At 32.6% G+C, this 72,089-nt stretch overlaps 4 protein-coding genes across 5 annotated transcripts; 3 read left to right on the top strand and 1 right to left on the bottom strand.

The window, feature by feature from the left end:
- Positions 1 to 30,013: 30,013 nt before the first annotated feature.
- Positions 30,014 to 34,825, top strand: LOC134718422 (uncharacterized). Its single transcript, XM_063580924.1, has 6 exons — positions 30,014 to 30,107; positions 30,906 to 30,991; positions 31,267 to 31,440; positions 32,449 to 32,546; positions 34,054 to 34,193; positions 34,709 to 34,825. Exons 1-6 carry the CDS (start codon positions 30,048 to 30,050, stop codon positions 34,823 to 34,825), a joined length of 675 nt encoding a protein of 224 aa, XP_063436994.1. The 5' UTR covers positions 30,014 to 30,047.
- A 12,264-nt stretch (positions 34,826 to 47,089) lies between these two features.
- LOC134719241 (uncharacterized) lies at positions 47,090 to 54,289 on the top strand. Of its 2 annotated transcripts, XM_063582246.1 has the most exons (8): positions 47,090 to 47,639; positions 48,527 to 48,781; positions 49,566 to 49,703; positions 50,899 to 51,289; positions 51,735 to 51,905; positions 52,430 to 52,514; positions 53,195 to 53,324; positions 54,169 to 54,289. In XM_063582246.1, exons 1-7 carry the CDS (start codon positions 47,198 to 47,200, stop codon positions 53,264 to 53,266), a joined length of 1,554 nt encoding a protein of 517 aa, XP_063438316.1. In that variant the 5' UTR covers positions 47,090 to 47,197; the 3' UTR covers positions 53,267 to 53,324; positions 54,169 to 54,289. The 2 variants fall into 2 exon arrangements, with proteins under 2 accessions (XP_063438316.1, XP_063438317.1); XM_063582247.1 differs by lacking the exon at positions 48,527 to 48,781.
- LOC134718421 (protein PML-like) lies at positions 53,501 to 55,977 on the top strand. The gene is made up of 3 exons (XM_063580923.1): positions 53,501 to 53,509; positions 54,169 to 54,337; positions 55,229 to 55,977. Exons 1-3 carry the CDS (start codon positions 53,501 to 53,503, stop codon positions 55,975 to 55,977), a joined length of 927 nt encoding a protein of 308 aa, XP_063436993.1.
- A 2,571-nt stretch (positions 55,978 to 58,548) lies between these two features.
- LOC134717527 (G2/M phase-specific E3 ubiquitin-protein ligase-like) lies at positions 58,549 to 63,263 on the bottom strand. The gene is made up of 3 exons (XM_063580016.1): positions 63,055 to 63,263; positions 60,629 to 60,846; positions 58,549 to 59,203 (listed from the first exon to the last, which is right to left on the bottom strand). Exons 1-3 carry the CDS (start codon positions 63,240 to 63,242, stop codon positions 58,956 to 58,958), a joined length of 654 nt encoding a protein of 217 aa, XP_063436086.1. The 5' UTR covers positions 63,243 to 63,263; the 3' UTR covers positions 58,549 to 58,955.
- Positions 63,264 to 72,089: the final 8,826 nt, after the last annotated feature.

The following is a 72,089-nucleotide window of genomic DNA, read 5'->3' as shown; positions in this document are numbered from 1 at the left end:
ACGGTTTGTCAACTAGTGTGTTGAAAATTCGGCTAAGCAAGCAAAATATGTCTTGTACAGAGCCAAGATTTATCCATATTCATATTCTTATTACATTTACACACTCTCGTTCTTGTATTTGCCACTTTCCACTAAACACAAATGCATTATCATCAATTCTTTTTTTACCTACATTTGTATATCTATTTTGAGCACGTTTATAAACTTGACACCCTGTTATTGATGTTTTTTTTGGAGTTCCTCGAAAATTATAACACATTCCTTCTTTTTTTTGGAAGTGACACATACGAAACAGGATCTGCTTATGGTTTCGTGTTGCGCTTAATAAACTGTTGTTTGGCTTTTGATATTTTTTCTCCCACCTATCAATTCATCCATAATGATACATTTGAATTTTAAAGATGATTATTCAATTAGAAAAAAAAATATATTTTTTGGTGCGTTTTTTGGAGGGGTGAGGTCACATTCGGTTTTACAGTTCAACTCTTGAGCATATCAATTATCAGATCTGTTGGGTTTTATTTTTTAGATTATTTTCCTGTCTTGGAACAGATACACGGAACTAATATGATTGCCATGGGTGTCATTCAGTTTAACGAGAGAAATGATATTAAAAATGAAGTATTGTGAGACGATCGTGAAAGCTCTGGTACAGGATCGTGAGAGATATTTTATCGTAAATAAACTAATTTAATCAATTTACAATAAAATAAAACTAATTTAATCAATTTACAATAAAATAAAACTGTCTGTCAGTATGTGAGAAAATCCAGTTTTAAAAGTACATAGTTTTTACAAAACAACAAAAGGCAGATTGTTTTCCACATTTCAATGACCTAAAAAATAAAAACAAACATGATATGTTCACAAACTCTTATAAAATAATTATATAATTAGTTATCTTTTAATCCATGCGTCGTTCGGTCAAGCGTTGTCTTATTTTTTTAAAATACGGTGATTAGTTATACTTTTTATTACATTGGCTTATGGCTTTTTTTTTCTATTAAATTAATGAAGAAAATGAAATGTTTTTCCTACGCATTCACAATTTGTTTTGATCAGACGTTATCGACGTCTTGACAACGCCTATTTGTTTGTCATCAAGAGAGTGAAATAACCACGTTTATTTCACATGTGAAATTATCGGATTTTATCTTACTAGGAAATCAATGTAATTTATTGCAACCAATGTAATAAACAACTTTTATCAGAATAGGAGCATTCTATTTGAACGCGTCAAATGGTTCTCATAGTTATTTTGTATAAACATTATCTGAAAGTTGGTAAAAAAAAAGAAAAGCAACACAAAATTGATTTTTCGGATCGTACCGCTTTTTGAAGATCATCAAAAAGGATTTTGAAAGGTTTAATTTAAATAAAAAATAATAGCTCAAATGTTCATTCTTATCAAAAAAGTTACAGGATTCAACCAGTTGCAGATATATCAAATGGTAATAGCAATATTTATTTCTGATAGTACTTAGTATTACTACATTACCTTTCACGGTCAAAATAATGCGTTGCCTGATCTTTTACGTTCAAGTTTGATGAAAATTCAACAAAATCCAAGGTTTTCATAAACAAATTAAAACGCTTTTAAGAAAGACATAAGACATTTTATTGCACTAAAGCCACATGGGGTAATTATTGTTAGTAATGTTAGTACAACATTTTTAACAAACAATAAAAGTGTGAACATATTTACATTAGAACAATATGGTTAACAAAGGTCCAAAAATAGTATACATAATTAATAGATATTTGATAGGAAGTACAAATTATAGTAACATGATTAAGCACATGTATTAAAAGTTATTAATAACACTTTTGCCAAATTTTGCTATTCCAGTAAGTGTAAATAAATCTGAAGTATTTATTCATCAATTCTAAAAAATTTAAACCTCTTGGGTTTTTACATATATCTAACATTGTTGAAAAAGGTACATTTGAATTAGTAATGAAACCAAGTTAGCATTACAATGTCTTTCAGATCTATCAATACTAAAAAAAATGTCTGTTTATTATTTATTATTTATTACTTATGCAACGGTATTACAGAAATACATTCTTAGAAATTATGGTACAAATATTTCTCGAAACAAAAATCAGACTTGTATATTTTGTAATTAAGACAAAGTGCAGAATTCATAACATTATTACTCCAGTTCAACATAAATTTATTACTTAAACATTCGTGACATTCTTACTAATATTATCAGATTTAGCAATTATCCACATCAAATTAAATTCACATTCATTTATTTGGAATTTTAATTTCTAGCAACAATTTAGAATGGTAGATACGCCTTAAACTAAGCTGATACAATATAGAATACAGTTTATATAATTTTTTTCTCTCTTTTACCACAGATAATACGTTGCCAAAAACATTTTAATAAGAAAATGTAATGTTATTCTATACAATTCTCCATAATCATACAATGAGCAGTACTTTTTTTTAACCTTCAAAATTATTTTACAAAATTGCATATGCAAGTTTTTGCAATATTCAAAACGCCATACATATTATGCATCATATAACAAAATAGATACAACCCAAAAAGGTAATTACTAAGGCAACGGAATTACAAAAATACATTCTTAGATCATTATCAAATAGCTCTAATTGTATATCAATTGGTAAATTCAACTTCATTGCCTTTCTTTAGACAATAAACATGGCTTTTCTTGCTTGCTGTACTAGATGTGCTTTGTCGTCATTGAAATTATCCTTACATGAAAATATAATACCAAGGTATTATAAATTTGTAACAATATTGAAGCTTTCACAAGAGTCACAATTTCCTAGTTGTAAGTATAAATCAATCAAGCATTTCAATTTAAAAATATGATCCGTACCTTTTCTGAACCCTGCTTGCTCTTCACACGATAAATCAGAATTTTCAAAATATGTATGAAGCCAATGCAAGATATGATTTATCAAAACAACTTGAAATTAATTATCAACATCATTTGGATTACCTTAAATCTTAAATATTGGAGATACATTCTGACTATATGGTATAATATCACTATGAAATACAATATTAAATATTCTTACTAAAACAGGCTTTACTTTACTGTCCGATATTTCAAAAATTCATACAATATAAGATCACCACCACATGCTTTATTTCTTTCCAATAATTTGACAGCATATGATAATTAGTCTTCAGTAACATCTCGATTAAATTCAATATTATTACCAGTTATATTATATTATTAGGTAGTAATACAATATCGTAATCATCCTGCTCATCAAGACCGTTAAGATTTTTGAAATGATCATATAATACATCCATAGCAATTTTGTTTACAGCTTTGTTACCTCTTGCATTACATTTGTTCAAAAGAGACTAGTATGCCTTTGAATCAGATTTATTAAATGTTTTCAATATGTCTATAACAGACTGCTGATATTCAAACTGCTTGTTAAGCGTACATTTTACTCTCTACTACTAGCAATGAGATTTTCTTTTGTTTCAGCCCTTTGTAGGTTGCATTTCTGTAAATATTGTCAATGCAATTTACCGTATCACAGCTAAAATTGTACCACTTTTATTAAAAAAATCTAATCCTAGAATTTGAAAGGTGCCCACACTTTTTTTCAAAGGTCAAAATATGTGCGGCATATTTTTAACGTTTATATGCCCTGAACTTCTTCACTAATTTCCCTACCTCGAATAAAAGGTCATATTTCAATGTTTACAATTTGCACGTGTTTATTTACTGGTCACATTCCCAAGTTCTGTCACTGCGATATGGAACACAGAGAGTATAAGTGGGAACCAGTATGTAAACAAAAATAATTATCTATTAATATTCAATAACTCCCCAAATGAGGAGTGTTTTCAGAAACAGCTGTATTTACAAAGTCCAATGGAGATTTTTACATTTACGATATGCTTTACGTTTTAAATAACAATCTTGATTAAAATAAGGTCAAACAAGTCAATATATTTAAGATAACAAGATCTTTCTAATCACATGTTATATTGTAATTGTTCTTGTTGGCCATTTAATGAATGGCTATCATTTATTTTGATTTTATTGAACCATAAAACTAATTTTTGACTCTTCACATTGAATAATCCGCGAAGCGGATTATGTAAAATGTGAAGAGTAAAAAATTAGTTTTATGGTTCAATAAAATCAAAATGAATTATTGCCATTCATTATAAATAAATTTCTATAAAAAATAAGGTCAAAGACCTTTTTATATTATTTATATTAACAATAAAAACGTACACACATGTTGGCGTATGAATACTCAACGTCAGAGTGGGCGTGTCGCCATCAAAATTGACAACATTGAAAATAAAACTAATAATTTTAACCAATCAGAAGACAGTAAAAACACCAAATTTATTTATTGGTATATATAATTTTCTTTGTACATATTATAAAAAACTTTGTGTCAAGTATAAAAAATGTGTATATTCACAAAGAAGTCGGAAATTAAATATCTGTTGCTGGAATTTAAATGGTTTAAGAGTAACTTGTGTTGTTATATGGGAGTGAAATATGGGATAAATAGACTTAATAAAAAATGAACATGATCTTTTTCAACTATGCAATGACATGAAACAAGAAAGTATTTATGTCAAATTCTGTCCTTGCATAGTTGAAAAAGATCATGTTCATTTTTTATTTAGTCTATTTATTATCCCATATTCTTTGGGTTTACGTAAAAAATCTACAAATATATACATGTATTGGGTGAAATGGGAAGATATCCCTTATTTCTTGAAGATATTTTAAAAATGTTGAAATATCATAAATTTGGCTGATGATATCCTTCTCTCTGAAGCCCTAGATCACTAAATATATATCCTAGTTATCACCTACATTTGTATCTCACGGTTGAAGTCATCACAGATTTTAAATGAATTCAAACACCGATAGCGGTATCTAAATATCTCTTGAGAGTCTAAAGTACATCGATCTTTGTTCCGTCCTGACCGCCACATTAAACTCAAATGATTACCATGCATATTTTAAATGGATGTCCACAAAACTATAATGTTTGTACAATATAGGTTTAATCTGTACATTTCAGAAGAAATGTTGGTTTTCGACCTTATCTTTCAAATTTTGAATGTTTGCTAGGCGGTATGTTTTTTCTGACACTTCTTGTGGGTATAATATTCCGTAGTTGTTTACAATCATTTCACTGTAAACATAAAATAATAATTTTGCAGCACAATTGGCTTGTTTATCATACCACGTTAGGCGCCTACTTTTCAAACTACCCCTGAACGGTAAAAGTGAAAATCGTCGATATCGAACTATAGACATCCATATACCTATCAGGGGTTCGACGACTTACAGAAAAGAGCGACGATTTACAGAAAAGAACCGAAAAGGACCGAAAAGAACCAAAAAGAACCGAAAAGGACCGAAAAGAACCGAAAAGGAGATCGAAATGTTTTGTAATCGAAGAAAATTAGCAAATTGCAAAATTATATAAAGTCTATTCTAAATAAAAAGATATTCTTCACAAAAGTTTATTATTAGGAAACCTTATACTGCGACAGGACTACATATTTTAACTAACTGTACATGTGAAAAATTATATATGTAGGGTCCGATGCCTATCTTATGGAATAGAAAACATAGAACAGACAAGAAAATAAAAGATATCAATTCATTACTGTCAAACAATCGTTCTAAGTGAATTATATTTATAAGCTGAGTGTCATTATTTTGTTCAATCTTGGTCGCTAATTCATTTTCAACATTACAATACATATATTAATAAGAATATTTCGTTCTTTTTTGTGTTTATGTGTATGTGTATTACATATTCAATGAAAACACATTAATTGTTACTTTGACGCGTTAAACATGTCAAGGATTTGAATTTGTCAAGGAAAAGTCCCGTTATCTTCATGCACAAGTTTCTCTGTAGATACATCCAGGATACATGAAGCACCACAGGCCAACATTTATCACCATCTGACATCATTTCACTGATCTACATGTACATATCTGTTTTAAGTGGTTTATTGGATAAAATTAATAGAAATAAACATGCCATTAACTTTTTCACACCCTTTAATCTATACGCTATTATATGGCGGCTATATAAAGAGTAAACAATTATCAATTATACCGGGCGAAAGCGGGTGCGCTTTTCATTTATTTATATTCCTTAAAAGATGAAAGAAAATCACTGTGTTTTGCACAAAATTTATAATATATAGATAATGATGTATTTTTTATTGATTAATATCTCTTTATTCCCATGTAGCCAATCGTTTTATACCGTAAATTGAATTAAGAAATTTAAACGAATCAGGAACATAAACTGTTCCCAGAACGAACCAAGAACATCGTAAATATATAAAAAAAAAAGATGTGGTATGATTGCCAATGAGACAACTATCAACAACAGACCAAAATGACACAAACATTAACAACTATAGGTCACCGTACGGGCTTCAACAATGAGCAAAGACCATACCGTATAGTCAGCTATAAAAGGCCCCGGTAAGACAATATAAAACAATTCAAACGAGAAAATTAACGGCCTTATTTTTAAAAAAAAAATGAACGAAAAACAAATATGTAACACATTATAAACAAACGACAACCACGGAATTACAAGCTCCTGACTTGGGACAGGCACATACGTAAGTAATGTGGCGGGGTTAAACATGTAAGCAGGATCCCAACCCTCCCCTAACCTGGGATAGTGTACGTTATAACAGGACAACATAAGAACGAACTATAAAACTATAAAGTTTGCCAAGGTTTACATGTAACAAGAAATGAAATTTTCTTCAAATGTTTTTTACAATTCTATTTTCGAAAACAACGGAAATGACACTTTGATTATTTTTTTTCAAAATTTTAAATACCTCAATCCGATACAGGGAAATCTAACTTTTTTGTAAGTCTACATATCCATATCAATGTACACTCTAAATTTGAATTATACATTCCTTTATTACGAGGGGGTTTACATTGGTGTTTTTACTTTTAAACTATATATATATATATATTTATAAGTACGTCTGAGTCAGTGACAACCCTACAACAGATGTATCCATCGGATCGCCATCAATGATGGTGATACATGGCTGTGTACATAATGTATATACAACTCGTCTAAACATCAACCCAACAATGTTAGATCTGTAAATTTGCTTTCGCAAATTTTTGGTTCTTCCCTCGCCGGGATTCGAACCCACGCTACTGTGATATCGTGACACCAAATCGCCTGTACTGCAGCCGTCCCGCTAGACCACACGACCACATGGGCTCTCAAAAAAAGAGTTTTCGCTGGCCATGTGTTACCTTTCCACATTCCACTGCTGGTGGACGTTTCGTCCCCGAGGGTATCACCAGCCCAGTAGTCAGCACCTCGGTGTTGACATGAATATCAATTACATTGTATATGGTCATTTTTATAAATTTTCTGTTTACAAAACTTTGAATTATTCGAAAAACTAAGGATTTTCTTACCCCAGGAGTAGATTACCTTAGCCGTATTTGGCACAACTTTTTGGAATTTTTGGTCCTCAATGCTCTTCAAATTTGTATTTGTTTGGCTTTTTAACTATTTTGATCTGAGCGTCACTGATGAGTCTTATGTAGACGAAACGCGCGTCTGGCGTATAAAATTATAATCCTGGTACTTTTGATAGCTATTTAGACGAGTTATATATATATTTATATATACATTTTTTCAACATTATTTGTATGCTCTTTTCGGTTCTTTTCGGTCCTTTTCGGTTCTTTTTGGTCCTTTTCGGTTCTTTTCTGTAAATCGTCGCTCTTTTCTGTAAATCGTTGGACCGCCTATCAGTTATATCATATTAAAATTTAAAAATCATTGTTGAATGATAAAATGAGTTACTGCACGAAAATAAAGAACCATTTCACTGAACCGATTCTGTACATATGAATCAGATAAAAAGTAAAAAGTACACCGAAGCCGATCAAGGTCCGTTTCATTAGCATGACAAATCAAATGGAACCATCTTGTGAATCTTCTGTACGTATCGAACAGGCAATGAAATAACAGCATCATGAATGGAATGTTCCACCAACGTATACTATGTATCCCAAAGGTTTGCTTTTGAGCTCAACCAATCAAATTTTGCAATTAGCACGTTAGGTGAATTAAAATACTGCTAGAACCTTTTTGACGTGTAATAAAATCTTCGAAGTTTTTGTAGAAGGGGAGCTTAAATTAATATGAACCACTTTGATGTGAGGGCGCGGATATTTAAATATAAATGTATATATAAAAAAAAAAACAAAAAAAAAACAACCTATACAATAGTTAGATCTTGAAAGGTAGGTGGATGGAATAAAGATATTGTTTTCTATACTATTAAACGAGAAGCCCTCATTTTGTGTGTCGCTTCTCTTCCTCCCACGACGAATTAATCATCATGTCTCTGTGTCCTATAGGTACAATGCATAGTCGTTTTTGTCATCCGTTCTTATGACTATTCAGTTTGGGTTAATTTGGGAGAAAAACGAAAATTAATGCGTCCGAATATTGCTTCCGTCATCAATCCGACATTCATCAATCGGAACTACTCGGCCTTTCTGGTTGCACGAAGAAATAGTGTACTGCATAGTGAGAATGGCCGAGTAGTTACGATTGCGACTTTCATATGCAGCTGACTAAAGTTGTCGTCAATTTATTCCCTGAGAAACAATGTAATTTAAAAAAAAACAAAACATACGCACAAAATAGTGCACCGTTATTTTATCTTCGCAGACACTGTATACTGATTACATTACGTAACACAAATCACAGATAATTTATTAATAATGTTTAAATTTTAAGAAAAGGGGTGATATTCATTTTTCATAGATTGATTAATTATTTTCTTAGTGATTCTAGTATATAGAAGGGGAAACATTGTTTATGTCAAACAAGTATGCATTCACTAGTGATTACTAGTTTGTCATTCTGTCCGTCAGTACAATTTTCCAAACATTTTATCCTCATGTTTGAATATATTTATGAGATATTTGATATAAACTATGAACACTCATAATATTACTAGGAGGGGGTCATATTTTGTGTTTCCAGTGGAAACATATTTTTTTTTGTTTCCAGAGGAAACATTTTGTTATGTTTCCAGGGTTTGTCTAGAAAAAAATTAACTAATTGTCAATGTTTTCCCCCTCCTAATTTATCTCAGAAATTTTTAGTGTTTCTAAGGAACACATTTCATTCTTTTTTATGTGTTTGGCACGGGGAACACTTTTTTTTGTGTTTCCAGACTTGTCTAGTAATTATTGTTTAACTACTTGTTAATCTATAATGATGTCGTCTAGTATCGGTTTTTCTGCTTCTGAAAGATTTCATTTTCATGTTTTAAGGACAGATTTAATTCTAATCAGTTTCCGTTGTTTCTCAGGGAAATAAATTGACGCGAACTTTAGTCAGCTGCCTTTCATATCACACATGACTTCCGGTTTTAACATTGTGAACCAATCGTATGATAAAGTAAGTAAGTAAGTAAAACTTTATTTGGATTCGGCATATTGACAAACAATACAAACATAAGCTCTAATGAGCTTTTCACCGAATATAGGTGATAGATAACAAAAATGAAGAGAAAAAAAAGCCAATCAGAGCGTTGTCCATATCGTAAGAACCACTACTTTTATACTTCGGTTTTAACTTTTATACATAGTTTTCATAAGTTCTCGGGTGTGGAAAGAACAATTATTTTTGCGTTTATCTACTTGTATACTATGAGTAATACTACTATTATATAAAGAGACTGTCTTTATAATATAGCACTGAGTTTCCGCTATCAACCCGACTTTTCGGTCAGATATAACTACCGCCGGGGAAATATAACAGAAAACAGAATAATAACGGACTTTGAAAAAAAAAGAAGAGGGCTTTGAAATATTGTCCTGTCTCCATGTACCTATATGACTTTTGGTATCATTTCTTAAATTCTCTTTTTTACAAAAATTCAGCTGAAATAAATAGATAACATACTTTCAACCAAGCTTGAAATGTCTGCAATTTTGCTTTAAATGTAGGTCAAAAGGACTTCCGTTTTTAAACTTGCACATTAGTTTCATAAGATTTCTCGAGGACAGGACAATACTTATTGCGTTGATAGAAACTCTCTAAATAATATAGCTGTGATCGTCTAGGAGAAGAAATTTATAGTTAACTTAGCCTACAATTATACTTTTTGTTATAGTATACGTATGTTCATAGTATACAGAAACGCAAAAATAATGGAATTTAACAGAAAAAAATAACTTTGGACTTTTGAAACAAGGGAGAGGACTTTAAATGTTTCCAACTATCTAAGAATTTTGATACCTTTTTTGAAATTCTCCAGATATATGAAATCTTTGACTAAAATTCTCCAGACACAAAATCTCACAAGCTCTAATACCCGCGATTTCGCGGGTGTGTTCTAGTACTTTTGAATTGTAGAGTCCAAAATAAAATCTGTTGACGCCGTGAAATAAAACGATTGGCAATATTCGGTTTGCCTTGTAAAATACACACAAAAATGTCATGGGAAATGTATGTTACATTGGAATATTGGCTTACGTATTTCATCTACTTTTCTAAAATACAAATACTAGTATATGAAACAACAGTAGAAACTCTCAGATCTGTACTTTATTTCTTCTTATAATTTTTAAGTACCAAGCCACTTCTACTCTGTGCAGTGGCGGATACAAAATGTTTATAAGAGGGGCCGTTACTGTCATGCTTCAGTGAATCCATATATAATCAACAAAATGTGTCCCTCAAAATGGGATGGGGAGGGGCCCCTGGGCCTCCCCCTTAATCTACCTCTGCTCTGTTTTGTTAAATCAATGGTTTTTATAGAACTATACTATACAAATCCTTGGAAAGGGAAGTTACCATTTGATTTTTATGGAAAAAAAGGCTAGGATAAAAGATTTTGTCCTACATCTTTTTTAGATCTTAACTCTGTCCTGCCTTTTTTTCTTTTTCACACGAATCGGATCTGCATTTTTTATCAGTTTATCACGACTTCTTTGCCATAAATTTTCATACTGTCTTTAAGGTTTGGTATTTTTTTGTTCGCAAAAAGTGTCTTTTACTGACTTTTTTCAAAGCTCATCATATCCCCCCTATAAGAATACTAGTAGTTTAAAAGAAATAAACTATCCACAGAAAAAGGGAAGAAGGAAAGGACGTCCGACTTTTATTTTAAAGCACAGATTTATGAATAAGATGATAGTGTTTCAAACTTTTTTATTTAATAATTGGTCAAATAAATTAAATTCATTACGATTGAAAAGTTCAACAATTTAGCCAAAGGTTATTTCTATAATCAAACACGCCTATCCTGTTTTGATGCTCATTATACATACTAGGTATTTCACTTGATCAATATCTTTTGCTGTCTTTTTAGCTCACCGGGCCCGAAGGGCCAAGTGAGCTTTTCTCATCACTTGGCGTCCGTCGTCCGTCGACCGTCGTCTGTCGTCCGTCGTCTGTCGTTAATTTTTACAAAAATCTTCTCCTCTGAAACAACTGGGACAAATTAAACCAAACTTGGCCACAATCATTATTGATGTATCTAGTTTAAAATTTGTGTTTTGTTACCCGGCCAATCAAGCAACATGGCCGCCATGGCTAAAAATAGAACATAGGGGTAAAATGCAGTTTTTGGCTTATAACGCAAAAACCAAAGCATTTAGAGCAAATCTGACATGGAGTAAAATTGTTCATCTGGTCAAGATCTATCTGCCATGAAATTTTTAGATGAATCAGACAACCCATTGTTGGGTTGCTGCCCCTAAATTGGTAATTTTAAGGAAATTTTGCTGTTTTTGGTTATTATCTTGAATATTATTATAGATGGAGGTAAACTGTAAACAGCAATAATGTTCAGCAAAGTAAGATTTACAAATAAGTCAACAGGATCAAAATGGTCAGTTGACCCCTTTAGGAGTTATTGCCCTTTATAGTCAATGTTTAACCTTTTTTCGTAAATCTCCATGATCTTTTACAAAAATCTTCTTCTCTGAAACTACTGGGCCAAATTAATCCAAACTTAGCCACAATCATTATTGATGTATCTAGTTTAAAACTTGTGTTTTATTACCCGGCCAATTAACCAAGATGGCCGCCGTGGCTAAAAATAGAACATAGGGGTAAAATGCAGTTTGTGGCTTATTACTCAAAAACCAAAGCATTTAGAGCAAATCTGACATGGGATAAAATTGTTTATCTGATAAAGATCTATCTGCCATGAAATTTTAAGATGAATCAGACAACCCATTGTTGGGTTGCTGCCCCTAAATTGTGATTTTAAGGAAATTTTGCTGTTTTTATACCCCCGCTTTCTTTTTTAAAGCGGGGGTATACTGTTTTACCTCTGTCTGTCCGTCAGTCCGTCCGTCAGTCCTTCAGTCTGTCCGTCAGTCAGTCCGTCCCATGAAACTTTCGTCACATTTTTCTCAGGAACTACAATACGAGGATTTCTGAAATTTGGTTTCATGGTTTATCTAAGTCAGCTATACCGTGTGATGCGTTTTCAGATTGATCACTTGACTACTTCCTGTTTACCGAACACTTGTATGATTTTACACATGATAGCCAAGTTGAAAATTTGCGTCACATTTTTCTCAGGAACTACAATACAAGGATTTCTGAAATTTGGTTTCAGGGTTTATCTAAGTCAGCTATACGGTGTGATGCGTTTTCAGATTGATCACTTGACAACTTCCTGTTTACCGAACACTTGTACGATTTTACACATGATAGCCAAGTTGAAAATTTTCGTCACATTTTTCTCAGGAACTACAATACAAGGATTTCTGAAATTTTGTTTTAGGATTTATATAAGTCAGTTATACCGTGTGATGCGTTTTCAGATTGATCACTTGACAACTTCCTGTTTACCGAACACTTGCATATTTTTACACTATTAATATTATCCACTTGCTGCGGGGGTATCATCAGTGAGCAGTAGCTCGCAGTTTACTTGTTGGTTATCATCTTTATTATTATTGTAGATGGAGATAAACTGTAAACAGCAATAATGTTCAGCAAAGTAAGATTCACAAATAAGTCAACAGGATCAAAATGGTCAGTTGATCCCTTTATGAGTAATTGCCCTTTATAGTCAATTTTTAACCTTTTTTCGTAAATCTCCATGATCTTTTTCAAAAATCTTCTTCTCGGAAACTACTGGGCCAAATTAATCCAAACTTGGCCACAATCATCATTGATGTATCTAGTTTAAAAGTTGTGTTTTGTTACCCGGCCAACAAACCAAGATGGCCGCCATGGCTAAAAATAGAACAAAGGGGTAAAATGCAGTTTTTGGCTTATAACTCAAAAACCAAATCATTTAGAGCGAATCTGACATGGGGTAAAATTGTTTATCTGGTCCAGATTTATCTTTTAAGATGAATCGGACATTTTGTTGTTAGGTTGCTGCCCCTAAATTGGTAATTTTAAGGAAATTTTGCTGTTTTGGGTTATCATCTTGAATATTATTATAGATAGAGATAAACTGTAAACAGCAATAATGTACAGCAATTTAAGACTTAAAAGTAAGTCAAAATGACCAAAATGGTCAATTGACCTGACCCCCTAAGAAGTTATTGTCCTTTATAATCATGATAATCAATTTTTAACAATTTTCATAAAATTTGTAAATTTTTACTAAAATTTTCCACTGAAACTACACGGACAAGTTCATTATAGATAGAGATAATTGTAAGAAGCAAGAATGTTCAGTGAAGTAAGATGAACAAACACATCACAATCACCTAAACACAATTTTGTCATGAACTGTCTGCTTCCTTTGTTCACATATACCAGGGTGAGCGACACAGGCTCTTTAGAGCCTCTAGTTAAGATGAAATTTGAATGTCAATATATAAAAATCTAACTTTAAAATATAAAAATAATGGAATTAAAAGCGAGATGATATTCTTTCAGCTTCTGTATTAAACATTAAGGTTCATCATAACAAATGGAAAAATATGGCTGAATTTTTAACTCAAACATTTCTCTGTGTGCAGACTTACCTGTGCAGTTTGGAAAGTTTTAAAACTTTCCAAACAGCACAGGTAAGTCTGTACATAGAGTAAACTTTGAGTTGAAAATACGGTCATATTTGTCCATTTGTTATGATGAACCTCAAGGATTATGTACCCTTGAGTTGCTTCAATGCTAAACATGAAAATTTTATAGAAAATCCACAGCCTTTATCCTTTTTCTATCATATTTGGCAATTTGATGACCGATATATATATAATTATTGCATGAAGTGCTAGCATTGATTTCCTTAAAACAAGTTTATTAATGTAGTTATTAGTTAGAACAAATAAAAATATGGACCAAATCAAGTACACCTTTTAGGGTGCGCTCGACTTTAGTTACTCTCACGAGGTATTTTGGAATTTACAGGTTGGATTTAACTTTTTGTAAGAAATAAACACTAGCACATCATAGAAAAGCAAGTAAGTAATCTATATTTCAAATTTCATAACAAAAACCTCATTATTTTCTATAAAAATCTTGGTATATTTGCCACAAAGTACGCCTTTTCTATTAAATGCAATGCAACAGTAAATAAATGTGCTTTGCATCAAGTTTCCCCCTAGTATATATTGAAGATGGCCTGTCTTTTATTATTTAAATCTGTAAATTGGATACAATTGATGTTTGAAAAATTCGTTCAAAAATGGCTACAGAAGGTTACATAAACCTCAAAGGACAAAAAAATCGCCCCGAACACGCTTTGAATAATAGATGTGCCTGACTTTACACTCGAATCTCGAACTTTTTATCTTGTTTTGATTGATTTCTTTAAAAATCATTCATCGGTACTTTAAAGTTTTGTACATTGATTAGGCATAAAGAGAAAACCAAGCATACGTGACAGAATTCTCCTTTTTGCTTTGATAGAATCGCCGGGTCAGAAAAAAAGATACTCATTTTAACTGTATCGCACGTATATCATTTAAGAATTGAATGCTTCTTATTGTAACTTTATTGTGGTGTAAAAGCGTTGACCGAAGTACATTTTGTATGAAGCGCTTCTAAAAATGTGCACACGGTCAACGCTTTTATAACCCTATGAAGTTACAGAAAGAAGCATTCAATGCTTATAATTACATTTTTTAGCTATGATCATAAAGACACGATTTTTATATTTTTTGAATTTTAATTCACCTGTGCACTTTATTGTGGGACCATGAATGAAAGTTTTATTGAGTGATGCAACTGCTTAAGGAATAACACGTGATTTGCAGTTAGCCAATCGGAATAAAGTATTATAATGAAACATACATCTAATGTAATTAAATATTAATACTTTGATACGTATATGTATCTAAATACTTCAGTTCTAGCACACCTTTATTTAGAATGTATGTAAAAGCAAGGATTTGTATAGAGATCTTACACCGTGTACAGTAAACATGTTTACATTTGGTAATCTACACTAGTTTCACATAAGATTTGTCCACATCTGTACACATTGTTTAGTTACCTGTACATAACATTTGTTCACACTTATAAACTATGGCCGTGTTCACATTGACCTAAATTCGGTGTTGTGTTAGTGTAACTCACACGTAAACTAAACACAATTGCGTTCCCATTGATAAAACTCAATGTTTACATGTAGTTTAAATCATGTTTTACCTACACACAGTCGATAGTCAATGTAGGCCTTGTGTAGGTTAAGTGTACAAAAAACTAGGCATTTAGGACATTAGTTTTATCGTGTATATATTTAAGGAGGAAACTTTTTTTGAGTAAAATTGATATTTTTGATAATTATTAACGTTAACGTTAAAAATTAACGTACTTTATTAACCCCTAATCAAGACTCAAAGCAGCATCATTGCCGAACCCATAAGGCAGCAACCAATAGACCACTTTCGAGTTCATCCGTCACCGGCAAAAACTCGTCAATTATGCACGCCTTTATGACGTCATTTACCAGATAGAGGGGCTCGCCTGTATCCCTGCACAATTTCCGTTCATCAAGCGTCTTAGTGATCGTTTTTGTGCAGGATAAACTAGAAATAATGGTTGCTCTGTAGGTACTTACTGACAATTCCCTAATGACAGCAGTGTTGATTGTCTATTTTTAGAATTCAATTTGCCGAATAATTCGTACAATATAGAATTATAATTTTCCAACCACTCGCTCAACCTTGTAAGGAAGTGACGACGCCCCTAAACGCACAGATGACTGCGATAAAGGCGCGTATAATTGACGAGTTTTTTCCGGTGACGGATGAACTCGAAAGTTGTCTATTGATTTTCGGGGGGGGGGGGGGGGGGGGTATTATAGTCGAGTATAAAACATAAAGGCAAGGGGTGGGGTGGTGAGCTCTGGATTTTGTTTTGGAAACAAAAAAATGTTTCCAATTTTTGGCCCTGAAATTTTTTGTTTTGTTTCACCCTCAGCTGCAACTATATCACTGTGTCTAAACCACACCGGCAAAATTTGCTCGGACTCGATGGTATCTAACATCCGGTACAATGACGGAACACCAATAGACAAAAGAAAGGTAGGTTTCTTCTTATTTTTTTATTTTTTTTATAATATCGAAGAATATATATACATATACAACTATTTTCTATTGTGAGATGCAATATTTTCTACAACCGTTCTATATTAACGGAGAAATAAGTCAAAATGCATGTCAAAATGACGAATTGAGTGAACCTTGCCTCGAAATTGTTTAATTTCTCGTTAAATTGTTCACATTGTACGGAAAGATAGGTACGGGAAGATAGATATTGACACGGAGATTGCAAATTAAGTTATTATGAGCATCTCAATAAATGTATCTCTCTGAATAGAACGAAAGAAAAGGGTCATGTCAAAATGGAACTGGCCGGTTTCGTCAATGTATACGACCCGGTTTCGTCATAGATTTCAAAATGCATAACCCGGTTTGGTCAAATTAAAAAAATCATAATCGCATTACATTATAATTGATTATTTAACTTCAGCGTTCAAAAGGAGTTTTGTGGGTCGTTCAAAAACAAATTTGTTCACCGGACAGCGGCTTTTTATTTATATGAGTCTCAGATTCAAATAGATAAAAAAGCAAACTCCTACTCTTGTAGAACACAAATATTTTAATTTTACTTTGCATTCCGAAATTTTTTAACAGCATATTGAAATTAAAACTCTCTAAATATGCGTTTTCTATATGAGTTATGGGAAAATATGTTGAACATGTTTAAACTTGAAATTAAAGTTTACGGTCTTAAAAATCGAAACACACAATTGATATGTGATTTTCTCGCACAGAAGAATGGACACCTTTATAAGTAATCTAATCATTCCATGTATGTAATCTTTTCTACCATCGTTAAAAAAAAAATCTTCTTAAAGATAAACGTTGATAATAAGACAAATGTATATGCATGCATTTGTATTCAGATATCGCAGATCAAATTTATTCGTTCTTTGTGTAATCATACGTTTTTTGATTGAGTTAAGTCTGCTAATTGATATTTTATCGTATGTTTTTATATGTTGTGATGTTATGCTATTGTTTCAGGAAAAAGGGAGAAGGTTTGGGCCCATTATAACGTTTAATCCCGCTGCAAATGTTTGCACCTGTCCTAAGTCAGGAATCTGATGTACAGTAGTTGTCGTTTGTTTATGTAATATATACGTGTTTCTCGTTTCTCGTTTTGTTTATATAGATTAGACCGTTGGTTTTCCCGTTTGAATGGTTTTACACTAGTAATTTTGGGGCCCTTTATAGCTTGTTGTTCGGTGTGAGCCAAGGCTCCGTGTTGAAGGCCGTACTTTAACCTATAATGGTTTAATTTTTAAATTGTTATTTGGATGGAGAGTTGTCTCATTGGCACTCACACCACATCTTCCTATATCTATATAATCGACATAGAAAATGAATGTAGGATTACAACTACCATGCATTAAAATAAAATTTATTTATCACTAATTGTAACTAAACTGCTATGTACAAATTAGTATAATAGTCTCAGGTCATCGATAAAATGCAATAATAATTATTTTGTTAACATTATAAAAAAAACCCGAGTCTGTACTGTCGCCATTGTGTTATGATGATCATACACTGACGTTGGTCAATATAGTTTGACAATATATACGGACAGACGGATTCAGTTTATTTCAAAGTGAGCGTATTTCGAACAACTTTTACATACCGCCGAGCGTAACGAGCCGAACAATATTTTGATTATTTTTTGCTTTACAAAATCGTTAAATACAGGAATCAATATATAGTTTTGGCAACCAAAGGTGGGGTCGGGGCGTGCAACCTATACGTCATCTAGATTCGCAACTTATCTTATAAAGTGTATACCGAATTAAAATACTGTAAGAAATGAGAAAACAGGGACACCCAGGAAATCGGATTATGTGAGCTGGATTATGTTTATTATAATAAATGCCGAATATCAAGTTCTTTTTATTGATTTCTATACATTTTTTTTCAAATATATATACTGAAAGTGATATATGAAATGACTCATTTAATGCCTCAATTGTAACGTTTTCTGTCATCTGAAATAATACAAAAGCAACAGATTAAAAATGTCTATCAACATGAAAAGTTCATACAAATTCCAAGCGACAACAACCCGACCCTAGAGCAGAAAACAGCCGAAGGCCACAATGGGTCTTCAATGAAGCGAGAAACTCCCGTATCCGGTGGCGTCATTTAACTGGTCCCTTAATAAATATGTATACTAGTTCAGTAATAGTGGACTTCATAGTAAACTGCGAATACATGTATATTTATTATATTTAAGGGATAACTTTAACTATGATACAAGTTTTGGCACAAAACGCGAATTTACTATACAGGCTCTGTCATAGGACGAGTTAAGGTTTATTCATCATTTTTTATTATTTGTACTTTTGTTGTACTGTTTGTTTCAGCGACAACACTTTAACTCAGTCCATTCCCGAGTCACACGCTTGTAATTCCATGGTTGTCTTTGGTTGCTTTATACCAAATGCGTTTTGAACATAAAATAGGCAGGTAGTTTTCTTGTTTGAATTGTTTTACATTTATAATTTAGGGCCCTGTTATAGCTTGCTTTCATGCAGTTTGTGTGTTTTTCTCATTGTTTAAGGCATAAGCTGACCTAAACCTGATTAATTCAACATCATTTTTGTGTCTAAAAGAAAGTTGTCTCATTGTCAATGTGTATGGGATAAGTCGTTACCGTAACTTCTTATAAATAAGACCTAGATATAAATGACGGTCATGTTTTGCAAACCAACTTTTATTCACATTGGAAATACAAAACAGTCAGATATTGTTTTCGAAAGTTATCTTGAAGTTTCAATTGAATTCGAACTGTAAAAAAAAATTTGAACTGTAAAAATAATGTGAAAAAAAAGCCTAGGAAAATAAATGTGCTTACAAGAAACGTGGAGAAAGTTACAAATCTCACTGCTATGTTATGGATGCTTAAGTGTGAAAACTCGCTTTAGTGCGCAAGTAACACAGTATATATAGTACCAGAAAATCTGGCAGGACTGCATGCATGATTAATTTGTGCAGAACAGTATAGACTATAGTCGGTTTGGGACTGTTCGTCAATGATTGAATGCATAGTGTATATAATATAGTATTATAGTAAAATAAAATTATGGCACAATCAAAACACATACTTTTATTTTTCATCTTTACATACTACTATTATAAACAAAGAAAATATAATAATGTTACAAAATAATTAGATACCAGTGTTTGCTATCAGTGAGTATTTATATTCCATTTAAAATTAGTTTGAAGTTAAGTGAAATAAAGGATACGCCTTTCATTAGGAAAATTAGGAAAATGTGTATTATCATAATTAACTATGTCCAAAAGTGCCCGTTTAAAATACAAAACACAAACAAACAATTAATCTCACCCTTTTTAGTAATGCATTTATGAGTGAATCGTTGTTTGAGTAAAGACCAGTGGCAAATATTTCTGTCAGTGTATGCCTCCAGTTGATTCGGGAAGACCTTTTCTAATGAATTATGTGTTCGGCAATGATGATGGATGAGTCTTGATAAGGGGTTTATAAGGCTACGTAAAGTGTTTTTATAACAAATAAATATATCAAGTTTAGACAAATATTTCTGTAAAGAACTTTATTAATAAGTGTTATAAGTATCAATTTTATATAAAAATCGTTTCTTTTTTTACATAGGTGTCATACCACCAATTACTCCCTCAAATTTAGAACGTATGTGAAAGTAGGCCTACTCGGACAAAAAATAGTGCATTTGATGTCATTGTTTGCTTAAACTAACCAACAAATTGTCAGAAATGAAACTTTTGGTGAAAGAGAAATATGTTAAGACCATTTTGAGCTAAAATTTACTTGTTAATGACTTTGCATTCAAAATTGAGGATTAATGCACTCCATAGTATACTAATTTAAGATTTCCAGAAAACCAGGGGTTATTTTTGCGGTACCTCTATTCGGAAGACCTTTTCTTTTTTATATGATTTTTAACACCTGTTGACAATTGGCATGTAGAAAGCTGATACATGTGCGATTCAGAATATACCTGGTTTCTATGAAGTTAAACTTAAGGTAAAATATTTAGAAAGCTGTGAAAATTGTAAAATTTGGTTGAACAGATAGGGACTTTTAATTGGTGGTATGACACCTACATATAAATGGAAAAATTACAGTTCGGAATGTCTAATTTTGTACACTGAACCTACACAAGGCCTACATCGACTATCGACTGCATGTAGACAAAACATGATTTAAACTACATGTAAACATTGAGTTTTATCAATGGGAACGTAATTATGTTTAGTTTATGTGTGAGTTACACTAACACAACACCGAGTTTAGGTCAATGTGAATACGGCCTTACTATACAAATTAAGAAATAATTCCTTCGTGTCATGCTCTATGCTCATTTTAACATGGGTAGGCATTATATTTGTCGATATTTTACACTGAGCGTTACAGTGCGAAAGCCGCGTATTCGTTCTGTACCTCCTTCCATATGACGTAACGGACAGAATATCAAGGACAAAAGAGTTGGGCAACCACAGTTTTTAAGAAATTATATTCAGAATCATTCTTAACTAATTTGCCAGTTTCCATTTCAGCAGCTAAGTCACTAGCTTTTATTATTGATGCCATGTTTATCCTTAATACAAGTCCTCTTTCTATTCACAAAACATTTTCAGAATATGCAGCCTTCCTTTTTGACTTGTGGGTAGTACGTCAACATCACCAACTCAAGGCCTCAGAAGTACACATAATATTTGACCATCCGAACAGAAATTGTGTCAGTCCAAAGGACCTTGAACGATCCAGACGTGATTCTGAAATACAATCCTCAGATTACAAAGAGATATGTCCAAACACAGTCTTGCCTCAGAACTGGAGATCTTTTATTGGTGTCAGATTTCAGAAACGCTTACTAGTTAATTTTCTTTCAGACAAATTTTTACAGCTGGCAAATGAAAAGTTTTCAAGTTATAAGGTAAAAAAATGCGAAAATAGGGAAAATTGAGAAAATTTGAGAAAAGCCGTTTTCTGACCGTTTTCAATTATCCATCACCAGAGGAAAACAACACTTATGAATAAACTACCTATATGCAAGTCTAGTACTATTTTGGTGTGAAAAATGATGAAAATAAAATTTTTCGTATCTTTTTGATTTCAAAAAAAAAAGTAAAAAAATGCTAAAATAATAAATTGAGAAAATTTAAGAAAAGCCAGTTTCTAACTGCTTTCAATTATCCATCACCAGAGGAAAACAACATTTATGACTTACTACTGATATGGAAGTCTAGTAATATGTTGGTTTAAAACAAGAATGTGTCCACAGTACACGGATGCCCCACTCGCACTATCATTTTCTATGTTTAGTGGACCGTGAAATTGGAATTCGGCATTAAAATTATAATGATGTTATCAAAGGAAACATGTACACTAAGTTTCAGGTTGATTTAACTTCTACTTTATCAAAAACTACCTTGACCAAAAACTTTAACCTGAAATTTGCACTATCATTTTCTATGTTCAGTGAACCGTAAAATTGGGGTCAAAACTCTAATTTGGCATTTAAATTAGAAAAAAAACATATCATAGGGCAAATGTTACTAAGTTTCAAGTTGATTGGACTTCATCTTCATCAAAAACTACCTTGACCAAAAACTTTAACCTGAAGCGGGACAGACGGACGGACGGACAGACGAACGGAGGCACTATCGTAGGTGGGGCATAAAAATAATGAAGGTACAATTTTTGGTATCTTTTTTACTCTTTTTAAAACAATTCAGTAAAAAAATGCAAAAAATAAGGAAAATTGTAATATTGAGAAAATTTTGCTTTGGCAAACCAAAATGATATTACATGGATTAAGTTGCAAAATACCATACACTTTTGCATCTTTATTGTATTTATCATGTTTTAGTGAGTTTTTGATGAAAAAAAATAAAGAAAACAAGTTGTAGTCTTGTCGCCACTTTGTTCCTTTGGTTGCCATAGTAAGCATAAAATGTACACTATTCCTTTCCTGTATGCCTTTTTTGTACAAATTTTCACCATGAAAGTACTTAGTTGGAAGATGCAAGAAAATTCTCACTGAATTGGCATCTAGATCATAAGTCAATGCCACAGATACCTATAATACAATTTTTTGCTGACCTTTGACCTCAAAGAAAAAAGATGACTTTTGTTTACAATTTTGTGTCGGGAGCATTATCTGTTTGCCCTTTGACAAAATCGTTTGATATTTGGCACATGTGTGCAGCACCTCAAGACAATCGGTTGCGTTCCGAGGACCATCATCCCCAAATTTATCCAAACCTTCCTTTAGGGGAATTGAACCTTTTAACAAAATTTCATAGATATCCATTAATTTAAACTAAAGTTATTGTCCAGAAACCAATGTGTCTTCAGACAACAACAATGACGACATCATACCATTATACATTCCCAAAAATTGTTTGCAGTCGAATAATAAATGATTAGATCCTCATTTCTCAATCTTATATATTCTGAACTCCCAACTGGCATGACCATCATGACCATGGATCTTGTCCATTTATATAAAAAAAAAATTTGGGGGGGGATTTCAAATCAAGGACAGACACCACATGAATACATTAGTACATGCGCATATATAATTGATAGTGACAAAATCTATAAATAAGCATTCTCTTTGTTTTTGCAAGATCAAATATGATTATGCAGAGTGGTTTAATTCTTTATTGAAGGCTGTACCTATCACTATAAACTTTTACATTGTATGGTCTCTTAATGGAGAGTTGTCTGATTACAATTATGCAGAGGCGGATTTAGGGGGGAGCAGGGGGGCTCATATAGGGAATCACTGAAGCTTGACTGGAGCGGCCCCCTTATGTCAGTCAGTGGGCCCCCTCTTATGAACATTTCTGGATCCGCCACTGTTATACTACATCTTCTGATTTTTATTGTGTTCCAAAGCAGTTTCTTCAAAACCTTTGGAAATAGAAGCACCCTTTATCTTCATCACTTGGTTTGTATAAAAGTCAGAATATGACATCAGAGAATTATTCCCATACATCACAATGATTATGGCCTAAAGAGAACTGTGATAGGTACATGTAGCCTTGAAATTAGCAATCATATCAAATAGTTATCAAAAGTACCAAACCTCCTTTGTTAATAAGACGGATAACTTGGCCTGATTAAATGTGACATATACTTAGCTACAGTGTTAACATAACAATTAGTTTCTTCTGTTTATTAATTCAATCCATAAATTTTGATCAAGATTCAAATGCATGTACTGCACAAAACAAAAAGTAGCAAGGGCATACTACATTGATACTTATATTAAAGTTTATTTTTTTTGGTGTACTATTTCTAAATAGCACAAAAATGTTAACACAATTATTTTAAAAAATACAATTTTTGACTTTTCATTTCCTTTTAACAGATCTGTTTTAATATAAATAGATCCCATTTTCTGTTACTCTGTAATAATTTGGAACTTATTTTATCAACACATATATACATCTTTTTAGAAATTCATATAAACCCTTGCATAACATAAATGACATGTATAAATATTTGCCTATATAAACACATGAAACATGATAAATATCTAAATAGTTTCAGAAAAATTTGAAATATTCTTTCAGACACCCAGTAATATTTTAAAAGATAAAGATCCACAAACATTTAAGTTGATATTCTTAAAATTCTATCAAAATTGTCATTTTCAACATTGAGGTCTCTCAATTACTAAAGTAACTTCCAAAATATTACCAAAACATATACATAATCAAAGCCTGAAAGGCTGTAAAAGCAATTGCTGCCATGTTTATGTTTTGGGGACTTTTTTTTCATCCACATATATTTAAGAATTAAACATGACAGGAGTGACAGGAGTCTAGTGAGAATTAAGAAGGTTTTAACTTTATATCAATTAAAGACTTTAGCAGAAAGTCATTTTTAATATGTTTTATATTTCACAAGGAGACAACACGTTTACCAGGTGCTAAAGTTGGGGTCAAATATACATGTGCTGAAACATATAACTCCAAGAGAAATTATTATGGATTATCCCCTAGTAGTGTTTGTAACTGGGCAATAATTTCCTTTATTGATTTAATTTTCATAATTAATTTAAATTTAACTCTTCAGTTAAAACATTTCAACTTTCCAGACGCAAATGTTGAAAAACGGGAAAGAAACAAAATATTTTACAAGACATAAACATGTAAAAAATATATATATATTTCAGCTGACTAAAAATATTTTCATAATGTTACTTTGTCATCATTTCTTAAAAACTAAGTCCCAAACATTATTGCTCAGTTGATATGTGTCATCCTCATGCGGTACGAGATAACTATAATTCTCATGCAATCCCGAAAAGAGGGGCCATCACAGACAAACATGACATTAAATCGTCATTATACGAACAAGAACAAACAGCTCTAAGTTGCTTGATATTTATCCAATTTTCAGAAAACATTGTGAAAATGATCTTCAATATTTCGAAAACATGTGAAATAAAATTGCAAACACGGTGGACCGTCGAGGGTCAACAAACGTAGTAGTCCATTGGAAAGACGAGGATAATGGTTTCATCATTTGTCATGCATACCCAGTTTTGAATATGATATCCAAAAAGGATGTACTTTTTTTAATCTATGAAACTAGAAAATACCAAATTGTAAATATCTCTTCATCTGGACTTGGCATCTATCACGTTTGGACGGGTCCATTTCATTAGTGAGGTGATCGATAAATCTTACGGAGTTATGACAAAAAAGGAAAACAAACTTATTGTTATGTGTTTTTAACAAGGGTTTCGTTCCTCTAAATTATTTGCGCAAACAAATCAACAAAATAGGTCAGTTAACTTTGTCTAATTTCAGATTACAGGTAATCATTTGACACTACGTATAACCTGATAACCTGTCATGCCTGTGTAGTGATTTTGATTTTACGATAAATTTATGAATGAACGACAATTTTATGAATGAACAAGAGCACCTGACCTCTTTCTTAAAAAAACACCAATTAAACATATAAAACCGTATATTATAAAAGACAATTCAGTCAAATTTTCAATACTTAATCAACAACTGAAATGATTCCATATTTTGTTGAAACATCGTACGAACGGAAAACGGAATCGCAGGTATAAAAATGCACTTTTTTCACTCGGACGTCTATGTTTTTTGATAGTCAAACGGTTGTCCCCCTAAATACAAAAATACATCTACAAGAACGTATGCTGAAACTTCTTAAATCCACTAACGTTTTTCAAAAGTTTCAAGCTATGTATTGCATTAGAAAACATACATAGGTGTTTAAGAATGACAGACCAGGAGCCTGTTTAACAAAATACTATGGCTTGATCTGGGCGGAGTCTCTGATCTGGGTCACAAAGATGGCCATACGCGACGGCATGAAAGCAATTGCTTTAAAAAACTTAATAGGTATTGAAATGTTCTGTTGTATGAGTCTCCCAAACTGGTTACAGTTTCATGTGTGATTTTCTTTTAGCTCAGTCACCTGAAAACAAATAAAGGAAAAGTCAAGCTATACATTTATACATTATGGTGGCCGGTTAAGGCCATTTCGCGTTTTCGCGTTTTCGCGTTTTCGCCCATCATATTAGATAGGGCGAAAACGCGAAAACGCGAAATCGCGAAGTCGAAAACGCGAAAACGCGAAGTCGATTTCGCGTTTTCGACTTCGCGTTTTCGCGTTTTCGACTTCGCGTTTTCGCGTTTTCGACTTCGCGATTTCGCGTTTTCGCCTTTTCGCCTTTTCGCCTTTTCGCGTTTTCGCCTTTTCGCCTTTTCGCGATTTCGCCTTTTCGCCTTTTCGTGTTTTCGCGTTTTCGCGATTTCACGATTTCGCCTTTTCGCGATTTCGCGTTTTCGCGTTTTCGCGATTTCGCCTTTTCGCCTTTTCGCGTTTTCGCCTTTTCGCCTTTTCGCGATTTCGCGTTTTCGTGTTTTCTTGATTTCGCGATTTCGCGTTTTCGCCTTTTCGCGATTTCGCGTTTTCGCGTTTTCGCCTTTTTGTCTCGGAAGTAATCTACTCGAGCATGCGTATAAAACAAAAATTTATTTGATAGAATTGTTCATAGAATATAAGGTAAATAGGACTTGACGAATTTAATGTAGGATATTAATAACGCAAGATAGATAATAAACAAGTAAGATAGATATTTTTTTTTATTTATAGAGAGTAACACATATGGATTACACCAATTTTCAATGAGGCTCTCTTTAAACAGTATGTTTCAAATAAATACAACCTCTGTATAATACCATAGAATACATATGCACATGTATTGACTGAAAACACTCAAGAGATAACATTTATCTAAGTACTTTTTATAAGTTGAACACTTAATATATATGACTGTTTGATTTCGCGATTTCGCGTTTTCGCGTTTTCGTATCGTAAGTAAATCAATGCATTTGATGATAAAAAAAAAAAACAGCTCCCTATGAACATTGGACCGTTTGGGCTATTTTTTAAGGTTGAAAGCGCGCGTCTATTGAACTTTAATATATACGGAAAATGCATTGCATATTATCGTTTCTTTTGTTGATTAGTAAATATACATGTTTTGTGTGTAGTCTACCTTCACTATGATCTAAAATAGTGTTGAAGAAATCACAAAAACAAACGCACAATAAAATTAAAACCAGAAAAGTACTCAACTTATTAAATAATGTTTTATAAACGATAGAAATTACAAAATATTACAAGTACAATACCAATGGCAAATCAACCATTAGCGTGTATTAACAAATGTCAAACAATTTGAGTTGCAACTTAGACGCACAGGCAATTCATCTATAAAGATATGTTTTTGATTAAAAAATTGCTTGATTCTAAAGTTTAATGAAAAATTGTCTAAGACGGGAAGTGAACAAAATGATTTGTTGCCATTGAAAATAAGGGAATAATGCTATGACATGTTGATTTAAAAAAAAAATTCTTGTTTCTAGCTGTATGTTGTTAAAGGGAAGAGGCTGTTATTTAATACATTCGAAGGGAATCGGTTTGTCCCCCCCCCCCCCCAAAGGCCCAAAAACATAAATGGTATGTGCTTTCCTAAGTTTATCAATTATCTATTTATCATTCTCTTATTTTAGAAATGTCTAGTGATTTCAGTTGGATAATAAAAAGGCAATACGGCGATAACCGGGGACCAGAAAAAACCAAATCGGTGATAAGATTAATCAAAAGTTTGGAAGTTACAACATTTCCAGACAGAATTTTCTTCGATCTTCCTGAACAAATCTTATGCCTGTTCATCGCACTTCTCAGTGAAGATAACTGTTACTTTGTAAATAATACATTCACACACGCATTAATTCAATCTTTGACAGAAACAAAAAGTAAGATATTTCTCGACGTTGCTCAGGAAACAATGTTAAAGACGGAAAAGGTGCTTGATTTTGATATGTTTATTCCAGACAGATATTTCATGTTGAGGACATTGGTAGGATGGACGCTTCCACCTGATCCCGAGGATTCTGATTAAGTTGTCGACGTCCTCTCTCAAGCTGGCACATTTTTAGTATTTTCATCGTTATGTTAGTACCTCTCAGAGCAGACATCAATTATGTTTAATGTCGTTTATTGAAGTGTGATTAATGTAAAATAAAGAAGATATCTTTAATCTTAGTTCTATGAAACTGTCCTTATTAATGCAACCTTTGAACAGCTTATATACTAGTATAGCAATTCAAAATTTACTGTTGAGAATATATACAAAAGTTTTTTTTCTTTCTCTTTTTCTAAAGATATCTCCCATGACAGACTATACAAGCTTATCAAGTGAACAAGGAGATGTCCAACGTATCCTTTACGACAAGTTCAATATTGAAGATACATGTAGTTTCAATTTAATAACAACAAACTTAACGAATGTCTAAAACAGAGCTAACTCGATTTCTCAAACAAACACATGATCAGTGTTACATTCAGCCTACATTGGTTTTATTTCTTGAAGAAGTTTCATTGTCGCCATCAATTTATTGAACATAACACAGTGAGTGTCTCCAAGCTAATAGGGTTCTTATGTTATTTGTAATGTATGTACCGACTTTAAATAAAATTTCTATGCCTATGTCTATGTCTATGTCTTTGTCTAGGAGGCCCATTTTCCAAATTTTTCCCGTTGTATCACCGGATTTAACTAATGGGTGATACTACGAATGGCGTATGCGGAGCAGAATTTGCTTACACTTCTGAAAAAAAAACCGGAAATAACTCCCGGTTTTTATAAAAGTTCATTTGACCTATTAAGCTTTAGTTTTTGTTTTTCTGTTTGAATGTTCACATGGTTTGTGTATGTCGTGTTCTTTATTTGGTATGTCTTTCCATGAGGTTCTATAAACACATGTATTGTCTGATTACGATATGAAAAGGGTTCAATCACTTAATTATAACACCATTATTCTCAATAGCTGTTACCTTATGAAGATTCAGCATATACTCTTTTGCAGTTTAATACGTTGGTTTTTACTATTTATCTAGTCACGCATCTTATACAGTGAAGTGGGTTTTTTTTGTGTTCAGTTAACTATTTGATAAAACTTCCTTAACAAGCAAAAAGAACATGAGTTGCTTAGAGAGTTATTTTATGGCGGCTTTTCCAATGGAGAAATATCAAACATTTTGCGGTGCAAATATGAAATGCGACTGAGGTACAAGTGTAAATATACTGAGTAAAAAAAGTTTAGCGACACATTTGACCACATTACAATATTCCTTAAATGAAAAATGGAGAACAAATTTAGTCATTTGTTTAAGTGTCTACCATAAACTTCGTTTACATAGCAAAATCATTTCTTCTTTGTCAATAAAACGTTAAAAACGTGGCTTGAAAAACACCGTTGTCAAATATTCCATACTGATTTTTTTGGGTGCCATTAGTAAGACCAAAATAATGTTTTTGAAATCGTTAGATGACCAGTTTTGCTTTTCCAGAAAGTTTTTACAGTCAAGGTTTGTCAAAACATGAACACCATCACATTTTTAACATATCCCCTTTTTCACTGTTTTTTTTTTTCGTGAACCAAATTTGTGCATTCTGAACACAAAAACCACAAAAATTGAACAAATGTAAAGTGTAAATGTAATGTGCTTAAGCAATATTCGTATTGTGATTTCATTATATTTAGAATATAAAAAATGAAAACTGTCTTTAATTTATACACTTTAATGTTCCTTAACATTTTAGACTCGAAGTATCCATGTAATTTCTACCCCTTTTTGAATGTCATGTTGTTACATTGAAAATAACTTTGGTATTTTTTTAATTGTCTAAGTTATGAACAATAAATACCTAGTGTACAATGTTTTTCAATTACATATTTTCATTACCAAATATGATTATACTTTCCCATTAGGTTTTTTCGTATGATCTGCGTATATCTTGTGGTATTAAGTATTACATTGATGTCACCGAAAATACTTTTGTTTAACAAATACGGAATTTGTTAATATCTTTTAATATACATGTGTTTCTGGATTCAGCACAAGATAAATACAGCGTCTTTTAAGAGCAATGGGATTGAAAAGAAGGTGTTCACAGATACCTATAAATGATGCTATTCAAGCAATAACTGTGAGTACTAATCTTAAACGCTACATCAATAAGTCTAATACAGTGATATTTCTCTGGCAACGGTACCGTTGAATAAATATGAGGCTATGCTCAGCATCTGGCAAATGATGACAATCAAAAACAAATCTAATAAGTTCACAAGTACCATGGTATCGCTCATCTGATTTAACTGTTAATTTTTCTATTAAGGATTAACTGATTTGCACAATCGGTAAAAATCAGCAAATCAGTAATTTTATAGAAAAAAACATCTTTTAAAACACTGTCTACCATGTTTTAACTGCAGCAATATTGGCGAATGGGAAAACCGAGCGCTACTTATGAGACTCCTCGTGTTGTTATTGACTATGTGATAATCTTCATTTTTAATGATTTTATAATTATCAGGGCATTTCTATTTAATGTGTATGTGATTACGAAGGGTATTCTGATTGTTTGATTACCAATTACCAGGGAAAACATTTCATGATTATGTGATTACATTTGTAACTGAGTCAAAAGATAGCGAGTATGTCATTACCCGGTACCTCCTATGAGGGGTCTCATTTTTCAATATTTAAACCATGTTTCAATAACATCGGTATAGTGGTTTCACAGGAGATGACTAAATGTATAAGTTTCCGGGCGACGGACGCCGAATAATGGCAATAGGTCATATGGACCGTTTATATGTAAAATACCGCCTGTCTCGATTCACATCATTTTTAATATATGAAATCATCAGCAAATAGGCTAACAAAAGAAACGCAGCTTTTTTTTTAAATCTTATTAAACATCTTTGTTTGTATATATCTGCAGACAGAGCAAATGAGTAGTGGAAATTGCTTAGGATACAGAGCTATGACAAAGCGGTTACTTTCTAAACATGGATTACGTATACCAAGGTAAACAAAAAATGTACATAAAATCAGGTATGCGTCTGTATGTTTTTATTTCCTTATTCACATGCCTTAACTTTTCAACATTAATTAAATTATTTGTGGCCTCTTAATATTCAGATGTATCTAATTATTTATTTTCATCATGAAATTATATCTTGACCCTTTAATGATTTTTTTAATAATTATTTTTATTACTAGCTACATGTACTTTTTTAAAAGAAACTGTGTTAATATTGCCATCTTTTGAGTCCTTTCTTTAAATTCCATTTATTATCCAGGGACACGGTTGCACATTTGCAGAAAATCATCGCCCCGGAAGGAGTAAATGATAGAAAGCACCATAGATTTACGAGACGTTCTTATATAAACAAGGGCCCAAATTACTTATTACACATAGATGGTTACGACAAGATAAAACCTTATGGATTTGCCATTCACGGAGCGATATGTGGGTCAGTTTCAGTTATTTTATAGCACCAATTATAGTTACATGTTTAAAAATATGCTAAACAAGTGTGGGATAATTATACATATATATTAAATTTGCAGTTCTAATGTTGTTGGGTTGATTTTCTCACCTACTATATACATGCATATATATTTATTAACAGCCCTGTATAACCGATGTTTCTGCTATCCAACGGAAATTATATATTGTGAGATTGTCACTGTTTCAGTATCAATATATTTATACTGCAACCTTTCTATTTGAGCAGTCAAAATGCATTGACTATATAATTACATGTGATAAACAGTCACAAATATTTGAAGACGATATCAATTTTTAACTTTGCTGTGTTACGCGAGGGCTTATGTGTTACGGGGATTTCCTCGATATGGTAAAGCTGCATATACCTGAAATTACTTTCTAAACATTTATAGGTGTCATATTGGTTTCTATGCTTAACGCCAGTGAAGATTTCTTATTTAAAGGAATCAAACAAGAAGTCCACTTTTCAAGGCATAGACTTCTAAATTTAAGAATTTGGAACTACGGATATTGATAGTAAAGTGGGAGATAGTTATCCTATAGTGACGCACATGCATGCTCTCACTACATTTTGCAATTGTTTGTTAGTTTCAGCTGTACACATATGTATTCGCTACCCCTATTATTAGACTTGAGATTTATTACATCTTTTAACAACATGTACAATTAAGCAATTGTGTAAAAATAAAAAAAAACCACAACAACAAACAAATAACAAGCAAAACAAACATAAATATACATCAATCATTCAAGTTATGCAGCTTTCGATTCCACTCTCCTCAGTGCGTGTAAAGTGAAGTTTTAATAAAAGGGGCCATTAGTTGCAAAACACTTGACGAAGACAGATTTTTTGTCAATAAAATGTTAACAGCCATATCAATTAAATTTGGTATTATATCTTTTAGTTGTGCTAAAAGATCGTTAATGAAGTTTAAGACATGATAATGAATAACTGTTTTTGTCATTTCAGATATTCTAGAAGAATTCTTTGGCTACAAGTTGGAAGAACAAATAATAATCCTAAAGTTGTAGCAGGATTTTTTCTACAATGTCTCCGAGAAATAAAAGGTATGGCACTTTATTTATTTTTGATATAATAGTAATCCTTTGAAACCACGTTCTTTGACACTTGATTATCAGCACGACGCATATGACATTTATAGCTAAAGTGATTAAAAAGGGATCAGGCGTACATGGTTCACATGACAATCGATCATATGTTGTCAGCTGCAATGCATTACAAGTCGCTTCTTAAAAATGCCATAGGTCAGAGGTCGCTTTTAAGTGGGTCTTAATTCATTTGATTATTCAAGAATTAGAGTTCAGAGATCGCAAGTAGTGATTTAATCCAAGCTTAGTTGGTTGTCGAAAGTCGCCTCCTGCGATGCCCTTAGTCGCAGGTCGGATTTGACTCTCCCGAAGCCTAACTATAATTATCTTTTTGAATTTAAATTGGTAAATCAAATCTACCGATATGTCGTGTTCACATATTTACCTTTCCATTTTGAAATCCAATTAAGAAGACGACTTAACGGTAACGCACGATACGCTCACAGTCATGGACATTGTTCGTGTTGTTCTGATATGTATGTCAAAAGAAGGGTAACACACCTTCATGTATTTCATCAGGATTTTTTGTATATTCATGATGGTTTATGTTTTCTTTTATTTTGCATGCTCACAATTTCGATTTGTTCATTGTACCTTGAACTGAGGTTTCTTGTTACTCTTTTATTTCTTACCTTTACCTAATGATAAAGAACTTGATGGCCTAAATAGAATAGTGTGTATTTACCTTGCAGGAGGAACCCCAATTTCGATTCAATATATATTGCTCTTTATTTTTATTCTTATCTTTTTTTTTGTTAGTCGAGTTAGACAGTTGTTTGGTATCAACTACAGCTTCTTTTTTTCTCTTGATTTAGTTCATATTTTTTAACTCACCTGAACAACAGCGTTTGCCTTCACAAGTCTTCTGTAAGTCCGTTGTCTTCAGTCCGTTGCCTGTTAACTTTTACGAAAATCCTTTCAAATCTATACTGAGTTAATTTTGTTTTCTAATTTAAATAGTACTTAGTTTTTTGATTACATCTGCCATCCAAAATGGCCGCCAGCGCTTAGAATATGCGTGTAATGGCTAAAATCTGAAGATCAGAAAGTAAAAATTAGAAAAACAAGCTCTACCTACTGACTATTTTGACAAAAATTGTCAGACAACTTTTTATTGAGTATTGCCCTTAAATGACGTTTTTTATCATTTTGTATGTTTTTGGTTATAATCTTGAGGTATATTATATAGATTTTTAAAAAGCAACATGATCAGCAAAACACAATCTACAAATAAGTCAGTAGGCCTGAAATCATCAGTTTACTCCTTACAGAATTGATTGTACTTTGATGGCGATTCATTACAATTGTTTGCAATTTTTGGCGGAAACTGTAGAAGATAAAGAAAGAAAAAACGCAGTAGTGACCAGCAAAATGATTTATTATAGTAAAATTTTGAACGCTCCTTCTTATATGCAAAGTTGCAAATTGGATGCATTATAATAAAATCTGAATGTTCATCCATTAGGTGTTCCACGTTGTGTTCGAACTGATAGAGGAACGGAAAATTCTGAAATCGCCAAATGGCAAATGGCATTTCGATGGAATCATCAAGACGATATGGCAGGAGAACACAGTTTTCTGATGGGATCATCACCAGCTAATCAGGTACATGTTATGTTTGAAACTGATTAAAATAATACTACAAATGTGTCAGAAGAAATCATTTTTCTTTCTTCAAAAGACAAGTATTTTTTGTACGTATAGTATGTTTATATAATCATATAATAATGCTCAACTTAATCATACAGATCAAAATTGTTTGGATTGTAAGGGTTTTCTATGGCAAGCCGTTCTCGTCGAAACTATGTTTAAACACTTTTTCGAAAAATTTACACACTGAGAATAAAAAAAAAAAGACACACTGACATTTAAAAAACCTAACAACACACACTGAGCAATAGGAAATTTCATACCGAGATTTTAAAATTACACACTGAGATTTAAAAAAAATGCTTCAATTTTTTTAATGGTTTTGTTTAACCAATAACAGATTATAAAACTCATCATTATCGAAACGTTACAAGTAATTTGCCATATTGTTGTAAAACGAGAAAAATAATTAATTAACAAAAGTTTTACCAGAAATTTTAAACTGACATTGCCATGTATTATATTGGCAGAGAATCGAGCGATGGTGGTTATCAAATAGGCAAGGCGGCGGCCAATTCTGGATTGCTTTTATGAAAGATCTTCAGGATACTGGGATATTTTCAAGTGCAAACCACTTACAAGTGTAAGGTTAACAGTTTGTTAATGACTTTGAACCATAGTGAATATTTTTAAAAAAAAACCACACACACACACACCAAACCACCAGAGAAGAATTGTTATAAGAGTACGAAATATTGTCATATAAAAAAATTCTTATAGGAGTTCTTTGCTAAATACAACAACACAAGAAACCAAACAAACATCCTTCTAAACTTACTGCACCTTTGAATATAGATTTATTCGTAAGGGTTATTATTATGATATGGTTGTCAAATCTTTACCATTTGTATTTGTAGGACGGAACATTGATTCCCTTTAAGTTTCCTTGATACATTCCTAATTCCTTGTTCATATTTTTCATATAACCGTTTACTTTAGGTTACTGCCTGTTAATATTACGGTCTCTCTCGGGGAATCCTGAACTTTATAAATTGTTTATGACGCTATGGTATGAAATCACCTGAAGTATTATAGCTGACGTTCTAGTCTAAGAGGTCTTATATCATGTATATAGCTGTTACTTAACAGTGAGCATTCTAAGTATGCGACACCTTTTTATTACATAAGTTCGATTTTATATGTTTTAAGTTGAAGTGCTGACCTTTAATATTTAACCCCGCCGCGTACAATACGTGCCTGTCCAAATCCAGGAACCTGTATTTTCAGTGGTTGTATAATTTTATTTGTTGTCTGCTTTTTCTGTTGATACTTTGTTTGTTCTGGTATTTAAGGTAAATGAAATTGAATGTTTGATATTTAGTTCGGGGGCATTTATTTCTTGTTGTGTGTTGTGGTATGTTGCTCACTGCTGAAGGCCATACGAAGACCTCTATATGTTGGTATTGTTTGCAATGTTATATAGCAATGGTGTAAGGTTGTCTCATTGATGCATACCATTTCTTTTTCAAACATGCAAACAAAACAAATAATGGCTCCAAGGAGCCCGAATCAATCATCTATTAATGATAATGAAAACCGTTTTAAATCAGGGATACAAAAAAAAAAAAAAAAATCACAAATCTTTCCCGACCAGTACACAGTATATTTTTGAAGATAATAGAAAAAAAAAACATTAATAGTTTCATCACAATTTTAACGTGTTCAATGATATGTGTTTCCTGGTAACAGTTACCTTCTTCATGTATAATTTCTAGTTAACAGGCAAAAGTGCAAACAAAAGTATGAAAATTGTCTTTTAAGGGCCATTAACACTAAGTGGAGCTATATTAAATTTTGGTGCAAGTGATTCACCTTGTCAGATTTTCTGTATTTAGTACTTTATTTTTTTATTACTAGGTAATTATGTTCTTTGTTGATGAAACAATTGATATACGCAGATACCGTAAAGATCAATAACGTTTTGTTTAATTGTCTTATTGAAGATATACGGGCGACAGAAACTGATAGCAAAACCTCATAATTGACGTCTTTGTAAACCAAGAATAAAAGTTAATTCCCGTGAATGTATCAGTTCAATGTTAGTTGATTGACCATCAACATATATATTCATAATTGTTGGATTTATGTGTATTAGCAAAGATATTACAATTAAGATTCACACACTTAAGTTACAAAACATTTTGTCATTGCCTTTACTAAGGGTACTTCCTTCAAGACGCAATAACGTTATTTTATAACTATCATATGTTGCAGGTCTCTATAAACATGTTAAAGGGGGTCAATTATTTTATTCGATTTCTAAAGAATTTTGAAGGTCGCAAGTCGAAAAAACCGCTCTTACAGGTCGAAAGTAGACTCCTGGTATACTAAAAGTTGCAGGTCGTATTTATCCTACTTGAGCCTCTTAAAATTCCTAAGGAGATAACCGATAAGTTACATTAATAATATATTCAACCTAACTTGGCAGTGAACATAAAACCAAACTAGACTCAGTATATTACATAATAATCTTGTCCATGTGCATCAGCCACGAGGAGGACTAGATAATATTTCTTTTTGAATATTAGTTTATACATGTATTGTAAAGCTTTTAAATATTCATATCTATGTTTATTTGCTTGAGTATCCTTTAAGCACATGCCCTTTGTAACTCCTGCATTTGGACACTACAGTTTTTGTTCATATGCATCAGCCACGAGGAGGACTTAACTCATAAAAGCTGATTTCATAATGGATGTGATGCTGCTTCTCCTGCATGGTCAACAAACACAAAACATTTTGGTTTTACATATGGCTATATATTAAGTCATATTGTATTTCATGTTTGAGCTGTGTTTTTTTCCATTTGTATTAACTGTATTGTAATTGTTTAATATAAAAAAATCACTTTACTGATTATGCCCATGATCATGGATCCTATTGGAGCTAAAATTTATCTTATCTTATCTATTATGTATGTTTTCAAATATTTTTGGATTAAGTAACAGAAGATTTATGATTTCCATAAAACATAACTGCTGAATATTTACTCTCAAACAGGTGCAGTTGATTACAAAACAGAAATATCTGTACAAGACATCGACGAAGCGATGCAGTACTGTGAATTCCCAAGACCGAGTGGATGTTTGGAAGAATTCGATCAGATCTGCACTAATCTAATGCAGCAACATGCAAAAAGTTATCCAAATGATCCTTATGAGGCATTAGACTTATACAATTGGTTGCTTGCCACTGTAATTGTGTAAAAAATGTAATAAAAATGAAATATAACAGTTGCTTTATACATAAACTACCAGAGGGAAAATAATTAGTGTACCAAATTTACAACGTAAAAGTTTTACAATTCAGGGATCACATAATGCCTACTTTAGATGCCTTATTTCGCTCATTACTTAAGTTTGTATTATAATATCTGATATTGATAAAGTGACAATAGCTACGGTTTTCCAGGAAAAGAAGTGTGCATTTTGTATATAAAATACAAAAGGACGATATGTTAATGCCCAAAATAGCGTTATCGTCATGAAAATCAATTTTTTATTTGTGTAATCCAGCCTCGCCCATATCAACATAAATAAGACTAACCGAATGGATATGCATGCTCAGATCGGTGCCAAGGAATTATATAAAAACCTATGAAATGTATTAACACATGGATTTTAACAACAGTGTCTTGCCGTTAGTTTGTCCCGTCTGAATTGTTTCACATAAGTAATTTTTTGGGGCCATTTATAGCTTACATTGCGGTGTGAGTCAAGGCTCCACATTGAAGGCCGCACTGTGACCTATAATTGTTTATATTCACTGCTTTGGGTCTTGAATGGAGAGTTGTCTCATTGGCAATCATACCACATCTTTTTGTGTTTATATGGACACACGGAAATGTGTCGCCTGTTCTTGTGTTCTCAATTGAATTTATGTTGATAGTAAAAAAAAAGAAGTTTTTCCACAAGCATTACATTAAATTCAATGTACACAAGTTCAAGGTGAAATAAACCCTTTCACACAGACATGTAGGCCATACAATCATTCAAAACTCCAAATTCAGTAAGCCTATTGCTAAAAGTATTTCAGAAACAAACCTCATCAAAAATATTGAACCATGAAAATGAGGTCAAGTTCAGATGATTACTGCCAGACCGACATGTACAACTTATATTACCATTCCATACACCAAATATAATTGACCAAATACTTATAATATCCGAGAAATAGACCAAAACACAAAAACTTAACTTTGACCACTGAAGCAGATATAGAAGACCTAATGCTTATTGTATCCGAGATATGGACTTGACCACGAAAACTTAACCTTGTTCACTGATCCATGAAATGAGGTTGAGGTCTAGTGAAAACTCTTACAGTCATGAGGACCTTGCAAGGTATGCATATACCAAATATAGCTATCCTATTACTTAATAAGAGAGAAGTTAACATAACAAAAAATCTTAACTTTCTTTTCAATTAGTCTCTGAACCATGAAAATAAGGTCAAGGACATTGGTCATAAGACAGACGGAAAGTTTGTAACATAAAGCATCTATATACAAAGTATGAAGCACCCAAGTCTTCTACCTTTTGAAATACTAAGCTTTTTAAGTCAAAAGCTAACGCCGCCTTTGCTGCTGCCTTCGCCGCAGGATCACTATCCATAAGTCTCGCTTTCTGCTACAGAAGTTGCAGGCGAGACAAAAACATTGGGTTGTCCAATTTGTCTGAAAATTTCATGACAGATAATTCTTGACCTGTTAATCACTTTAACCAGTTATATTTTTGCTCTAACTGTTTTAGTTTTTGATATATAAGCCAAAATCTGCATTTGACCCCTATGATCTATTTTTAGCAAAGGCGGCCATGTTTGTTGATGGATCAAATCTTCAGATAAAATTTATAAATTAAATACCCTAAGGAACATTCACTTAAAGTTGGAAGTATTTGGCCCAGTAGTTTCAACGGAGACGATTCTTTAAATAGTTTATGAGGACGATGAAAACGACGGACAATGACAGATGCCATGTGATGGCATAAACTCACGTCATTTGATCAAGGTGAGCTAAACATGAGAGAAAATAGGGTAATAGAACACGAAAACCAAGAAGCCAGCTGGGCCAAAAGGCCATGTGAGCTTAATTTTGTCCCAAAAATCAGCCACATGACACTTGATCCTGGCTTGGGACAGGCACACTTTGGACAGGAACATAAATATATGGCAGAGTGTTGTTTAAGTAGTTTTAACTTCACGATGGGATGTTGTCTCCTTGACATTACTGTCCTTTTTCATACTTTAACAAGTATGTTTGATGCTTTTGTAAACTTTCTTGCTCTTCTGAATTATTTTCCAATACATGTACATATAAGTGATCTCTCAAACACTGAAAACCTTGTTAGCTGAACTATTAAGCTGTTAAAGATGCCAACATAAAACATCATGCAATCTGTACATATCTTTTTGAACAGTTGCTTAATAAATTGACTCCAGATAGTAGTATGTAGATCTGATATACAAATTATGGTAAAACTAGAGCTATAATTTTATTTTTTATAAGTCAGGAGCCTCTTGTAACTCAGGGGTTGTCTTTTGTTGGTGTATAGTTCATAGGTGTTTTTCGTTTATTGCTTTGACAGTTAGACAGTTGGTTTTCATGTTAGAATTGTTTTACACTGGTCATTTTGGGGGTCCTTTATAGCTTGCTGTTTGGTGTGTGCAAAGGCTACATGTTGAAGGCCATACTGTTACCTATATTTGATTACTTTAACTATATTGTGTCTTAGATAGATGTCTCATTGGCACTCATACCACATCTTCTTATTTATACTGTAAGGGGACCTCACTAACAAACTCACTTTTTTCACTTATGTCCAATTAACTCCCCTAAATTCAGTCTGACCATCAAATTATTTCTTCATGCACATTTTCATATTGTGGGTTCCCTTGGTTTGGAGTTTCATTGAATTTTTTTTCATAGGTTTTTATTAGAAGTGTTTAGACACTATGAAAAAACACACAAGTAGAATTATCTCCACTTAATTAAGTCTTACTGAAAAGATATTTCCTCATGCACATCCTCATTTGGTGAGCTACCACTATGTGAAAGTTTCATCAAAATCCATTTGCAGGTTTAGGAGGAGTTGCACTTACAAGATAATTGACAGACACAGAGACAGACAGACAGGGTGATTCCTATATATGCCCCAAATACTAGTTTAAGGGGTATAAGAAGAAGGATGTTTTGTTAAACAGCCAAATTTATTGACATGAAAACACATGAAACTACAAAAAAGCAAAAACAATATTTATGTCCACTTAAACTGAAAACAGTTGTATTTTCTTTGGCATTTCAGACAGTTTTTTCATTTCCCTTTAAAAAATGTTGTGACATCAATGATATAAAAGTAAATCAGTATTACATAAAATAATATAAGCTGCAATCATAACTAAAATTTAAGTAACATCATAAAAATGGATGACAATGTCTGAATAAATACAATACCCTGTCAATCTTAACAACTGAAGTATAAATATTTAAATTGATTTTTTTCAGTCACTGTGGTACCTATTGCTATTGAAGGCAATATTACAAGTTTTACATTTTTTGGCAAACCTTTTGCATCAAATGATGTCTCTAACCCAAACTAATTAATTTATTCCAGTACAATTTTGGCTCTACACCCATGGAATTTTGGTTTTGGTTGAGGATGTCCCTGTTATACATTTAAGAAAAATACTACAACAATATAAAATGTGTCAAAAGTGCATTATTTAAGTCAAATTTAAACATTTATGATTTAGTCACATGTTAGAAAATATGTCAAAATGTTGTTAAAATCATTGAAAATTGAAAAAGACAGAAGCCTATACCTTAAAGCAGATAAATTTTGTAAAATCAAGGGTTTTAATATTCATCAGAATATAAATGATTTACATATGAAGCACTTTTTTGGATAAATCTTTATTAGCTACTTTAATGGCCAAACGTAGGTAAACAAAGAAGTAGTAAGACACTAGATGGCATGATGGTAATGTATACGTATTAAGGAAAAAAAAAAATTATCCAAATTACACTTCAGATCAAAATTGATAAAGAACTGTCTAGTATACAATTTTTTAAAACCATTTACAATTGATGTGCTATAGAAAGCTATCTCATCAACACATATTCCAGTATCAAAAACTAAATAAAAAAACAGAGTTCCAATGTCCCTGGCACATATTTCATCTATCAAAGGTTATATAGTCCAAGGGCATAACTCTTTTGAGAAAGGCAATCAGCACCCATTTTAGAACTTGTCCGAGAAATTGCTGATATTAAACTGTAGTGTAAGTTTCATGAAAACGCTAACAAGACTGGACGGATGGACGAACGGGCGCACAGTATTTCTATGTCCCCGCAAGGTGTGGCACGGGGGACAAAAATGCTTAAATTTAGAAAAAGACCGTTAAGCCTAATAAAATCAGTTAATAAAGTGGTAGGGCTGATTACCATGTTGCCCAACCACTTTATTATATCATCAGAACATTAATATAGATATGAAACCCTTGAATTTACAGAATTTATTTGCTTTGGGGAATGGGCTATTGTCTTTTTTACGTTTATCCCGTACCCTTTCTCAATCAATTGATAAAACATACATTTTTTTTAGATAATTTGCATATTGATGTATGCAAAATAACAAATTTGAAGCAAAAAATTTAGTATTTTTGGATGATTTTTATGTGCATCACAATCATTTGCACATGAGGGATTCTACACAGAAATATCTTACTGACAACAAAAAAATAATATTATTTTCCTAAATAATATTAAGATTCAACACCAAACATAGACTATACAACACAAGGAAAGTTGAAACATTTGATTCTCATATGATAGCGATCATATGGGAATCATATAAAAAGGGCATCATGAGAATCATATGTAAGTGTTCATAGGAAAATTATATGATTCTCGAATGAGAATCATATGAAAATGCTCTCCTATGATATTCATGTTTGCTATCATATGATAATTATATAAAAAGGGCATCATGTGAGAATCATCTGTGGCAAGTTTGCCTGTGTATTAAGGTAGAGCAGGACATTACGTCACGTGATGTTTTGATTTGTCACGTGATTGTCATGGTAAATATAGAACCGGAACCGCGTCTGCCAAACTCCGGCGGTAAACAACAAACATGGCAGACGACAAGTATTCTAAACGTGTTCGTGGAAAGATGGCTAGTAAAGGAAGAAGTAAAAAGGCGGACCGTATGAGAAATATGAATAGAGAGGAAACAGTACGAGGTGAAGACCATGCTTACGGCGCTGTTTTTGTAGAAGGACCTATTGTAAATGCAACTGATTTGGAAGTTGGGGAAAATGTTGAACTGGGATCCTCCAAACCTTGGTTCCAAGGAAGACGGGTTGTTGAGCTAGATGTGCTGGCCAGGTCCATGAACTGTGAGAAATGCAGTTCGTGGCTCCGATTATCTGACATACAAGATGAGGTGATTTATGGGATGGCTAGTTTTTTATATATCTCGTGTCCAAGCAGTGCTTGTCAACACATCAGTCTGGTACCAACGGGGAAGAAGAGCAACGGCAAAGGCTTTGATATCAACTACAAAGTTTGTTTAGGTAATTTATATAGAAAAGGAATGCAAATGGTGATTGTTTTCAAGAGACAACTACATAACTATGAACATGGGGAAATATAAAAATAATCAATGTAAACACTTTTCATACAAATTTTTCAGGGGTCCAATTGCAACTATACCACAACTCATGAACTATCAACACCCTGTGTTGCTTTATTTGTACATGTTTCCAAGTTGAGCAATCAGTAACTGGAATATGGATACATGAATTTCTTTCTGTTCATTCAAAACTCCAAATTCAGTAAGCCTATTGCTAAAAGTATTTCAGAAACAAACCTCATCAAAAATATTGAACCATGAAAATGAGGTCAAGTTCAGATGATTACTGCCAGACCGACATGTACAACTTATATTACCATTCCATACACCAAATATAATTGACCAAATACTTATAATATCCGAGAAATAGACCAAAACACAAAAACTTAACTTTGACCACTGAAGCAGATATAGAAGACCTAATGCTTATTGTATCCGAGATATGGACTTGACCACGAAAACTTAACCTTGTTCACTGATCCATGAAATGAGGTTGAGGTCTAGTGAAAACTCTTACAGTCATGAGGACCTTGCAAGGTATGCATATACCAAATATAGCTATCCTATTACTTAATAAGAGAGAAGTTAACATAACAAAAAATCTTAACTTTCTTTTCAATTAGTCTCTGAACCATGAAAATAAGGTCAAGGACATTGGTCATAAGACAGACGGAAAGTTTGTAACATAAAGCATCTATATACAAAGTATGAAGCACCCAAGTCTTCTACCTTTTGAAATACTAAGCTTTTTAAGTCAAAAGCTAACGCCGCCTTTGCTGCTGCCTTCGCCGCAGGATCACTATCCATAAGTCTCGCTTTCTGCTACAGAAGTTGCAGGCGAGACAAAAACATTGGGTTGTCCAATTTGTCTGAAAATTTCATGACAGATAATTCTTGACCTGTTAATCACTTTAACCAGTTATATTTTTGCTCTAACTGTTTTAGTTTTTGATATATAAGCCAAAATCTGCATTTGACCCCTATGATCTATTTTTAGCAAAGGCGGCCATGTTTGTTGATGGATCAAATCTTCAGATAAAATTTATAAATTAAATACCCTAAGGAACATTCACTTAAAGTTGGAAGTATTTGGCCCAGTAGTTTCAACGGAGACGATTCTTTAAATAGTTTATGAGGACGATGAAAACGACGGACAATGACAGATGCCATGTGATGGCATAAACTCACGTCATTTGATCAAGGTGAGCTAAACATGAGAGAAAATAGGGTAATAGAACACGAAAACCAAGAAGCCAGCTGGGCCAAAAGGCCATGTGAGCTTAATTTTGTCCCAAAAATCAGCCACATGACACTTGATCCTGGCTTGGGACAGGCACACTTTGGACAGGAACATAAATATATGGCAGAGTGTTGTTTAAGTAGTTTTAACTTCACGATGGGATGTTGTCTCCTTGACATTACTGTCCTTTTTCATAGTTTAACAAGTATGTTTGATGCTTTTGTAAACTTTCTTGCTCTTCTGAATTATTTTCCAATACATGTACATATAAGTGATCTCTCAAACACTGAAAACCTTGTTAGCTGAACTATTAAGCTGTTAAAGATGCCAACATAAAACATCATGCAATCTGTACATATCTTTTTGAACAGTTGCTTAATAAATTGACTCCAGATAGTAGTATGTAGATCTGATATACAAATTATGGTAAAACTAGAGCTATAATTTTATTTTTTATAAGTCAGGAGCCTCTTGTAACTCAGGGGTTGTCTTTTGTTGGTGTATAGTTCATAGGTGTTTTTCGTTTATTGCTTTGACAGTTAGACAGTTGGTTTTCATGTTAGAATTGTTTTACACTGGTCATTTTGGGGGTCCTTTATAGCTTGCTGTTTGGTGTGTGCAAAGGCTACATGTTGAAGGCCATACTGTTACCTATATTTGATTACTTTAACTATATTGTGTCTTAGATAGATGTCTCATTGGCACTCATACCACATCTTCTTATTTATACTGTAAGGGGACCTCACTAACAAACTCACTTTTTTCACTTATGTCCAATTAACTCCCCTAAATTCAGTCTGACCATCAAATTATTTCTTCATGCACATTTTCATATTGTGGGTTCCCTTGGTTTGGAGTTTCATTGAATTTTTTTTCATAGGTTTTTATTAGAAGTGTTTAGACACTATGAAAAAACACACAAGTAGAATTATCTCCACTTAATTAAGTCTTACTGAAAAGATATTTCCTCATGCACATCCTCATTTGGTGAGCTACCACTATGTGAAAGTTTCATCAAAATCCATTTGCAGGTTTAGGAGGAGTTGCACTTACAAGATAATTGACAGACACAGAGACAGACAGACAGGGTGATTCCTATATATGCCCCAAATACTAGTTTAAGGGGTATAAGAAGAAGGATGTTTTGTTAAACAGCCAAATTTATTGACATGAAAACACATGAAACTACAAAAAAGCAAAAACAATATTTATGTCCACTTAAACTGAAAACAGTTGTATTTTCTTTGGCATTTCAGACAGTTTTTTCATTTCCCTTTAAAAAATGTTGTGACATCAATGATATAAAAGTAAATCAGTATTACATAAAATAATATAAGCTGCAATCATAACTAAAATTTAAGTAACATCATAAAAATGGATGACAATGTCTGAATAAATACAATACCCTGTCAATCTTAACAACTGAAGTATAAATATTTAAATTGATTTTTTTCAGTCACTGTGGTACCTATTGCTATTGAAGGCAATATTACAAGTTTTACATTTTTTGGCAAACCTTTTGCATCAAATGATGTCTCTAACCCAAACTAATTAATTTATTCCAGTACAATTTTGGCTCTACACCCATGGAATTTTGGTTTTGGTTGAGAATGTCCCTGTTATACATTTAAGAAAAATACTACAACAATATAAAATGTGTCAAAAGTGCATTATTTAAGTCAAATTTAAACATTTATGATTTAGTCACATGTTAGAAAATATGTCAAAATGTTGTTAAAATCATTGAAAATTGAAAAAGACAGAAGCCTATACCTTAAAGCAGATAAATTTTGTAAAATCAAGGGTTTTAATATTCATCAGAATATAAATGATTTACATATGAAGCACTTTTTTGGATAAATCTTTATTAGCTACTTTAATGGCCAAACGTAGGTAAACAAAGAAGTAGTAAGACACTAGATGGCATGATGGTAATGTATACGTATTAAGGAAAAAAAAAAATTATCCAAATTACACTTCAGATCAAAATTGATAAAGAACTGTCTAGTATACAATTTTTTAAAACCATTTACAATTGATGTGCTATAGAAAGCTATCTCATCAACACATATTCCAGTATCAAAAACTAAATAAAAAAACAGAGTTCCAATGTCCCTGGCACATATTTCATCTATCAAAGGTTATATAGTCCAAGGGCATAACTCTTTTGAGAAAGGCAATCAGCACCCATTTTAGAACTTGTCCGAGAAATTGCTGATATTAAACTGTAGTGTAAGTTTCATGAAAACGCTAACAAGACTGGACGGATGGACGAACGGGCGCACAGTATTTCTATGTCCCCGCAAGGTGTGGCACGGGGGACAAAAATGCTTAAATTTAGAAAAAGACCGTTAAGCCTAATAAAATCAGTTAATAAAGTGGTAGGGCTGATTACCATGTTGCCCAACCACTTTATTATATCATCAGAACATTAATATAGATATGAAACCCTTGAATTTACAGAATTTATTTGCTTTGGGGAATGGGCTATTGTCTTTTTTACGTTTATCCCGTACCCTTTCTCAATCAATTGATAAAACATACATTTTTTTTAGATAATTTGCATATTGATGTATGCAAAATAACAAATTTGAAGCAAAAAATTTAGTATTTTTGGATGATTTTTATGTGCATCACAATCATTTGCACATGAGGGATTCTACACAGAAATATCTTACTGACAACAAAAAAATAATATTATTTTCCTAAATAATATTAAGATTCAACACCAAACATAGACTATACAACACAAGGAAAGTTGAAACATTTGATTCTCATATGATAGCGATCATATGGGAATCATATAAAAAGGGCATCATGAGAATCATATGTAAGTGTTCATAGGAAAATTATATGATTCTCGAATGAGAATCATATGAAAATGCTCTCCTATGATATTCATGTTTGCTATCATATGATAATTATATAAAAAGGGCATCATGTGAGAATCATCTGTGGCAAGTTTGCCTGTGTATTAAGGTAGAGCAGGACATTACGTCACGTGATGTTTTGATTTGTCACGTGATTGTCATGGTAAATATAGAACCGGAACCGCGTCTGCCAAACTCCGGCGGTAAACAACAAACATGGCAGACGACAAGTATTCTAAACGTGTTCGTGGAAAGATGGCTAGTAAAGGAAGAAGTAAAAAGGCGGACCGTATGAGAAATATGAATAGAGAGGAAACAGTACGAGGTGAAGACCATGCTTACGGCGCTGTTTTTGTAGAAGGACCTATTGTAAATGCAACTGATTTGGAAGTTGGGGAAAATGTTGAACTGGGATCCTCCAAACCTTGGTTCCAAGGAAGACGGGTTGTTGAGCTAGATGTGCTGGCCAGGTCCATGAACTGTGAGAAATGCAGTTCGTGGCTCCGATTATCTGACATACAAGATGAGGTGATTTATGGGATGGCTAGTTTTTTATATATCTCGTGTCCAAGCAGTGCTTGTCAACACATCAGTCTGGTACCAACGGGGAAGAAGAGCAACGGCAAAGGCTTTGATATCAACTACAAAGTTTGTTTAGGTAATTTATATAGAAAAGGAATGCAAATGGTGATTGTTTTCAAGAGACAACTACATAACTATGAACATGGGGAAATATAAAAATAATCAATGTAAACACTTTTCATACAAATTTTTCAGGGGTCCAATTGCAACTATACCACAACTCATGAACTATCAACACCCTGTGTTGCTTTATTTGTACATGTTTCCAAGTTGAGCAATCAGTAACTGGAATATGGATACATGAATTTCTTTCTGTTCATTTTCAATTTTTGGGGTCCCCTTAGTCCAAATAATTATGACGTCCGGCAAGGCTATTTTATTTTTTTCTGGGACGCTGACTAATGCTGAACTCAAATATGTATACCCATTGTAAATTGCAAGATAAAAAATACATGTACATTGTCAGAAATATAAAATGTACTCACTGCAATTTATCATTTACTTTATAAAAGGTTTTATCAGTTGAATGACAAAATGAATGAAGTGAAGTCATAAGTCTTTATACATTGTAGGTCAGTGGATACACTGGACTGCACCGTATTTCCTATATCAGATATTGTCCTTCATAAGGAAGGGTAAACATTTACAATTTGAATAGTGAACATAACAAAAAACCCACCAACTGTCACTATTTGCGGAGGATTTCCCAGGTGGAAATTTTGTAAGAGCAATTTTGTCCACTATTTTAAAGAAAACAATTAATTTAACAATTGGTATGAGCTTGTTAAAGCACGAAGAAGCCTAAAAAACAAATTACAATATATTTGAAGGTTTTGTAGGACTATAAGAACCATCTTTCATGTAAAACCCCCATGGGCATTTGAAAAGTTGGCAGGTATGAGCCAAATATTGTAAATGGTTTTTTTAGGAAACTAAATAATATTTAAATCTTTCATTTTTCAGCCATGATTAATGCAGGTATGGGACCCAGTCATGTGAACAATTTCCTGACAGGATGCAACATTCCTCCAGTAGATGCCTCTACATTACGTAAAAAACAGAAGGAACTAGCCCCAGTTATCATTGAAGCAGCAGAAGCATCATGTAAAGAAGCACAGAGAGAGGAGTTGGAATGTTCAGAGTCCAGTGAGTTAGAGGGAAGCTTCGATGCTGGATGGCAGAAGAGAGGTTTTGGTTGGTCTTACAATAGTCACACAGGTAAATTATATTATCAGTTATTGTGATATGTAGTGTAGATGAGCTTCTATTTTATTGATCTCTTATACATTAGGGTTTTAGCCTTTTGGACCTGCTAAAAAAAACCTCTGTGACCAGGATCCATATGAACTTGGATATTACTTTAAGATTATAATGAATAGTATTCATTGTTTGTTTTTTTATATATGCCCGTTAATACAGTTGTCTGTTGGTCTGTACCTCCGTCCATTGTTGCTATGTCTGACAATAACTCAAAAACACTTGGAACAAATTTGCATGAAAATTTTTTGAATTGTTTACATGTATATATATACATTGACTTGAGCTGCATTTCATTTTTATTTATTTTTTATATTGCGGTTGTACAAGGTATCACCTTGACCCTGTTGTTGTAATCAGCTAGCGTCGTCAAAAGACATTTGGTTTCCAGACAATATCTTTACTTAGAAATCTATGATTTAAGATTTTAAAAACTAAAAAGAAAATTCCTTCAAATTTTTTTTTTTTTGGCCAATAAAAAAGGGAGGTAGTTCAATTTGCAACAGCATCATAGGTGGATCAAGGGAGGGAGGGGGTTCCAGTGGTTGGACCTCCTTTTTTTTTGGCCGATGAATGGGAGCATATAGATGGAACCACCCCCTCCCCCTCCCCATTTTTACTCTGGGTTGGGACCCCCTTTTAAAAATGGCTGCATACGCCCCTGCACATGGTGTATTGAGTTAATATGTTAGCTAAAAATGAAATGAAATAATATTGATTCTCCCTTTTCTACATTTTATTTCAGGTCATGCAAGTCTTATTGGAGTCAATACTGGGAAAGTTGTAGAATTTGACGTCAGAACCAGAAGTTGTAGTATTTGCCAATATCACATAGGAAAAAATGAACCAAAGCCACCACATGAGTGTAATGTTAACTGGACAGGTATAGAATATTAAATGATTAACTCATTGAAAATAAGGGGTGGACTGTTCAAATTCAATATATGTATAGGGCCTTTGCTTTTTTTCATTATACTCCACCCGAATTTCATGATCCACTGAAAATACATAAGCATATAGTGCATGTGGGGCATCCGTAAAAAAAAAATTTAATGAGTTTTGTTCACATTCTAATAACAGTATATGGGAATGTTACACTGTTCTTATCAAAAATTAAAAACGAAGATGTGGTATGATTGCCAATGAGACAACTATCCACAAAAGACAAAAATGACACAAACATTAACAACTATAGGTCACCTTACGGCCTTCAACAATGAGCAAACTGAAAGCCAAAGAAAAGATTTCAAATAGTTTGGTATTTCTGAAATGTAAACAAACATGGTTAAACACACCGAGAAAGTCATCTGTCATACTTTTTAAGAGAAATGTAACTTAAGATTATGGGATGAAGTATGTAAAGGGACGAATTGACACCTTTCAAAAGAACAAGTTGTCATATAGTTTCCCTTCCCGTTCTGAATTTTTCCTTGTAGTGGAAAGAGTTGACAACTTTGAAAAATGTCTTTGTAACCCTTTTAAGACGAATTGATAGTGTTATTTGATTTAAAAGATGTATAATCGTGAATTTAGATAGTTGTTCGTATAAAAATTCAACACCTTTGAACTGTTGTAAGTGTTGACTCAAAGGTCATGTAATTAAAGGTGTACATATGGTATAGGGATGTTAACAGTAACATATTAATTACCTTCCTGTTCCACATGTTAATGTTTACTGTAATAAAGGCCACTCATGGGGGTGTCCAAGTAATCATAAATTCACAGAAAGTTTGCCAATATTATCACATGAAAAAAAGAAAATTTATTTGTTTTTTTATGAAATAATAAAAGTAAACAAAATTAAGTAAACAAATCCTTATCATTTAATATACCTGTAAATGACTCATTCTGGGGTATGCTAAGGACTATATTTTCCTGACAAGACATTGGCTCATTTTAGACTTAGGCCACAGAAGAAACCAGTCACCATGTTTGTGTATAGCCCTTGAGTACACCTCAAGAAAAGTCAATAATGATAATGTAAATCATGTGTATAATGTACCTCTAATTTGTCAACAGTTGTTCACAGTATTACAAATTATTGGACACACTCACTTTATTTTTATTTTGTATTGCAGGATCAAGCAAAGGTATGGAGCCAGACATGGCATGTTCAATGATCCAAAGGCTTGCTGAGGATGGATATACGGTTGGGACTTTACATGCGGATAATGATGCTACAACCCAATCAAGACTGCCTCGTTCAATTATTAAAAAAGATGACAAAACACATGTGAAGAAAAATCTGTCCAAACGTCTATATGGTCTGTCAAAAAACTACAAACAGTTAAAATCAGCAAAAGTCATTCCCTACATAGTGAGGTGTTTTATGTATACTATTTCTAAACACCAAAATAGTAAACAATCAATGAAGACAGAACTCGCCACTATAGTGCCACATATTTTTGGACACCATGAACAGTGCAGTCCAACTTGGTGTACATATGTTAAAGATCCAACTAAATTTAGGTAATTTATACCATGACATTGATCCCTGGCCTGATGAAGTGATCATTTAATGTTTCAATGCTGCAATAATTTTTTTATAAGTTCTTAATTCCTAGAGTTCAGTAAAGTATATGTTAAATTAAAACAATTTTAGGGCTGTGTGAGCTATTGTCATCATTATGTAATAATCATGTATCCATCTTTGTCTTGGCCCATCTGATAACTTTCAAAACTTCTTTCTTCTAATTAAAGTACAGTGTGAATTGAAAATAAACTTTAATGATAAGGATTTAATTTTTCACATTTGATCACATGTCATATTAATATTTACTACAGTAACATGTAGATGCGTTCAGAACAAAAAAGATCATTAGACTGAAAAACAATTTTACAATTCTGCTATTAGTGTAGAAAAAAACCCAGTGGCAGTGCAATCTCATTTTCTGTTTGTTTATAAATATTACAGATTCAAACATTTACCCAATGGGAAAGCCCTTTCTGGAGACAAGCTGAGGGAAGAGCTGGACAAGTTGGCACAAAGTTATATTGAAAGAGCAGATAGGCTGTTAAATCTAGGGTCAACACAGTCAAACGAAAGTTTCAACAACAGTGTTGCTAGTTTTGCCCCAAAAAACAGGTATGCCTTACATTACTTTAGGATTTCTTTTGATTATGGTCAAAATCTCTGCAACTGTTTAAAAAATGAAAAAGGAGTCTTTGTTTTCACAAATTTTCCTTATCTTCGATGTTTTAATTTAAGATTTCAAAGTAAAACAATTCTAGTTTAAAACAAAACTTTTTGTAAGGCACATAAAAATTGTCAGTGACACACTCTCTGGTATTCCAATAATGTGTGGTAACGGTGATTTCAATGCAATCTGGGGTGTTTAATGTCTAACTTTGTCAAAAAAAAATGGAAAACATGAATATTTTTTTGTAAAATCATGTCAATGTCATTGATGTTGAAGACTGTGATAGTTCTGAATTTAAGCTCATCTTAGATCCTTTACCATTATATGCATATGCCCCACAGTTACGATCCACTAACTGTCATTTTCCAGGACTAGCTGCAACAGAGAGACATATTTATGTGTTTTATTTTTGTGGAGCATAAACTATTTTGTTTGTATGTTGGAACATTTATTTATGGGATTTTTTCAGGTTTTATGGAGGTACTAAATCATTAAAAGCTAGGGTGTCTTCAGCTGTGATGCAAAAGAATGAAGGCTATGGTTGGTTAAGCAAGGTAAATGTATTCAGGGGCTTTATTATGTATGTTTAGTTTAAACTTATTTTATTTGCTTAATTAAAGCAAAATGGATTAGACACAAGTAAATCATACTTATGAAGTCATTTCCATAATACAATATAAAATTACAATAATAGTATAATATAATGGACATGCATATAAAGCAAACAGTTTATAGAATATAATACTAGCTTTCATAACGGTAAAAAGAGGAGAGAAAGTAAAAAGAGAAAAGGAAAGTTTGAAAAGTTGTATAATTCTGTGTATAAATGTTGTTATTTCACTCCCCTGACACCATACAACTGTAGGTTTATGTCATGACGTTGGATCAAAACAAATAATGAAAGATATCTATAGTTTCTTACATCTTGTACCTTATTTTCAGAAGAAAAAATGCCATATGCCAGTGTAATAAAAGAGTAACTAATACAAAAATTCAAATAGAGAAAAATATTTAACTCATGACCAAACAACACTGATAATTAACTCACACACTGCATGTATACATTGGGGAATTGATGTGTAGTTATTCTATAATTATATTTTTTTTAGATATCTTTTTTTCTTCAAATCTGTACTTTTTTCTCTACATTCTAAATTTTATATCTTTAAAGTAAATGAATCATTCAAAATAGATCAATTTAATACATTACATGCAATGTCTTCATTCTTTTCAGGTGAATAAGAAGTCTCTACTCTCCTGGACATTTGACCATACTTCATGGAATTCGAAAGGATCGAAGGCGTAAACTGATTAGGAAAACACAGTCAACTACTAATTTCAAAAGAAAAAGACTCACAATAAAGGTAAGCCTTTTTTTAGTGACTGGTCTGAAGGGCCTAGTGAGCCTTTCTTTTCACTTTGCGTCATTCGTCTGTTGTTGTCGTCTGTTAACTTTTACAAAAATTTTCTCCGCTGAAACTACTGGGTCAAATTTAACCAAACTTTGCCACAATCATCAGTCGGGTATCTTGTTAAAAACATGTGTCTGGTGACCCTACCAACCAACCAAGATGGCTGCCATTACTAATAATAGAACATAGGGGTAAAATGTAGATTTGGGGTTATATCTCTGAAACCAAAGCATCTAGAGCAAATCTAGTGTGGGTACAATTGTTTATCAGTTCAACATCTATCTGCCCTGAAATTTTCAGATGACTTGGAGAACCTGTTGTTGGGTTGCTGCCACTAAATTGGTAATTTTAAGAAAATTTTGCAGTTTTTGGTTATTATTTTGAATATTATTATAGATAGAGATAAACGGTGAACGAACATCATAATATTCAGCAAAGTATCTACAAAAAAGTTAACATGACCAAAATGGTCAGTTGACCCCTGAAGGAGTTATTGACCTTTATAGTCGTTTTTTACCAATTTTTCGTAAATTTTTGTAATTTTCTACAAAAATCTTTTCCTCTGAAACTACTGGGACAAATTTTATCAAACTTAGCCAGAAGTCTTAAAGTTTATTAAAATTTTAGTTGAAAACCCACAGATGGAGAATTCTCTGGCTCATAATTTTGATTGGAAGGAGACATTAAATGTTTCAACATAAAATAGCAATTGTTCTAAAGATCCCACTGTGCATTTGCATAGATCTGAATCACTTCTTCCATAATTGTTCTTAATTTTTTTTTATATTGTTTCTAGTCCAAGAAATTGAAAGATAATCAGCGAGAATCAGTAAAAGAGGGAGACACCTATGGAATGTATGGAGGAGAAATAGAAGTGCAAGAACATATTGACACAGAAACTGTTCCATCGAAGATGAAGTTTGGAGGAGAAGAATCAGTAGTAGTTTTTGATTTAGAAACAACAGGTAAGTGTAAACAAACAAATTGAATCACACATATCAGGCTAAAATAATGAAACACTAGATACATGATTTGCCTACTTGCATGACTTTATTAGTGATTCTTTAATCAAATATTTATGCCTGGAATAAAGTTACCATGACCTTAAAACTTGCATTGCTATTGTTAGTAAGTGAAATAAGCTTACAATGTAATTGTAATTCAGTGAAATAGATGAAAGTGACATAATATAAAGCGAAGTAAACGTCCATTGTATTGGGAATGCTTCATTAATGCTTACTGTGGAATCATTTATTTTCGTGGTTTTATCAATCACTGTATACAAAACCTATTCAAAATATGCTATTCACCAGTACCCACGAATTCCACGAAAATTGGTATCCAACGAATATTAATGAATCCACAGTATCTTGGAATAAAGTGATATATTACTGATGTTTGTTGGGAGTTAAGTCCCTTACATCATGAAAAATAAAATTTACATGGATTACAGTTTAACAGCATACACTATAGGCTTTGATTTAAATTTTGCTTTATTCATGAGGAACTTGACAGATATAATTAACTTAAGTGAAAATGAAATCGCAATATAATGTTCATGTGAAAATAGGGTGAACTGCTAAAATTAGAACCTGCTGAAATTGAAACATTTTCCCTTGTAATCAAGAAATTTGACTCCCATAAATTTGGATGCACTTTTCAAGAAGCCATATGTATTTAAAGAGTCCACCATTTAAAACTTGTTGCCGCTTAAATTAAAAAAAAATATATGACAAAAACAGTATTTAAAGCAGAATTTAACCAAACTTGATATATGGAACCATTTAAGTCATCTCACATATCGGGATGGATACACTTTTAATTATTAATGCAATATTTGTTTATTTTTGTTCCAGGATTATCAAGGAAGTCTGATATTACGCAGCTGGCTGCATTTGATGGAACCACTGTTTTTAATGAATATGTATCACCTAGGGAGGTTATTTCACCCAAATCATCAGAAATAACAGGATTGACTTTTGATTTTTCTTGTGATCAGATGTACCATCATGGTAAACCAGTTAAAAGCAGAGACATTCAGATTGTACTCCTGGAATTTATTGAGTTTATAAGCAAAAAGAAGAAACCAATTCTTTTCGGTCACAACATTGCTTCGTTTGACATTCCCATATTGATGAACAAACTACGTCAGCACAGTCTTCTTTCAGAATTCATGTTACATATTTATGGGTGCATTGATACAATAAAATTGGCAAGAAGGAAATTCAAAATTAAAGACATTGGAAATCATAAACAACAAACATTGGTCACAAAATTACTTGGCGTAGAATATGATGCTCACAATGCATGTGCTGATGTCACAAGTCTATTTCAACTTCTTGCGCACTTAGAATATTCAGAAAAGGACGTTTTTCCATTCAATTCAGCTTTGCTAACAGATTCTTACATTCCCTTGATAAGGGCCTCGCGCATCACCAAGCTAACAGCTAGAAGATTAGCACACAGTGGACTTTGTCTGAAACATCTACAGTTAGCATTTAACAGAGACAGTGAAAATGGCCTCAAATCTATTTTGTTAGAGCATGGCTTTAATGCCAAAACAGTCACATGTTTTACTAAATATTTTACATGTACTGAGGAATAACTTGTTATTGATGTAACACACATGTACCACCAAATCATAGAAAGTTATATTCAGTTGCATAGGAAAATTTTATTGGTTAATATTCAGTGATGGTTAGTTTCTTACATGCAATGTATAATGTACAGGGTCGTCTTTTTCTATAGTACTAGTGCTGGACAGGACACAACCTTACTCATGCTAAATATGGAAAAAAAAAAGATGTGGTATTATTGCCAATGACACAACTTTCCACAAGAGAACAAAATGACACACAAAATTAACAACTATATGTCACTGTACCGCTTTCAACAATGAGCAAATCCCATACCACAAAATAAGCTATAAAAAGGCCCTGAAATGTCAATGTAATACAATTCAATGGGGAAAACTAACAGTCTAATTTATGTACAAAAATGATTGAGAAACCAATATGTACATGTAACACATAAACAAACGTCAACCACTGAATTACAGGCTCCTGAGTTAGAACACACGAAATGTGTCAAAGAAAGTATATTTTATTTGAAAAAAAAATAATTCTGTACAATTCTTTTAAAAGTGCAAATTTAACAAGGACTGTTTAGGAAAATCAATGGTGGTATTACATCTATAGGTGACCAGATTATATTGGCACAACCATTTTATGAACATAACATGGTATTCAGAATTGAGATTACGACTAATCAGGTTCATATGAGTGCATGTTATTTTTTTATTATTATGTACTTTGTGTTAAGAGAACCACAGATTTTCAACTATAATTTGCTTTGTTTGTAATTACTTTTACATGTAATGCTTTATTGATATGCAAAGAAAATATTAAACTGTGGTTCTTTGTCCCAAACCTGTGTTTGTTTAGTTTATACTTCTAACTAAAAACCAGTTAACATATCTTAGGCCCCTTACTGATCTCTGATTAGTGTAAAACAGATGCTTCATTTGCACTGTATCTTTTCAGCGTTTGGTTAGGGCCCCAAAAGGGAAAGCATCTAAGTATTCGCAACATAGTCCCTATTTAGAATAAGGAGCAATATATAGGGAGGATTGATTCTGTATCTTGAAAAAAGGCAAACATTGTTGCCTTTGGAGAAAATTAATTTATTTATTACATTCAATATATAGAAGTGAGAACAAACAATCATGAGTTGTCTGTTTTAATGTTATCACTTTTTGGTCTGTCTGAAAACTACTTCCTAATTGCTTGTGCTTGTAACATTTAAGGTCGAATATTTTTTCTTACAGAAAATACTTGGCAGAATTAATGACTTCATTATTCTTAATTGGCCAATACAACACCCTGACAGTGATAAGTTGAACGTGTAGTTACTTTTTGTGTCTGTCCAATACCTTCATCCTGTTATCAATACTTTGAATTTTACAAGTGTGGGGTAGTCATAGCATTATCATGTGTGCAAAGTTTTTGTCACTTTAAGACCTGCAAACATAAATTTGTTTATATGGAAATCATTTTCACCTTGAAGTCTTTGTTCAAGGTCAACAATACTATGGGCACTATGGTGCATGACACATCTTCATGAATTGATTTACATTCATTCAAAATATCAAAACCAGCAGTTAAGCCTACATCAAAAGACAAAAGTTACAGTTCTAGAAAAAAAAGAATCATTAAATTGACCTTGAGGTCAAAGTTCAAGGTCAAAAGTCACTTATCATGGTAGTAACACATCCTTTGGAGCTGAGCTACCCTTATACCATATATCACTAGCCTACATAAAAAGACAAAAATGTTACAACCAAAACCTGATCTGAACAGATTGACTTACGGACATACTGATACCCAAAAGGCATCTTCTTTTTTTTTTGGCAGGTCCCTGATGAGGTTTTGTTTATTTAGAATGACTGACAAAACAAACTCCCGTTCACCATACATTTTTCATCAATTTTAATTACTAATTTATGACATTTTATCTATTAAATGGTATTTTAAGTCAATTTTCCAAATTTTTCCACTTTACTTCAATTATCCGTATACAGTACAGACAATAAATGAGGTAAGAAATGTATGTTCATATTATGCTTAAACAATGCTTAGTTATAGACCTTCAAAATGCTTGTATTTAAAAAAAAATCTATTGGGTGGTTTTTGTACAGGGTGACCTAATTTGCATAATTGGCTCCTACAGAAGTGCCAATTTTCATCAAAATGTGTTATTTTTACCCCGTTCACAGATTGTAACTGAAAGTAAAGCACACATCCAATTATTATTATATGAAACAAATTTATTTTTTATAATTATGTAGAAAAAAAATGTTTAAACTGTAAAAAAATTAAAAATTAACATGAAATTAGTGTTTTATTGGGAAATTGGGGAAATCATCATTAGGGGGGGTAACTCATGGTGGGTTATCTCCCTTATTTACCAAGAAAGTGGTCACAATACTTTCATATTTTGCTGAGGATACCCTAATCTTGCAAAATGATAAATATTGTAGAAATCTATTGGAGGATTATCCACCTTAAAATAAAATATAATGCACATACCTATTTCCTTAAAAATTCTTCCATAAAATGCAAGCATTTTTTTTTTCAAATAAAGAAATAGTATAAAAAATAATTAATGAATACTGCTAAAATGTCCTTTTTGGTGCAACCTTAAAACAAATACCTCTAATAAAATAATCATTCCTTGTGTATATGACAATATTGTAACAATTCCTATATACTAATTACTTTCTTCCTATAGAACAGGTCCATGTAAATAAAAATCTGTCAAATAACAATTAAGGAAACTTTTGCTTTGTTACACAAACCAAAAAAAAAGAACCTAAAAAACATACTAATTTTCAATAACTGAATATTAAAATAGAATTAAAAATTACACCATGCGTTGACCTATCTTCGAGTCTACACAGTTAGAAAATTACAATAATTTCTTTATGCCGATGATGTTCATGATCATCATTAAAGACAAACTCAAACAATCAAAGCAAACTATATTTGTGCTTACAGGTACTGAGAACATAAGTGTTTTTCGCTTTCATTGGTTGGTAAAAGTTGTACCTAGCTTAACTGCCAAATGCATCCTTTCCTGAAATACATCAAATGATGAGAGTACTGGTATCTGTAACATATTTGCACATGTGTTAGCATAAGGCACTGCATCATCATCACTGTCATTTTCTGTATGTATGAAATGAAGGCTTAGAGGAGGGTCAAATCCCAATGGAGGAACTGTATCATAGCCTGTGATAAATGTAAGAAGGTTCTGTAGACCCTCAGGTTCCTCTAAAAAAAAAGAAGTATAATTTTCAAGGAAGTCACACAGGAAAACATCCATATCAATTCAAACAAATCAAACCTGGCTACTGATATGAAAAAGCCTTCAAGGGTTTCAGACTTGTATTCAGTAACATGACGTTTAGTTTCCAATTTCACGGTTGGATAACTATTAACAAGAAACTAATTTAACACAGGATCTATATAAAGAACTATATTAATATAAGTTACCTGTAAAATTCTTACCAAAACTTCACATATTGACTAAGATAAACTCAACAGAAGACTAACACAATTATTTAACATGACATTAATGTCTTTCCTATTTCAGATCGAAAGACCTGATTGTTTTTCTTCTGATTATTTTTCTTCTGACTATTTTTTTTTCTTCTGCAAAATATAAAGACTCCTTTACAAGCTAGTTTGTTACATGTCGCAAAGAAGTGTTAGAACTTATGCCGTAAACCCATAAACTCGGTCAACAGTGACATGTCATATGACCACACAGACAAACACAGAAAACCTTGTTACCCTATCCCCTCCTTGACCATAAAAGATATTGACAATAAACCTTTTCCAAATTCTTTGTAAACTCAATACGCAAAATCTCCTCATTTGGTTTAAAGTGATAAAGTAACTACATATGAGAGTAACCTCCCTTTACGACAATACATGAGAAAAATGTTAATCGGATGAAGATCTTGCAAACCTGTAGTTTTCGAATTTTAATTTGAATATTGTAAGAGTCATTCCCCTTTTTATTGTCCTCTTTTCTGTTTTGGCTAATATCTCAAAAGGTATAATAGGTAGAGCAAATCAGAAAGCTGTAAAGTGTTAAGCAAGTCAAGAGCTACAACTATTATATAATGACCAAAATTATCAGATAACCTCTTGTATTAGTTACTGCACATAGAATGTTCATAAGTTAATGTCTTATATAACATAGACTTTTAGTGATAGAGACATAGATTATTCCTTTCTTATGATCTTTAAAATGAGGCCAATTTCAATGGTCAATGTAATTTTTTGAAAATTTTTTTTTTTTTGTTTTTTTTTTTTTTTACATCAGATGAGATTTTTTAAAATTGAGGCATCAATTTCGTTTCATGAAGTTTTTTCTAAATTTATAGTAAATGTCATTCACAAGTCCATAGCAACCATTATCATTTGAATGTAAAGTCCCTTAGTAACCATATATATTCAAGTTCTGTATCATAAAAGCGTTCAGAAAATAATTGAAAGTGACCCCTTCTGAACCAGAAGTCAATGGAAAAATGCCTAAAAACATTGTTTTTGGTGTGAAAAGTGCCTAGCAACCAGAGAATTTTTCAATCAGTAATATATCTGTTTAAATTTTGTTCATTGAGGATAGGGAAATACCTTACTATTGTTCTATGAACAAGTAGGATTTTAATAATTTATGTCATTTGTTACCTTCCAGATCCTGTACAAAATCACGCCAGTAAGTATGAGTTTTCAGCTCTAGTATATAATGATTACTCCCCTCCTGAGAAAAGTTCACCTTGAACAGTTCATCCACCATAACAGAATTTAAGATGACAGAGTTATCACAGACAAAAAGCTGCTTCGTTGTTTTAGGGTTTGATGTTACTTCTTTGAAACACCCTAAACATTCAAAACCCTCAATAAACCTGCAATTATTCAGTTTCAATTAATCAAAGTGTCATGCATGTGATAGACTGTGAAATTCATATGAGATTTGCAAATTTTGGTCCGGAGTTTAGACCTCAGATCCGGAGGTTTTTTGTCGACATTTTAACACCAATAACGGACGTAAATGTAACTATCTCATTGCAAAAATGATCTTTTTGTTGTGTTTTCTTCATTGTTCTATGTCTGAATGTCATATGAATGTGTTAACCCTTGAAGCATATGTATTTGAATGATATCACCAGGGACATATATAGATATGAGCCTTTGATATCAATCATTTAATACAATAATCTCAAAATTTTTTTAAAAATTTTTTAAATTTTTTTATTGTTGATTGGTTATGCATGTTAAAGTAGTTTTCCTTTAGTGCAACAGACATAAAAGCATATATACATGTAGTGTTTAATTCATGTCTCCATCTACAGTATCACTATCTGCATCAATTATCATTGCCAAAGAGATATACATTGTATGAGAAAGAAATATGCATATTTCAAGTTAATATATTGTCATTGAAACAATAATGTTTAAATTCACTTAGTGAACATGAATAATTGCTAGTTCGGTGACATTTACATTTGAAATTGAACACATATACTGAGTACAAGTAGAAACTCCACACCTAAATATATTTACCCTCATATGTCATCTAGGGAAGTTAATAAATTGTTTCAAAATTATGCACACTCTATTGACAGTCTGTTTATCATTTCAAGAGATTATCAGACTTTTCTGATTTAAGATTTTTAAACATTATCAAAATCCATATTTTAATTTTTTTTTTTTTAACTTTTAAAGGCAATTTCCACCATAAAGAACTCCCACTGTAAAATCTAACAAATATCAATGAAATGTGAATTTAGTTTTAAAGTTTTGATTTTGACCCATTTGGTCTAAAATGCCAAAGAAAGAAAACCTCTCCACATCTATCACATTTCTGGCAAACTCTCAAGCAGAATAATAAATTGTTACCATAAAATTACAATTTCACTTTTCTGCAAAAGGATGAGGACAGACCTTAATTTGAAGTGTTGCAATTGACACTCACTATATACAGTTGGAGAATAAGCACTTGGTGTAAAAATGAAGTTCAGTTTTACCAAAGTTGATGCTTTGTTGCTTTAAATATTGAAACGTTGACAGCATTTGCAGCCTTTGACACTTGTAATAGTAATACTATTCAATGTTAGTACGAAAAGTAAAGTTTTTATTTTCATCTACTAAAGTTTTGTCAATATCACTGATACTGTGAAAGTACTTTTATTCGTGGGGTACCCATTTAATCTTTAAAAAATTTTAACTTTACAAGTTTTTAACTTTAAATTCTCAGAAAAGTTTCTGTTTTTGATCAGTTAATGTTGAACTTCCGGTGAAGACATGTCATGATGAAGTGTTCATTTTATCTCCTTATAATAATATAACTGGTAAAATAATATATTTCTGATTTGGTTTAATTTTTATATAATAAGAATTAATCCTACAATTCAAAGTAACAACTTTTAATTTAACTGTTTTACCTCAAGTGACATGTTTATGACAAAATTAACACCTTTGAAGATCATTAACAGTGTTGATCATTCAAATTTTTGATCTCACACTGATTATTGTTATCACTTGTGATTACAGGTGTGCAACAATTGAAATGTTTTTTGTTTTTTTTGCAATTTCCTTTCATCAAGACTATAGACATCATCTGGTTTAAACTTAAAGAACATAAAATCAGAACAACAAATTTTACTGTCTCCAACAAATCAATAAAGGACAAAATCTTCACTCAATTCTTTTTTAGAAACCTGAAATCCATGAATTTAAAAACCCACGAAGATGCAACTTTTTCTTAAACCATGAAAATTGATACCCACGAATTAAAGCACTTTTACAGTAGTTCACTCATTCTCTACTGCAGTACAATTTGACATTATTTTGTGGTCTGCACTCAAAATCTTTTTTATCTACTTGTCCAAAACTGAATAACATCAGCTACTGTACTTCTGAAATTATTATAAACAGCAACTTGAAGGTCATAAGCAGTACAAGAAAACACAATCTGGTGCAATCTGGTGCAATGTCCCTGGCAAATAATTTTTAATGAAATTAATATCCTAATATAAATGTAGTTGTGTTTAGTTTGTTAATAAGAAAATTGACATTAATGTAAAGCATACAAGATATGTTATTTTACTTACTGAGCTAACACATCTTGAATCCTCTTAACAACCAAATGCTGAACCAGAACATGAACTAATTGTTCTTTGTTTTCATATTTTGATGCTAGGGGTATTGCACCTATAAATTCTATAACAGGCATCACAGCCTCTACAGCAGACCAAAATGTTATGTGGTCTTGGGATTCACCAATCTGAAAATACATCATACACTTCTATGATCTGTAATATATTTATGTTACATTCAAAAATCTATTATAGAAAATTTAATAAATGTTAATATTTTTCAGCTTAAGGAAAATTTCTCTTGTATCCTCTACAAAATTTGTTTGGAATATATGTAGGATTTTAAATAGCATTTGCATATGTAGAAATATCTGCCTGACCTACCTGCAATGTTATAGGGCCAAAACAAGTTAATACCTATAGTGGTCAGATTATGAAATGGGATTTACATATTTTTTATTGGCTGTAAGCCCCAAGTCTGGAAAAATATAAAAACAAAATCCTCAAATAATTCTAAATAACAAAAGCCCAATTTCAGTATGAGGGGAATCTTTCTGAGAATCTTAAAAGATCTGTGATGTATACTGCATGAGGAGCTGATTACACAAAATATGCACTGCCCTGCCATCCAAACACTATAAGCTGGTTTTACACTTTGCGCAACCCGGTCAAATTCAATTACCTTCGTGATCATATATACCAGGTCTACATCAGATCAAAGCAAAGTTGAATTTTGGAGTCTAATATTACCAATTTTGGACCTCAGATTTAGTACAGACGGGACAAATGTCTAAAAAACAGTTATGAAATTAGAGATTTGCAATCAATTTATCAGTATTACAATTCTATTTTAAAGCAAAGTTGAATTTTGACAACTTTTTACCCATTTGGGATCCAAAGTTTCTAAAATAATAATTAGAAGATGTACATTCATTTACTTTTACAGGGATATATTACAATATAAAAACAAAAAGATGTGGTATAATTGCCAATGATACAACTCTCCATCCAAGACCTAAAGTAGTAAATTAAGCAATTATACGTCACAGTACAACCTTCAATGTGGAGCCTTGAATCACACTGTAAGGTAAGCTATTAAATGGCCCCAAAATGACTAATGTACAACAATTCAAAAGGGACAAACCATGGCCAGATTTAAATAAAACAAGAGGCTCTCAAGAGCCTGAATCGCTCACCTGTAATTTTTTTTTAAATCTTTCATCAATGATTATTTTTGCTTTTCAATGTATATAAATGTGTGCTGTAAAATGCCATTTAAATATTCTTTGTATCTGTCATATTTTCTTCAAAGGCCAAAAAATGCATTTTACCCCTTAGAATGTTCTAATTTAGCCATAGTGGCCATTTTTCTTGACGTAAAAGGAAATAGAACATAAACTTTATACTAGATACCCTAAGGATCATGAAGTTTAAGTTAAGCTGAAATTGGTTCAGTAGTTTCAGAGATGACGATTTTTTTAAGTAAGCAAACAATGAAAAATTTTGTAAAATTATCATTAAAGGGCAATAACCTCTTAAGGGGTCAACTGGCGATTTTGGTCATTGAACTTATTTGTAGATCTTACTTTGCTGAACATTTTTGCTGTTTACAGTTTAGCTCTATCTATAATAATATTCAAGATAAAAACCCATAACTGCAAAATTTCCTTAAAATTACCAATTTAGTGGCAGCAACCCCACAATGGGTTGTTCAATTCGTCAGAAAATTTCAGGGCTGATAAATCTTGACCTAATGAACACTTAAACTTCTTAACATATTTGCTCTAAATGCTTTAGTTTTTGAGATATAAGCCAAAAAATACATTTAACCTATGTTCTATTTTTAGCCATGATGGCCATGTTTTTTGACAAAACACAAACTCTATACTAGATACCCTAAGCTCAAGTTTGGTTGGAATTGGTTCAGTAGTTTCAGAGGAGAAGATCTTTCAAATAGTTCACACCTGACAGACGGACGATGACGACGACGACGCCGGACGCCAAGTGATGGTAAAAGCTCACCTTTCCTTTTAGGAAAGGTCATCTTCGCTAGCCAAGGATAACAATCCGCTCCTCTCCTCTCCACCCTTGGCAGATTAAGTAAGAATTCATGAAAAAGTGGGGGTCGCCCCGATATTCCGACACCCCGTTAGTCCGACACCCCATTGGTCCGACACCCCGTTAGTCCGACACCCCATTGGTCCGACACCCCGCTAGTCCGACACCCCGTTAGTCCGACACCCCACTAGTCCGACACCCCGTTAGTCCGACACTCTTGACATAAATTATGACTTTTATAGCTATGCAAATGCTTGAAATACTGAACGGACAAAAACATAATAGGCAGTTCCGGGAAACGGTTTTCAGAAGAATCTGTCATGTGACTTCCTTCCCCACGTGACACAAATGTATGCATAGAAATTGTCTACACATGCAGAGCAAACGGTTGAAAACGTTTTATTGTATACTGCACAAAATATTTAGGAAATGAAAATCTAAAAGGATAGTCACCCTCCCTCAGTCATATGGCAATCACGATAATGTACTTACGGAAAATTATTTCTATACTAGCCTATAGAATTACGATTGTGAAACTGCTGAAACTTCAAATGGAGCAGAGATACAGGCGCGCCTTCCTATCTGGCAAATAATGTCATCAAGGCGTGTGAAATTGGCGATCTTTTCCGGTGAAAGACATGACATGACCTATTGCAAACTGGATTTGTACATTAAAAGATACACTCAAAAACATGCATACAAATGCTTAGTTTTAGAAACAGATTATGAGAAATTGGATAATACGGATAATTTGTATCAGTATGAAATCGCATCCTCGAGAATGAGAAAGTCGTCACAAAACTTTACTGTGTTTTGCCGTTTTCTTTACCTCAGGCCGTTTTGAGGCTGCATGAATTGTAAATACTAAGTTGACTGTCAGCTAGGTGCCGATTTCCGAACGACGTTTTTTCCATACGTCGAACAATAGGCTTGAAAGACGTTGCTGCTGTTGTGTACTATTGGAGTTGCAAATAGTAACTCGACGCCTTTTTCCTTTAGGCTTGGTAGTAGCAAAAGGAATTCTTTATACAATTTGGCATTTGCCAATTGGCGTGTAAAGTTCCGGTATAAATTGTGCATTTTGGTTACTCTTTTCGATGGAGGAAAATAAAACTAGCTGTGAATAAAGGTTTAGATTTACAGAATTATGATTAGTAATAAACAATATCATCATAGCGTATAATGTAACATTTTGTGTAGTGTTGGATCGGGTTATATGCCTTTATAAACGATGGGTTGATAAATATAAACTACTAACGGCCTAAGCTAGTAACCAAAGTTCAATTTCGAAGTTTTCGAAAGAATATATTGTATGATGAATGACCGGCCTTTGGGTGGGATTTTAACTTTCATCAATATTAAGACCTTATGCTGATTTTAGGGAGCGGGTACCCTCTTAAGCAGTCAGTCGGTTCCTAAAAATTTCTGGATCCGCCACTGATGATTCTGTTTTGGTTTGTTGACTGCCGATTAAAAAGATCAACAAAGCACTGAAATTTTAAAGTAAAAGAATAATTTAAGTCTTTCTGATTCGGTAATATATGATTATCTGCGATATGAATGAAAATAAGATACTTTGAGATATATTTCTTGAAAATATGGAATCGAACAGTGTCTTGGGCTTTGAAACCTGTGGTCCACTATTCGGTTATAGATGTATGAAGCCCACATTAGTTTAGCAGAGTAAAATCTTTAATTCTAGCTAAGGTTCCTGCCCACGTACACTTGTTTTTTTGTCCATCTAATGAGTTGAGCCTTTTTCAACTGTTTTTTTTTATGATTCGTTCTTATGTTGTATTGTTATACCACTGCCCAATGTTAGGGGAGGGATGGGATCCCACTAACATGTTTAGTCCACATTACGTATGCATGTGCCTGTCCCAAATCAAGAGCCTGTTATACAGTGGCTGTCGTTTGTTTCTGTGTTACATATTTGTTTTCCGTTCATATTTTTTTTCGACCCTGGAACTTGTGTTGCAGAAAGCTCGACATAGGGATTATGATCCGGCGGCGGTTTACTGTCCTTGACCTCATTTGCATTGTTCAGTGGTTATAGTAAAGTTTTTTTTTTGTTCTATTTTTCTAATACGATAGGTTAACTATATTTGGTGTATGAAAATATTTTATGATATATATGTCAGTCGTGCATGTTTTATTTGACCTTGATCTCATTTTCACGGTTCATTGCTTAGTGTTAAGTATTTGTGTTATGATCTATTTTACTTAATTTATTAGCAATAGGTCAACTATATTTGTTGTATGGAAGAATTGTACATGTCTGCCTGGCATGGTTCATTGGACATTGACCGCGTTTTCATGGTTCATTGATCAATGTTTATTTTTCTTGGTTAATGTTGAGTTTATGTGACAGTTGTTATACAGCTTTATATAAAGGACTATTAAGTTGACATAGGTTGTTGTTCGGTGTGAGTCAAGGCTCCGTGTTGACGGCCGTACATTGAACTATAATGGTTTACTTTTTTAAAATTGTTGTTTGGATGGAGAGTTGTCTCATTGGCACAAACACCACATCTTCCTATATCTATATAATATGAATGATATGTAAAGAAGGCGAGACATTTCAGTGTGTGCACTCTTGTTTTAATATAAATAAGGCCGTTAGTTTCCTCGTTTGAAATGTTTTACATTGTCATTTCGGGGCTTTTTATAGCTTAGTGACTTTGCGGTATGGGCTTAATAACTCATTGTTGAAGGCCGTACGGTGACCTATAGTTGTTATTTTCTGTGTCATTTTGGTCTCTTGTGGACGGTTTCCATTGGCAATCATATCAGATCTTCTTTTTTATAATAACTTGTAACCACAAATGATGCCGAGAGACACATTAAATCGTCATTAAAATGTGACGGTATTATTTTCCATGATCATCATTCGAGGTAAGGAATGGACATTTTGTCATATCATAATCTTTATTATCATAAACCATAAATACAACGACACAAACACACATACACAAATACAGGCATACTCCTACATGTATACTAGTGTTTACAATATGTACCAAATGGGAGTTATGTTATTGCCTAGAGAACAAATGATTAATTTATTTATAAATCTATTTAGTTAATCAATTGAAACTTGTTTGTACAATTCCTTATTTCTTTGAATTTCAAAATATTTGGTCTTTCCAACACACAAGACACATTTGTATCAATTAGGTCATGTAGGTGTTTTCTGTCAGTTTCAAATATTTTACATTTTATTTTACAGAATATAATTATATACATTACCAATACAATTATTATTATATTTCAAGTATTTTCTATTTGACTACACAGCTTAAATATATTATCTTTATATTCCAATATATTTAAAAAAAAATCAAACTCAAGTGTTTCCCTAAATAATCTTTAATTCATAGATTTTGTGGACTTTAACATAAGTGGATGTCATTCCTGTTTAAATTTATCATGTAGGTGCATCTTTATCGAAGGAATAAGCTTATCTGAGTAGAAATAAGGGCCGTGTCGTCTGCATATAGGAATATAGGAGGACAAATGTTTCAAGTACATGTTCAATTTGTCTTCTAGTAAATATTAAATCATGTGAAGACTGGCCATAAAGATTTTCCGTTTCTAAAAATCTTACAAGACGTTCAAAAATAAGGCAAACAGAAAAGGCGACAAATTCTCACCTTGCCCTACCCCAACATCACATGACAATAGTCTGATTTGTATATATAATACAAAATTTATTATCTTTAGGCGTAATACCACCCTTCATTTCCCTTCTTAGCTTTTGTTTAATTTACACATTTCAAAAATTGTTCAGAATTATCGTTGGATCGAAAACAGAAATACTTGGCATAAGTAAAGTTTTATCCTGTCCAGTATTGTAGAAGCAATTTCACATAATAATTAATTGCATATGAGACAATAACCATTACTCGAAGTTAACCAATCAAATCTTCTCCTGTATTTTATCTGTGTTCAAGTTTTAGTGACCATGTCACCTTAAGTTTCAAATAAATTTTCTATAGAAACCTTAAATGAAAAAATAAAAGTGCTTTGAACTAGCCAAGATATATGTTTATGACCCAGAAAGGTTTTACTGCAATGAAATATAGGATAAATTGCCTACAACCATTAAATTCAAGGTAATAAATGCTTTTTCAAAATCGACGAATGCACCGAACAATGGAACAGCTTTTTATTTCAATATTTCAAAATTTCCTAAATTGAGTATAATTAAAAAGACTATAGGTTTTATATTTCCAATTATCCAAATATCGGGCAGAACGCCGGAGTCAAATATGAGTCTCGTAAATCGGAAGAATGTGTAGTAGATTTCATGTATGCATTCACTTCATATTCTTTACTGCAGGCTTTGTTGTTCTCCAAGTTTTTAATGTTTTTAGCGATTTTAGTAAATTGAGCTTATATCCCTGGGCATCTTGTTCGACAATCTAGCAAATTTGAATTTTAATGTACCATTTAAAAAAGCAGAAGATTTTCGGTACAAAGTAATAAAATTTAAAAAAAAATCAAAATACTGTTTAATAAGACTTGAAATAATTTTATTTATGCAAAACAAAAAATTCTTATAAGAGATTTTTTGTATATATATATATATTGAAATATACTCAACATCAGAAGAAACGCACCACCTTCAGTAACTATATTAAAGTAAATGTTTTATTGTATGTGAACAATTAGCCCTGAAAGATGCAACGTGCATGGTGTTATTATATTCACTATCCACAATAAAAATACATAATTAGGTTTATGACTGGGTCAATTTTAGTGGAAATTCGCCACTACATAAACCATGGCATTCCAATATTCAGTGAGGTTTCTATTCCCAGACCTGTAGCTTCTTTTCAGACGTTTAATTCTTCTTTCAAGGTCTCTGTATTTTCTTTTACGCAATGGTGGCGCGTCACCCCTATCTGATGATGCTATAGCTTGCTTTACTTTAACCTCTTCGTGTCGCAACTTCGAAATAAAAAACCACAGATTCGGATGCCTCCGTCCCACATGAGTATTCCATCTTCTATTGAAAGCTACAAATGAATATAGACATTTTTCAGCTTTAAGCGTTTATAAAACATTTGTATTTTATTTTTAATAATGATAATGTCTACTGGCCAAAATTTTATCAATCATTTTATTATATAATTGCTTTCAATTCGTACGAAATAAACCCTTGTGTATGAATGCAACTCATGGTTAAAGTATAATCCGCCTAGTTCAATTTTCTCACAATGAATGCGTAGTTAGGCAAACATTGTATGTGAGCTCATATGTAGTATAACGTAATCAGATATTTTAATTAGATTGATTGTTTATAAAAAAAAACGCAATTGAGAAATGTATAAATTTATTAATCTTGTAGTTATTGACCAAACAAGTATATATATATATATTATTTAATCTGCACGGCTCGGGTGACCCTAATGTGTAGGTGTTCGGGTTGAAGGGTAATCCCGATCCAGTCCTATTAAATGATGTATACCGACTTCATTGGCTTATAACTGTTTCAACATGTGACGCCATCAATGTTCGTGAATGTTTTGGAAATATGCGGACGATATTCCGTTATCACTGGATCCTATGAAAGTTTCTTATATGTTAAAGAAAGGTGAAATTACACCTTTATGTAGTAAAAGAATGGTCAGTTTCAGTTGTTAACTTTTTGTATGTACGCTTCTTCCTATATTGTACATTATTTGAAGAATTGCAGTTTAATGATAGGTTCTTTTTTATCATTTCTGTTGAATTTATTCACAAGTTTGACATAAATCAGAAACGGTTAAGAAATTTACCTATTGCAATTGTGTGGACACTTTCATATATTTATTGTTGAAAACTAAATGTTGCTCGCTAGATGTCTTTAGTTGTTTTTGTCATTTGATTTCTGTCTTATGGACGTTTAACCTGCATCTCCTACGGTTTTAGTTAAGTTTTGCGTACTTTTAAATCGGTGTTTGAAAAATCATAACTTTAAGAGTATAATTGCTTTTCCTTCCCTCAATGATATGCTTAGAGAAAGATGAACCAAAATGAGTTTTTAGTACCTAAATTTAGAATGTTGGATAAACAGAAAAACAAAAAAAAATACTATCCAATCTCTAACTTTCACCCCTCTGCCTTCCCCAAAAATGTTTTATCATTCTACTGTATTAATTTCAATGTGCAGTATATCTCTGAGGTACAAAAATGTAGTGAGAGCCTCGGTCACACCTTACCGGATAGCTCGAACGGTTTTATCCGTCGACGTCCGTTCTGTCCAGTGGAAAATTTGGAGCATGTTAAAAACTTTGAACGGGCGTCCAACGGATGTCTGTTGAACGTTCGTTAGGCGTCCGTTTTGTATGATACTCGTCCGTTTCGTTTTCGTTTTATATCCGTTACGTGTCCGTTATACATCCGTTGGAGGTCTGGAAGATAAATTCACCAACGGACTTCTACCGGACGTTTAACGTTTTGTCCGGTACGTTTCCGTTTTTCGTACATTGCATATCCGGTGTGTTTCCGTTATGCATTCGTTACACGTCCGTTTTATTCGGTCAGTACATCAACGGACTCCCAATGGATAACGGACAACTTTTATTTTCATCCGTTAGGCGTCCGTCCGTGCTATCCGATAAGGTGTGACCGAGGATTAATGCACACCTTAGCTGTGCATTATTCAGATTATAGCACAGTTAGAACAAGACATGCTATTTTATCTATGTCATGTGTTAAATAGTTCCAATATAATGTGCAAATTGTCTTTTTGTAAATAGATTCAAAAAGTAAATTACACATAGAATCTTAATATTGTCATTTTCAAAACTTTTATTTTCTTTGCGTTTTTAATTTACTGTTAGATTTTAATAGTATAGTATCACGAGTGACATTGCTATAAGATTACTTTTACGAAAGATACTTATATCAATTAATAGAGGATACTGCATGCCTTGGATCTTTTTGTGATTAATAATAAAAGTGGTCAATGTACATATACATTTAGAATACAAGTTGCATTCAAT

Source organism: Mytilus trossulus, chromosome 5 (genome assembly GCF_036588685.1).
Source record: "Mytilus trossulus isolate FHL-02 chromosome 5, PNRI_Mtr1.1.1.hap1, whole genome shotgun sequence".
NCBI lineage: Eukaryota > Metazoa > Mollusca > Bivalvia > Mytilida > Mytilidae > Mytilus > Mytilus trossulus.
Note: the sequence above shows the minus strand (reverse complement) of the source record. Positions and strands in the feature narration are given on the sequence as shown.

Excerpts from the sequence above, each read along its gene's own strand:
- LOC134719241 (XM_063582246.1), top strand. The coding sequence starts at position 47,198 with ATGGCAGACGACAAGTATTCTAAACGTGTTCGTGGAAAGATGGCTAGT. Across the intron at positions 48,782-49,565 it reads GTCTTACAATAGTCACACAG|GTCATGCAAGTCTTATTGGA; the intron begins GTAAATTATATT and ends ATTTTATTTCAG. Across the intron at positions 51,906-52,429 it reads AGTTTTGCCCCAAAAAACAG|GTTTTATGGAGGTACTAAAT; the intron begins GTATGCCTTACA and ends GGATTTTTTCAG.
- LOC134718422 (XM_063580924.1), top strand. The coding sequence starts at position 30,048 with ATGGGATTGAAAAGAAGGTGTTCACAGATACCTATAAATGATGCTATT. Across the intron at positions 30,108-30,905 it reads ATGCTATTCAAGCAATAACT|ACAGAGCAAATGAGTAGTGG; the intron begins GTGAGTACTAAT and ends ATATATCTGCAG. Across the intron at positions 32,547-34,053 it reads ATGTCTCCGAGAAATAAAAG|GTGTTCCACGTTGTGTTCGA; the intron begins GTATGGCACTTT and ends TTCATCCATTAG.
- LOC134718421 (XM_063580923.1), top strand. Across the intron at positions 54,338-55,228 it reads TTTTGATTTAGAAACAACAG|GATTATCAAGGAAGTCTGAT; the intron begins GTAAGTGTAAAC and ends TTTTTGTTCCAG.
- LOC134717527 (XM_063580016.1), bottom strand. The coding sequence starts at position 63,242 with ATGATGTATTTTCAGATTGGTGAATCCCAAGACCACATAACATTTTGG. Across the intron at positions 60,847-63,054 it reads ATTCAAGATGTGTTAGCTCA|GTTTATTGAGGGTTTTGAAT; the intron begins GTAAGTAAAATA and ends GAATAATTGCAG. Across the intron at positions 59,204-60,628 it reads TTTTGTACAGGATCTGGAAG|AGGAACCTGAGGGTCTACAG; the intron begins GTAACAAATGAC and ends CTTTTTTTTTAG.